Here is a 72,089-nt window from a genome sequence, read left to right as displayed (position 1 = left end):
TGCATGTGATGCAAGGAATGCAGTTTGTGGTTGAGTTTTTGTTTGAATCAAAATGTTTTCAAGCAAATAAAAAGGTGAAAAGATTTTTCTGCACATCAGTGGTCATGTTTTAAAGAATAGTCTTTTTGTGTGTGCGACCAGTCCCATCTCCACAAACATTTAAGCGAGGTATGCAGAACTATTTGGTGATTTTGTATTTAGGAAACTTTTACAGTTTTCTTTTCAATATACTATACTTCCAATTCTCATTCTGTAGAAAAACATTCAATGTTTGCCCTTGAAGAATTCACATTTCACAAAGTGAGAATTTGGTTCCTCACCTGTAGGCCTACGTTGCTCGCTTGCCCATCCTTTACTATCTGAGAAATGAAAAGGCCGCAGTTAAACTCCAGTCCTCCGCGCACACTCAGCCCCAGCCCCTCGGGGTGAGTTCTGTCCAGACGCACTTCCTTCAACCTCCTAAAAACATAGAGGCAACAATCAAGCAGCTCACGTTCAAGCAGGCTGGTATAATAGTTTTAAAGATTAAATATCTTCAAAACGCAATTAGCTTTTTTTGCTTGTTCTTACCTTTCCCATACATTAAAAGAAATAGGAATCATTTTGAGTTCTACAAAGTCTTGCTTACCTAACTTTCAGCTAAATTCAGTTCCGATGTGAAATGCTTAAATGCATTGTTTTCGACTTCCTAATGTGTGTGATGGAGATACATTTTTATCTGTTGGCTCAATTTTAATATAAATCAGATGGAGCCCACATGGATTAAAGGTTGTGTCACATCACAATAAAAAAAGATACAGTTTTAATAAATCATATTTTTTTTGCGGAAATGTACTTGCTTTAGTGCAAGTAAACTCAGTTATTTAGATAAATTACAAACTAGTTTATTTATTGATTTATTTTCTATGCTGGTGATCCTTGACATTGAAAGGCATTCACAGAGCACCCTCCATCCTAAATCTTTTTTGAATAAAAGTGGAACCACGACCTTGACTCGGGTCAGTATATATGAAGTAAAAAAAAAAGCAATTAAAAGGGGATTAAATATAGATTAAAGAACTTTGTTCTTTGTGCATTCCTTCCCTAGCTGGAAAAATCTTTTTTTTTTTTTTTAACAACATGATTCTCCTCAAACTGTCCTTGCAGACTTACCTTGATCGCTTGGGGGTGAGCTGATCATATTCCACCTGGTGTTTGAGGGGGATGAGCGGTCGAATGGCATCAAAAATAGGTAAACGACTTGGTTCATTAATCACCAGCTTCAGGTCCCCCACCAGGACAGGGAGAACCATGGACCTTGGAAACACAGATACAAAGTGAACCGCAATCCTTCTGTCACAACTATACCCTTTATAACTGCACTTCAATTTACTACTTAATTTAAATAGAACTGTTTTCAATGGATTACCATGCCAGTCTATGCATAGGAATTCAGTATATTACCTGTCATATACATCCAGTTCAGTGATCATAAACCTTATGTATTAGAAAACATAGATCTACTCTATTTACTTGTAAAGATGTAAGTGCCACATACTTGTGAATACAATACATCCATCCAGATTGTGATGCTTATAATAACTAAACAATGTCCTAACCACGTTTCATCACAATTGGAGAAGTGGTTTTCTATATATATATATATATATATATATATATATAGATGTAGAAACAAAAGTGATATACAGGCAGACACCTTCTTATATCCCCATATTCTGATACTCTGATCTGGGGGATAACAAATATTTACTTATAAATGTATTACTGCTGCTTCTTCAATAGATTTTAAAACGTAAGAATTTGATGGTTATGACTGAAAAATGCACTGTGATGCAATATGCACAGCCCCCATTTTGCTGATAGAACATCTTGATAACCAGTTACTGTATCATAAGCAATATTTAATACCTTGCTGGCGATGGTTCAGTAACTGGTTCTCCACAGCACTTGAGCTCAAAAGCGCCAGCAATGTCCTGAAGCATGCTAGTAAACCATACTTAATGAAAAGTAGCTGCAGCATTGTTTGACAGCTGTTTATGAATTTAGTAACCGCGACAGAGGCTCTAAATTATTAACAATGGCTATTTCATTCCTGACTCGCAAGCAACAGGCAGTGCTTTTATGAATAGAGGGTTCAATCTGACAGACTCGAGTGAAAGAGAATCGGATATGCAGCTACTGGGAAACAAAACTATTCCTCACCACAAAGATCACATGGAAACTTCAGCAACATCTACATTTCACTCCATTCAGCTGCTATTATTACACAAGTCAATGGGAACAATATCTCCCACAGCAGCTTTTTCCTTCAGAATTGGACACAATTCCTCCTTTACGTATATTTCTCACCAACATGCCATTGATATTATGCTTATATTAGATATTACATAGTCGTTATTACATATTACATATCACGTATTGTAGATAACCCAGTTAACAATTCAATTATATTCATTTTTGAAGAAATACCATGAAAATTGCCATCACATAAACAGCCTGCTTTCTAGGAATGTATGTGCATAACAAGGTGACTTCAAATTGCCATTTATAGACTGTAATGAGAACAAGAAGTCTGACTTTTCATTGTAAAATGGAGTACAGCAAGGGTGCAGTAACAAAAGAAATGATTTATAACAGCGGGCTTTACAAGAGCTGTGGTATATGGAAGTATTATTAAACACTGTAAACAAAACATGGTACACAACAGAAAAAATAAAAAATGGTTTTCACTAATAGCATTTTAATTGCAAAGCTGAATTCTAATATGCTTTTGCATATGCTTTTTTTTCAGTAAAGGACATTATTTTATAAGGAAAGAAGTAGTTCGATATTTTATATTATATAAGGATTTTACTACAACAAGAAATAACCTAAACATTGAAACAATGGAGTGCCAGTTTCCACAATGTTGAAGTTGATACCTTTTTTTATACCAACATTGAAGCTGAAATCTAAACAAGAAACCAAGATAACAGAGGTCTCTTCACCAGGTAAAAGTGAAATAGATATTATAAATAGATAGTGAAATGTATGTATATACAATCACACACTCTTAAAACTAAACTGAAAATACCAAAAATGGGCTTATTCTGGACCAATAGTTATACAGTATAACAAGGTGCCATGACATTTAAACTGTAAAAGGACAAAACATTTAAAGTAAAACTTACTGGTGATACATACGAAGCACATCATAAAGGTAATCCTTTTCTGCTTCATTGTCAATCAACAGTTCCACCTGGAATTATAAAAAGATATAGGTATTCAGCAACACTTTCTTTAAAAGAGTTAAGATTGCATTTTAAAAATGCACCACACTTTATAAGCCAGATAAAACAACAGTGGTTTAAGATATTCTCAAATACAGCACAATATCTCCCAGCCAGCCACAAAGCTGTCACCAAAGCCAAACAAAACATTACAGAAATTAAGCTCACTGCCTTACCTGGTAGCGACTGAACTGCTGAACAAATATTTTGAGAAACCTTTTGGGCCACTCATTAATGTAGCACATCCCGCCCATGCAGAATCAGTGTAATTGCTCGTGTAAAGTGATCACTGGTCCAAGACCTGTTACATGGCTGTCCAGCGGGTATTGTTCTACACAGACGGTTGCTTGGGCAGATCGCTTTCTTTTTGCAGCTTACAGCCCTGACACAGTACTAGTAGCCACTTCCGTACCTGATGACGGGAGCTTCAATTAGACTAGTGTCACTTTACAACACTTTATCAGTCGCACCTTCACAAACTGGTTCCCAAATTGAGTTTTCTTTGCACCAGTTAAAGTCTGACAATTTTTTTTCAAAAATAAAAACAACATTAAAACAAGTCAATGCAATATGTGTGTTAAATATCCCTGGCTGAAATGGCCTATTGTATAAGGGACTTTTTAACTCAAGTTGCTTCCATTATATGAATAAATAGTGATTATTGTGATTACATTTTTAATTGGTGACCCAATAGTCAAGTGAGACTAAAACATGACTAGACACATATACTGTTAGGCTTGCGGCCAGTGCACTTAGAACTCCAGGACTGGGCTTATGTTTGGTTCAGCCAAGGCTAGGCACCCAACCAGTGTAAAAAATGGTTTAGCCAGGATTGCCTAACTAAGATGCAACATATTTTCTGCTGGGTTCCTTTGAGAGTTGGTCATATTGAGGCACAATGGTGATACGGAGCTGCCCAAGGGTAATACTCATACAGTCTGTCGCCAAGCTAGTATTTAAAACAAGAAATGTGTAACTAAGCATCGGTCGATGTAAAAATGTAACATGATTCAAGGTTTTTAAAATAAGCCGGTGACCGGCGCGATCCACCGCCTAATACTATATTTGCGCTGGCTACTTTATTAAAAAATATTAAGATTATTTTCGGGTATTATCATTCAGTACATTTTTTGTCTTATCGTACTGCAAGGCGATATATAGCACATAATAGCCTTTTACAGGGAAGGAAAAAATCAGAATGAAAAAGCATTTAACATGTCCTCGGACCAGATTTTATAAATGCTTTACAGGTGCTTCTATCAATAACTAACAAAGTGGTATGTTAGTAAATGAGCATTAGTGTTGTACCCATAGGCATTACTGGCGCTTGTTAAAGTGTATTGCTTTTGTTCTGATATCGTAAAAATATGTACCCAGGTGCTTGTCAGAGATATTGGGGGTTCATTTATAGAGGCTATACGCCTTTAAAAAGAAAGGCATGATGGGCAGCAGTGTGGAGTAGTGGTTAGGGCTCTGGACTCTTGACCGGAGGGTCGTGGGTTCAATCCCCAGTGGGGGACACTGCTGTTGTACCCTTGAGCAAGGTACTTTACCTAGATTGCTCCAGTAAAAACCCAACTGTATAAATGGGTAATTGTATGTAAAATAATGTAATGTCTGTATAATGTGAAATAATGTATAATGTGATATCTTGTAACAATTGTAAGTCGCCCTGGATAAGGGCGTCTGCTAAGAAATAAATAAATAAAATATCAGTTGAAATCTTGTCAGCTGATATACAAATGTTATAGCTAACAACTGTTCCAGAGCTGAAAACAAGTAAAAAGTACAGTAAGCTATCAAACCACCATTACACTGTGAGCACTGTTTTATGTTTAAGGCCCTGCCTGGCTGTGAGTGCTGACCATCAGCCAGCCTGATTTAAGATATACGATATGATCAGAAATATGATAAATTGATTTGGGTTCATCTATAAAAAAAAAAAAAAAAAAAAAAAAAAATCTGGAGACACACAACCCACTTACAGTATTTGAAACGGCATTGTTAGTTGTGTCACACATAGCAACTCACAGAATGCGGAACTGAGCAAAGGTCAATTTCCAGGATGTATAAGTCATAAAACGCCTTGATTGCAAACCAGATGATCTCACTATATTCCATTTAGTTTGTTTTATTGCCAGAACAAAGGTGATGCGAGTCACACTTCCATATGTAGTTTGAATTGATTTAGTGTTAGCAACAATTGTTTAGACTGTAAATTGTATAGCTGCTGCTACACACCTAAATTAGCTCTACTGACTTTGTAGTATGAATTGGTACAAAATGCCCAATATATAATTCCATTATATTGTACTTAACAGAGCTTTAAAACAAATGTTGATAACAATGTACAACAATATAGGCAGAAATACAACTGAAGGTAAAAATAAAAGTGTGAATTTTAAAAATGCATTTTGGGAAACACTTAAAGTGAGAAATGTTTTCTATTCCACCATACACGGCAGTTTCAACCAAAGGAGTTTTTTTGTTTTTTGCAGTGTAGGCCTTTTTTTCCAGTTTGTATCTTAACACATAAGCTTGTTAACCGTAAATCGAAAATAAGATTCTGACATCTGTTACTTGACAGAGACAATGGTAACAGCACCAATTAATAACTCCCAACCACCCAATCTATAAATACGAAAGCTTTTTCATCTGTCACTCGCAATTTTAATTAAGATTCTATACAAATAAATGAGCTTTTGTCATATGCAGCCAAGTGACAAAGGTTGGCTTTATATACCAAGATTAAGAACTTTAAAAAGACACATGTTAAACTAAGTGAAAATGAGCCTGCTGCTACCTAAGCAGCATTCTATGAGGAAGCTAAAAGGAGACAATGCCACAGCAACACAATTTCACACAGTATTTTTTTGTGTGTGTGTGTCTGTGTGTGTAATTATAAGTACTATTCTTTGTTGTGTTACTATAGCATTAACTCTCAAATAACTACTGTACTAATATTCACATTTAATTATTAAACACCACTCTTTCAAAACAGCAAACCTTTAGAAATGCCAAAACATCATGTACAGCACACATGTCAGTTTTTCAAGGAACCAGTCCACACAATAAAAGAGCAATTAAGCTTTATTGTTTATAGCTGAGCCTTCTTCATTATGCAATGTTGTCTACCATTTGTGTCATTCAAATTCAAATTAACAGTAAATCAACAACCAGTTTCTGGCTGAGTGAACATCTGTGGTCGTGGTTTTAAATGATCTGCCAGTGAACTGTCTTTTGTGTCAGTATAATTCACGAGGTCACAGTTTATAGGGTCGAAGGCCTAATAAGTTAAGCCTAAATTGGATGGAAGTTTGAACAGAAGAGGACAACAGAAGACATTGCATTGTGTTAACCACACATCACATGTCTAAGCAAACTACAGTAATGTACATACAGTACCAGGTCGCAAGTTTTAATAGACAGTTTACTCCATATAACTATGCACTCTATACCTTTTTACTGCTGTGCATGTAAAGACACATACATCTAAAATATGTGTACAATTCTATAAAAAGGCTTTCTCTTCTCTATTAAAGACGGATGAAAACACTCTCTTCTCTGTTAAAGACGGATGAAACCGCTTGCGTCTGCTGCTAATACATTCTTGACATAAAACACAAAGTACCTTTCTAAGAAGAATATTTTTAAACTCCCTCCAATAAACGTATAGACTACAGTATACTGCAAAATACATCTACGACTATGGACTACCAAGTCCACAAATTAACGCAGAAACAAACACCTATGCCAGCAATAAACGATGTTACTGGTCGCTAACTTTTACATGATTTGTATATTTAAATGATCTATTTTGCTTCATTTCTTAATTATTGTTTACAGAGTAAAAAAAAGCCCTTCCCCCACACCAGTTAATTAATATGATAAGGTCCAGAGTACATCACTTGGCTCTGACTTTGGCTTAGAAAAAGAACACCCTATTCCGTCCAAAAAACACACAACCTAACGATTCAGTTAAGTAGTAGACAATATAAGTTTATGCCACAGGAGTTTCCTACCTTGTGTCTAAATTCACGAGCCACTTTTCTTTCCATGGTTCTGCGCAGTTGTCGGGTTTTTACACTTCCCTACTGTCTCATCAGACGCTCCCTTCTCGGTTGCTGTGCAACAGCCTTTCCCGAACGCAGGGAGGAGCCCAGAACTGAAGGTGTTTCGCTTTTTAACTGTACTGCAAGGTGGTTATAACAGTACTGAAGGTGTTTCGCTTTTGACAGTGCTTCTCAGGGAATGCTATTTGCTTTTTAACTGCCCTGCAAGGTGGTTATAACAGTAGCTCTAAAGTTTACAATGCATTAAAAAAATGTACCTGCATTTTCAATGATCAATTTCACTTTTAGAAAATAAATGATGAGCATGCCGTCCTATTTAACTAGCCTATTGTTTTAACTTTAATATTTTAGTAATATTTAAACTAGACTCAGATATTACCGGTAACTATCTCCAAGAAACAAACACAAACAAAATGCAGTTGGGGGACTAAAAAAATGCTTTAATCACAACTCAACATAGTCCTGCGCCACGTGCATTTTGGCACACAATGTTTATGGTACAGTATGTTAAAGTTATTTATAAATACATTGACACAATGCACTGTAACAAATAATATGCGGAATAGTGTATATTTTCATACGGTTCTTGTTGTTTGTTTTTAAACTTGGGAGAGTTTAAAATATTGCACTTCGGTGCACTGCAGGGACTGCTCACGTGGACAAAAGCGCACGAAACATGTAGAGCGCAACATCAGCGAACTACCATGTTAGGTAGGGTGCTATCGGAAATAATATAAAGCATATTGAAAAAAAGACTTTTGTGTTACCTTTTTATTTATATTGCTTTTTGTGTAACCACGCATTTGTTTATAAGGTAATAATCTTAGTTTTAACAGACCAACTACCGTATATGTAGGCTAGTTTTGAAGTTTCTGATTAACAGTGCAGTGGTAATTTGATATAATATCTATGAATTTCATTGTTATATATGTGTCACATTTTGCTGCAAAACATGCATACTTTTTTATGTAAACAAAAACCTGACACACAAGTCTCGGCATAAGAAAAAATAACGGTAAACAAACAGCATGGTGCTACTCATCTATTTGTTTATATCATTTTCTTTAGAAAAGCAGTTTTATCTACTGAAGCAGATAAGCAATGCAGACAGAACTGTATTGCTTTTGCCGGCCAGTAAGCTGTTACGGTGATTGGTGGCATTGGTTGCCGACAATGAGTCCCACAGGTTCAAAGGAAAGCCCCAGAGCTAATTTGCATAGGCAGCAGCTACCTGTCCGCATAATTTATGCTAATGAGCCGCAGTCGTCATTCTTTAAGCAGGTATCAAGGATGCTGGAGATGTTAAAGAGTAGAGAGTGAGAGACCTTCTGAAAACAAGGTACTTCCATCTGAATAATTACAGCAGAATGTGTCTTTCGGGCAGCTAAATAGTTCTCCTGGCTTAGAAGAAATCGGTTCCACAAACAACTGGATTATATGAATCACGGATGGATTCTAAATTAAATTCCAACATTAAACGAAATGTGTATTTTTTATTATTTTGTTGTATTTTAATATATCAAGGTGAGTTTTAAATCATTTGTTATGTGTTAGTATCATTTTCAACGTTTACTATAAACCAATGCATTACATTACAAGTGATTAGCAGGTATTAATGCTATTTTATTGTATTAAAGTTAGTCAACATTATGTAAAGTTTAAATTGTTGATGAATAGAAGGATTTAATGCATTGCTTGTTTTGATACCGGTATATATTTTACTTTCACAGCACTTACTTCATGGAGCGTAGAGAGTGTGCTTTTACCTAATGGGGATGTGCAATATAAGTAAGTAACACTAATCCATTTTAAACGTGCTTTTGTCATATAACATTATTATTATTATTTATGTATTAATTACACCATCAATAAAGAAAATCTACATGGGAGGAATACGTGATTGAAATAACAGCTGACTTTTAATGTAACTTAAACCTTAGAAATGTACCTATTGCATATTATCATTATTATTATTATTATTATTATTATTATTATTATTATTATTATTATTATTATTATTATTGTTATTATTATTATTATTATTATTATTATTATTATTATGGCTTAAACAAAACTTGTTTAAGGTACTTACTAATGTTACATGTATTCGGGGCAGCAGTTAATACATTTTTAAACATTTATTTTAGTAATTAATAAAACAGAAGTGTTTAAACATCGTTTTTTTTTTTTTTAAAGCAGTGATGTGCTATAATAGACTGCGCAATTTCATATTAAAGATTAGCCCATAGCAGCTCTTTACACTACCACAAAAACAAAAACTAAAAATGAAATATATAATAGTGCAAGTGTTTCAGTTGAAAAAATTAAGAAGAAAAATATATTTGTGTTGCATTAGTTCTGGTAATATCTCAGGTGCATTTCTTTGTTTCTGGTGTAGTATGTGCTATGCATGACCAATGAAAGTACAGATCACCTGTACAGAACAAACCCAGCCTTGTTTTCTCTCTCTCTCTCTCTCTCTCCATAGCAGAAGCAGCAGTATAATAATACAGAAATGGGATACTAGTTCCCAAGGAGAGCAGGTAGGAACTCAGAATTACTGATTTGTAACATACTGTTTTTGAGTAAATGTTAAATGAATTAAATACATGACAAGCTAACTTGTGTTTAATGGGTTGCAGTAACACAAGCTCTTTGCTGCGTCACCATGGAATATTACAATTAAAAAAACACACACAATAGATTCAAGATTGGATTTTTTTTTATCTATACAAAAGGTAATAGGAGTCATGCATGTTTTCTACGAGTGATACATATATTTACAATCTAACTAATGTTTACACGGTGCCAGCATCTTTTTAAAAATAATGTTGAATTACCAATGTCTTACATATTTACTGGAAATAATTATTCATATAGTCTACACCATTTATAACGCAGTACTTACAAGAACAATTTAGTACAATTGTTTCTCCTAGGTATACATTTGTATAACTTAAGACAAAGTGTAATACATTTTTATGGAATTTCATCCCTATCCTATCCCGTTGGTACATATTGTAAAAAAAAAAAAAAAAAATCAGCCTCATTTTTATTATAACATTTACATTTCAAAATAATCTTTTAAAATATATTATATAAAACATAAAATGTAAGTATTGCAGAATGGAACAGTTTCCTAATGCCTATTTACTTTAAGATACCTGCTACTGGTACATTTGTGTTCTCAATTTGCAAGACACATGGAATTATTTAAGATTTGCATAAAAAATATGTTTTTACGTTTACAAGATGGTAACAAAAAACAAGAGAGTATTGTTTTTGTATTTTGTATTCATATACAAAAAATAACTATTGTGGTTTTTTTTTTGATGTGTTCAGTTGCTTGTCTATTTACAAAGTGATGTGGAACCCTGGGAAAGGATTTTGACCTGGAATTTGACACCTTCTGTACATATTTGTTTCATTATTAATATAAAGAAATATGGGTACAGCATGTCCGAGCTGTTCTCCAGTATTATGAAAATGCAGCATTCATTCTTTTCATGACAAGCAAATTGTTTCATTTGGGAGTTGTGAGGTTGATGTGGCTCCCTGGGGCAAGATTAGATAAAAGCATCTGAAATGACCTGAGAGTTTAGTGCTTACACAGTCACCATGGCCCACTACCCTTTAAAACTGACCCCAGGCCAAGAGGGGGATGTGATTTTTATTTTGGGGCTGGCAAAGATGAATCACCCCAGAGAATGCCAAACTCATTTTTGTAAACAAAAGATGAGCATGCTGTTCTCATGATAAATGTTGCTTTATCGATTTATATAGTTTTTAAAATATATTATAAACTTCTTATATACAGCTTGCGGTGTGATAATTCACAATTAATTTTGCCACTTGTACAGAAAAGAACCTTAACTAATTCACAACTTGTATATATGTTAATTTATGATATAGAGCTTTAGAAAATAAATTATTCAAAGAAATCAGTGTGGATTTTAGAAACTTGTTTTTTTCATTCTTTCATTCAGCTCCAAATGACATTTTCCGAGAACTGTAGTAGTGAGCACATGTACCCCAGGATCACACTTAACCCTGTAACCCTATGACCCTATGCCCTATGATCTTACCTGGGTGGAGGAGTTATAATCCACATATACACAGTGCCTGGGACTCCTTAACTGCTTCAAACCTGCTAAGAACTGTAAAATAAGCTTTAGCAAGCCAATTTTCAATTTTTTTCTTCTGTTTTTTGTTTAAATAGGCTTCTTTATTAATCTGTTACTTGAGAAGTCAGGTTTATTTTCTAACCAGCAGAGGAATTCAACGGTTTGATTAAAGTCAAGAAGCTTTAACATAATTAATTAAATGTTGCAGATTCAGTTTCAACAGCTTAGATGTTGTGCTGGATCACTTTCTTGGACTTATAGGACTTTTCATAACTACCTGCATACTATTTTAAACCCAGTAGCGCTAGACGTGTTTAATCTCTTGTTCTCTACACCCCTAATACGATTTAATACCCACGCTATACCAAGCAATGTGTCCTACAAAAAGTCAATCAATATATACAGGTTAGAATGTGTTTAAGTTATGTCCCCATATTTTCCTCAAATTACCATTAAGATGGTATCTAGAAAATGGTTGAATAAAATGTAGAGTTCTTTCTCATGCATTTCAATTAATTGTGTTTATTAGTCCATCCATTTTAATGACTTTATTATTTTCATGTATGAAGCCGATTCATTTGGGAGTTGTGAGGTTAATGTAGCAAGCGAAGGCTGATATGGCAAGAGAACCTACATTGTGTCATAACTCAATCAAATTTATGTATACAATGTTTACTACAGAAATCAAGTTTAACTGCTGCCACAATATCCGCCACAACATCACATTCAGTGGAAGCTCTTAATCCATTATTGCGTGCAGTTTATGGTAAGTAAAGGGATATTTTTTATGTTTAAATTACATTTATAGTGATCTTTCCACATCTTCTGTAGTGTGTGTGTGTGTGTGTGTGTGTGTGTGTGTGTGTGTGTGTGTGTGTGTGTGTGTGTGTGATGTTACGTTAACATATTGAATTACATACTGCTTTGTAGTTTTCCACACACACACACACAGACCTGTAAGTGACATTCTGGTAGATGTGTCTCCAGTTCTTACAACTTCTTTAAATTACTTTTGTTTTGTTGTACTGTCATATTAGCTTACTAAAACAATACAAATGCAATTAGAGGTATACAGGTACAGTATCTGGATCTGCCAGTGTATTTGGATGCCAATATCGGCAGACAGTTTACATTCATTACTCAGTGAAAGAAACACTTTGCAATTCACTTGCTGACCTTGCTGTTTTCTATGTCTCTAAACACAATGTATAGTATCAGTGATTAGCTTATTATCAGACAGAAAACAGTAAGTCACTGGCATGGTATTCTAGAAAGAAAAATCCTTCCCCACTTATATTTCTCACAATTAATTGGTAAAACATGTACCTGTACTTGTAAGTAGTTGTTGTGTAATTGTTGTAGTGATTATAACCTCAGCATTTTTTTCATAAACAACTGAATAGGTCTAACAGTATTTAATTCACTTTAATTCATCCCTATTTAAAGTTGTTTTTTTTGGATCAGATGAAGGCTTTGGTCAGCATCACAATAGAAGTCAAAGAGTGCTTTTTCACCCATGCAGTGGGGAAATATAGGGTGGAAACTTTCAGATCTCACAGACAGATAAACAGCAGGCAGAGGGGCTTTGTATTGTTATGGGGGCGTTCATGGTTACATTCAGGGAGTGAAATGCAATGCAATGATGGGTTTCTTCACTACCTGCCATATGTTTCGAAACTGAGATAAGAGACTAATGGAAACTGCAGCCACTGAAGCTTAACTTTACACATGGGTATCACTGACGTGCAAGGAAATGCTGAAGAAGAAACAAAGACTATAAATGGAAGAATGCATACAAATTCTGACTTTTAACAATATTTTTTTTGGAGAATAAGCATACACATATATATATATATATATATATATATATATATATATATATATATATATATATATATATATATATATATATATTGTATCTCGCATTGGCATGTTGCAGCAATTAGGTATATCTAATCCTCCAGGCTTTTGTTTGAACTGTACAATATATACATGTTATGTTTATTAACCCCTGTGAATTCTTAGACTGCATCCTAAACATTGTGATCATCATTTTTATTTATTGTGTGTATTGCAGAAGCCTGTTCCTTTCCTTGTCTGAATGGTGGTGAATGTGTACACCCAGACTCATGCAACTGCAGCCAATATCAAGCCACAGGAGAGCGGTGCCAAACAGGTTTTAGCATTAATACAGTATCTATGAATAATGACAACAGGGCCTAGTTTTCTGCATGAGAAAAGCTGATTTTATGTGCATGTTTGTGGTTTGTTCGACTGATTTTTAAAATGACGAGGGTAGAAAGAATTATTTGAAAGTGATGATTGCCGCACTTTTGTTTTAGTTCCCAACGTAGGTTATGAAAGAGACATGATCTGTCGGACGTGGGGACAATATAATTACGAAACATTTGATGGACTTTATTATTACTTCCCTGGAAAGTGCACGTACACTCTTGTTAGAGAGTGTGGTGAGGAGACAGAGCCTAGCTTTGTGATACAGGTAACTAACATTTTTTTATTTGTGTTCTATTGTATTCCAATAATGTCTGTGTCTTTACTTATGTACCAAAAGAACAACAAGGTACATGACAATTTAATTTATGAAAGTGTATCATTGAGTATGATTCTACATTATATGTAAAGCAGCCTTTTGTTTGTTTTTTGATGTTGCTGCTTTTTTTCCATCTTTTTTCTGCCATCAGAAGAATAAAAAAACTAAAATGCATCAGAAATAAAAAGTACTTTGCATACTTGAAAAGCTCATTGATGTAGAATTTGAATAATAACTTTTGCATATAAAAAATAGTGTATGAAGCAGTATTTCATGGTATAAATGGTTGAAAAATAGTCTTTAATTACCCTAATTAACTATATATTATTGTAATTACTGTGTATATACATTGAATTAAGACCAGTTGTATATTTTTACATGGCAGTAATACAAACTTCCCTTCTACAGCTATGGACAAAAGTTTTGCATCACCTAGAATTTTAGGATTGCGACAACATTTAAAAAAAAATAAAAGCTATATGAACATAATTTAGATATTTTATTCAACATCATGTAATCAAAGAAACTACAACATGCTCTCACAAGACTCTACTTGAAGTAATAGTAGTACAGTATTTCATGATACATTTCAAAGTGTCATTTTTCAATTTGTCAGTTTTTTGTTAAATATGTGGAAAACTATAAAAACAGTATGTAATTCAATATTTTAACGTAACATTATTCAGCAGATTTCATTCCACTTTATGAAGCAAAATTCATTTATTCTATAAGGTGATGCCAATGTGCTATAGTCTGACCAATGGTTTGCAGGTGCTGGCACTCTTGGGTGAGGGGGCTATGACCATCCAGACCCTTGAAGTCATTGGTCTGGATCTCCAGTGATGGGTGTACACAAGCCACAGAAAAATCTATGAACTTTTTTTGTACACCCACCTTTTAAATGTAAAACCAGGACATCATAAACAAAGACAATACGAGGCAGCTTAAAACAAATGCCAAATATAGCCTTTATAATAATAATAATAATAATAATAATAATAATAATAATAATAGTAATAATGATAATAATAATAATAATGAGATTTAAAAAAAAAAAAAATTACTTGTCTGGACTGTTGCATGTCTGAGGATCACTGTTGGTCAGTGCTTGCTGATCAATGATTTCCTTTGTTCTTTATTACTATTCTTAGTAGTTCACAGTTTGAATTGGTAATGTGGCACAACACTACAACACCAAACTGATTTTAAGGCCATTCTACAGCCTTTTGCCATTTTTATTTTTAATCAAATAATTTTGCAAATTAATGTCATCCAGAATTTTCTCAGGTCAGCTGAGCCCCCTGGTGAATTCATATTGTGTGGGAAATCTGTTTTTCTAGGCTTCCTCCTGATGGTATTTGATATAGTGATAGCTTATTCCTCCAGATCTTTTTTTTCGTTCTCATTTAAATGTTTTATAAATAGGGGCTCCTTTTACTGGGCTTTTTCATTGGCAACTTATCCAATGGGAATACTCTTGCTTGAGCCCCCAGGAAAATCTTTGCTTTGCAGATTAGTGAAAGTGATCTCACTACTACAGTCATTTATGTCAATTATAGTTTAATTCCATAATTACCTGCCCAGCAGTCTATCACATCTTAAACAAAACTGACTATTGTTCAGAGCAAATCTAAAAGCCCCTATTTATATGCAACCAAACAGCAAGAAATGTTTTAAAAGCCTTTTCTAGAATAACAAATGAGTGTTTTTACGAACCGTGACAGTTTAAAATGTGAAACAAATGTAAAGAAGATGCGTAACGCTTTTTTGAATTGCACGCTATGTAGAATCCGTAATGCCTTCATAAAGGTTATAGGGCACTGTATGTGCACAATCCTTCATAATCACTTTGAATACCGAGAGCAGTATTCATAACATAACATGTGTTGTAACATTTTCTACTGTAAATCTGTACAAAATATTTAATAGATCTCAGTTATTGCAGTTAAATTGTTAATTGCTACGAGTCACAGATAGGCACTTGAATTTTCAATTACAGTACATTTGGTTCATGAGTTATTGCCCTGTCGTGTGTTATTGCTTACATAAACTACTGATGGCATTAACAAGTACCTTCTTTGATTTGATTGTATCTTGTAGGTTCATAACGATCCAGAATGTCATTCCTCAGCATATTCCTGCAGTCGCTCTGTGAGCTTGTTTTTTCCTGTGGAAGCAGAACTCAGGTTAAATCGGTATAATGTTACCTATAATGGACAAAGGTAACTGTTTGAAAATTGTTCTTTTTTCTTGTAACAGATAAGAAAACAGTCCTAAATTCAAATTCTCTAATTTCTCTTCACTGATATTATCTCTAAATGTAACATAAATAAATCACAAATCAAAACTCTGGATATTGTTTTGTTTTAAATAAGTATCATAACCTTGTCTTTATCAAAATACATTAAAGACACTTTGATGCCTATTCTGAAACAAGAACAAGGCAGACAGTAGTTAAGTCATTTAAAAGGTATAAAACTTGTAAGAAACTACTCAGAGCAATACAATTATAAATTTGCCTTTGCACTTGCTTGAAAATAGGTACCTACTGTAGCAGCTTGGAAGATTATATACTTGAAAATTTCATATCATATCACTGATACAAATGTTATCCTTATTTGTACACCTTAGTATTCAGCTCCCACACATTGTCCATGATGTGGAAGTGGAAAGAATTTCCCAATATACTTTGGTTACCCTACAACATGCATTCACTCTGGCCTGGGATGGAAGCACTTCCTCAGTCTATATCAAAATGAGCCCAGAGTACGTGGGGAGAACCTGTGGACTGTGTGGCAACTTTAACGCTGATGTACACGATGACCTAAAAACCAGCTACGGTAGGTGATTTTAAACCTTGCTTTGAAATATGAAGCTCCATTAGGGATCTCAGAATTGTGTTTTTATTCCAGGTTAAAGTGGTCATATAAGCTATGTGATAAAATCCCTTTTATTCACTCTCTGTTTAAGGATTTAAAAAACACAGGCAAAGGAAGCATCTTCCTACTGTCTTGCATTATTTGAAAGGAAATAGTGGTATCATTGGGGAAGACATTTCTAACAGCTCCCGCAATTATTTATTGATATTTTACACTGATGATTGAAAATATTCTCGAAAATGTTACATCTGTGTTTAGTGTTGAACTTTGTTTTTCCTCAGATTTATTCACTCACGATACAGCGATCTTTGGAAACAGCTGGATGGAAATGGTTCCACATGAGTATTCTTGTCCCAGTGTGCCTGCAAACTACCCATCCCCGTGCTTGACTCAAAACTATGAAACCCGCCAGGTATGTGTATAACTTACTGTTTGTACTAGAAAGCAAATGTGTAAACAAATGCTTATTATAAACAGTTCAATATAATAGTAATCCTGTAAAACCTAAATATATTTTTGAAGAATTGCATAAATAAAAGAGAAAACTATTTGTGTTCTAAGACTTAGCAGAATGATAACCTGGTCAAAATATTTAAACCATTATTATTATTTATTTATTTATTAGCAGACGCCCTTATCCAGGGCGACTTACAATTGTTACAAGATATCACATTATACATTATTTCACATATCACATTATTTTTACATACAATTACCCATTTATACAGTTGGGTTTTTACTGGAGCAATCTAGGTAAAGTACCTTGCTCAAGGGTACAACAGCAGTGTCTTCCACTGGGGATTGAACCCACAACCCTCCGGTCAAGAGTCCAGAGCCCTAACCACTACTCCACACTGCTGCCCATAACCATTGACAGACAAAGGCATTTAACAATTCTAACCTTTTCCTGACAGCATGTCTTCTTGGTCTTTTGCTAAATATAATGTCTGTTTAATTTCAGAAAGTGCAGGAGATGTGTATCCTGCTGCTTGAAACTCCATTTAAAGAGTGCCACGACTTAGTGAGCCCCTTTCCTTTCATGGCCAGTTGTTCAAATGATCTCTGCATGTAAGTATCTTCAAAAACTACCGTAACATTTACCAACCAACCTAATACAGCTAACATACTTTTCTGTAAAATAGTGTTTGTGAAATAAAGGGCCTCATACTACTAGATTATTGGAATACAATAATCTTATGACTGCTTTCTTTCACAGACTCTGATTTAGCACTAAATTTACCTGAGATTAATGCTAATCAGGCTGTGAAAGAAGTCTTTATTGTCTAGCAACAAACTCCTTAGATTTAGTTAAATTAATGTTCTGAGTGGTTTCTTACTTGGGTAGTGTAAAATGCTACGGTGTACTATTTTGAAGTAGTTAGATGCCTTGCTTTGCCTCTTGCATACCTATCAGTGGTAATATCACAACACTGCATTCCTTACAACTTGTCTTATTTCTTAAAAGTAGTACAGTATAGTATTGTATACTACCCTCCAAAAAGTAATGGAATACTCTTTATGTCCCTGGAAAGTGCTTATTTTGACTTCACTTGAGCAAAATATATGGTGACAAAAAATGCACTAGGATAGTTTTTATATTTGCATGCCATGTAAGTACATTCATAATTATAACACTTCAATGCTAACATGATTGAATAAAATCTGAATGTGATCCTGCAATTTATAACATTTTGTTTTTCATGTAAGAGCTGGGCCTGATAATCAGGTGCTGTGCCAAGCGTTAACAGAGTATGCAAGAGCGTGTGCCCATGCTGAACATCCTCTGTATGACTGGAGGGCAGCGATTCCGATGTGTGGTATGTACCCAGTCAACTTCTCCAATTTGATATTGCTTCGCTCAATTATAATGGTGGCCAACACTGACCGTCTCGCAATGCTTTTGTCTTTGCTGCAGCAGTGGAATGTGATGACAAGTTTATATACAGGGAGTGCATCACCTGCTGTCCTGTCTCTTGTAAAATTGATAAAATGTGCATTGATAGTAAACTTCAGTGTCTGGATGGATGCTACTGTCCGGAAGGTATGTGTACCTTTTAAATTACATTTGAAATGTTAGGATGACTACAGTGGGCTATAGTTATAACCCATAGTTATGGAAAGCCTCAATATTAGTGCATCCGATGTATCATGTTTCAAATGGCGTAACCCTGTAAATGCATATTTGAAAAATCCAGTGACCTTCGAAAGCAATACAACTGAGACTTTAGATTACAATGGGTTTCACTAGTACATTTATAAAGAATTTGAATATGGTTTATAATTAACAGGCATTTGAGTGCCATAAGAATGGCAGTGTTCTTGAATTTAAATCTGATTGATTGTCTCAATCCATCTAAGATCTTATATAACATTTGTCATTAATGTCTTGTACTATATCAGTCATTCAGTGGAAGAATACAGTGTACGGTCAATTACTATAGGTAGAAGTGATATCTGTTTTGTTTTTCACTGTGTGATGAACCAGCTACTAGGAACCAGATGAGCATAGATGGGCTAAATGGTGTCCTCTTGTCTGTACATTCTCTTATGTTCCTATGTGATTTCATTGTTGTAGATTTGATTTATGACAATGGAAGCTGTGTAAAGGCCTCAGAGTGCCCTTGTGAATACCACGGAATGCTCTACTCTCCTGGGCAGGAGGTTCAGGACAAATGCAACAGCTGGTCAGTCCTTTTCAGTCTCAATTGTACATGCTTTAGAATTATAAAAAGTGACATTTCATTCATCTGGTTTATAAGGTTTAAGCTTTATAGTATTTATGCGTATATTTAGAAAGACTGTTGTACATTTGAGTGCTTATTCGTTATAGAGGTTTGTTTTTTAAGTAATAACTTACTAGCTTTACATGTTTGTAAATGCAAGATGAGTAACATTATTTTTTCTTAAATCCAAGCTAATTTGATATGTTATATACAGTACAGTACTGCATATTCAAAGATAATAAATTGTTATATGTACTGTACCACAATTTGTGAACTCCTCAATTCAAGCACAATCATAATTGAACAAATAGGATATGTTTAACATTCTGTTTCAGTACATGTATGGGTGGATCCTGGAACTGCACGGAATATAGCTGTCCAGGTAACATGCACTAATATTTATATATATGTATATGTATTTTTTTTTTTTTTTTAACAAAACAAGCATCTTTAGAAATTACCATTACAGGTGTGAAACTGTTTCTGCCCACTTTTTAAATGTGGCAACTGTGAGTTAGTAAATGGAAAATCACATTCTGTGAGGTAGAAATTGACCCCTAGAAGTCATATAAATGATCTTGGTAGAAACAACGCAAACGGAATTTTGAACAGGAAACAAATTAAATATTCTGAAAATATAGCTTTATATCAAAGTATCCATTTAAGCTGAATATACCTTTCCACTATATCTCACCTAGGAGAATGCTCTGTTACGGGAGACATTCACTTTGACACATTCGATGGACGTGTGTACACATTCCAAGCTACCTGCCAGTACATCCTGGCAAAAAGCCGCAGCACTGGGAAGTTTACCATCTCGTTACAAAATGCACCATGCGGAGCGGTGAGCACGTTTTCCTTTTCAGGGATTGTAACAGGGGGATTTGTTATGTGTGTGGGTCGTCACTCAAAAATACTGAGGCAGACACAGAGCAGTGGGTGTTGACACGCCCCACAGACGCTCAGATTTAATAAACACGGTGCTGACACTAGGGTACCTAGTGTCTTCCTTGATGTCAACAAAGCAAGCTTTCGTTCAGTGCCTGTCTGTATGGCTATGGCCATGCAGTAGCCTCGATCTTATTTGAGCTCTGCCCAGCCTCCCCGGGCAAGCCCCCCAGCCAATCCTGACCTCCCGATCAGCTCAGCGCCAGGGGAGCCTACCTGCTCAATTAGTTGCTTAGCAACGCGTCTCCTGTTGTGTGTCCCAGCTGCTTGCATAAAGGCACACATGCGCCCAAGAACCAGCGACAGGGTTTCCCTGTCACAGGGATTTACAAATGTTTGTTTTTTGTTGTTACTATTTTTTGTTTCTGTTGTTTAAAGGAATGAACAGAAAAAACATTGCTACTGTTTTATGTTAAGCCATAATGCATTCGACAACAATAAGATAAAGGAAAATCGGTGAACAAAAAATACATGTCTTTAGCCAAAGTTATAAGGAAACGTTTTCAGAATTTGACAAGATACACCCAATAGGTAGCATTCAGCTATTCAGACCTTTAACATGAGTGTCAGTTGAAGATAAAAGGCCCTCTGAACTGTATTTATGTAGTGATCAAACCCCCTAAAATGTGAAAAGCTACAAAGGCCTGTCTGCAACAAAACTTGCAATCTTCTAGTGCCACTGAGCTGATGATAGTAAAACTCATCATGCAGCAAGTGGATTCGGTATAAAATGTCAGACACATTCTGGACAAGGAGTCAGACAAGCAATTGACTCGGATTACCTTATCTGTGTCTTGAGTGACAGTCTTAGCGTCTTTGTAGTTGTAGATGAAGAGAGTAGTCGTGGATAAAAAAAGAATTCTGTAAAGCGCCTGGTGAAAGAACCAGCAGCTCATGTGAGAACACCTGCTGATTGTCGGCTATGGCAATATTATGAAAGAAACAATTCATCAGAACAGGGATTTACTGTCAGGTTACATTTCTCTCGCTTGAGGCTTGTCTTGGGGAAAGACAAGTTTTGTATGCTTGTTGATTCCTACAACACAGTGTAATTGATTGTTGTAGCTGTACAGGGAAGTTCAGTAGGTTGTTAAACAGGCGTACGAGACATTATTTAGACAGGAGACCGTTTCATTGATAAGCAGGCAACCTTAAAGGTAGACAGGTTACAGACGTATGTGTTTTTACTGAATATACTTGTTGTAATTGAATGTCATTTAAAATGCCAATGCTCTAGTTGCATGTCTTATGGTGTTCCTTGTATGGAGAATCCATTGCATGTTCCATTTATCTTTGCATGGCCCTTTTTCTTATACTGTATGTTGTGTATGACTGGCTGATTCATAACAGTAGCAGAATACAATGTTGTATGAAGTGGTGTTTAGTAGTGTACAGGCAAAGGACACATTTACTGTAAATATGCCAATGGTTTGTTTGCGAACGGCCCATAGTAAAATAGCAATACATTTCAATTTGGTGGGAATTGAAGATGGAAATTTACCATGCACATGTTTGAAACTGGACCATGTGCATAACCACGTGGCTGAAATGACACACATCCATGTTATTATTTCTTCATGGTGTCCCCATCTCACAGGCTCTTGCTTATCAGGGGCTCAGTATTTCAAGTATTAAAGCAGTCCAGGACAATACATTTCAAACCTTTAACAGTAATTCTTAAACATTTTGCAATTGTTGCGTCAGTGGTGTATAAATATCAATCAGTATTAAATTCAGAACTCTGTTGGTAATTTATAATTTTTTAAAACTCTTTTATGTCTGCAGAACCTGGATGGAGCCTGTATCCAGTCAGTAAACATCATTGTTGATGAAGATCCAATGAAACAGATTACAGTGAATAATATAGGAGAGGTGTATGTGTCCAACCTGTACCGAATCACCCCACCTTATTCAGACGGTATGTGTAACTCCCATACAAAACGCATTAAAGAAAAGTATTAGAAAGCATGCTTAACATTTTCAATATACAGAACATTTAATATAATAAATATAATCTAAACGGGATCCCTCTCGCTTTCTTCCTTCTTAAGGTGTATTTCAGATCCATGAGCTCTCATCTATGTTTTTGCAAGTTAAAACTGAAGATGGATTGCGTTTGCAGTACAACTGGAAAGAGTTAAGGCTCTACCTGCAGGTAGATGAAAGTTGGAAGGAAGACACTGTAGGACTCTGCGGAACCTTCAATGGAAACATTCAAGATGATTTTCTGTAAGCATTGCTCTTGAACATGGTCCTGAACTTGTATGCACTTTTCATTACAACGTGCTGAAAGCTGGATGAAGTAATGCAATACATACTTCATTGAGCAAGCCGTGTAACAAGTGCAGTGATTCCCAAAAAGATTTTAGGGTTAACAAGTGACTGGAGGTGGGCATTTATCCCTATTCAAATCTACCTTGGTATCCTTGAAAATACAATTGTCCTCTTTTCAAAAACAGGCAAGTTCAATGTCAAACCAAAAGGTATCCATTTTACTACCAAAGCAGAATGACTGGGTGGGATTTTATTCTTCAGTCCCTCCCTCACCGAAAAAAAAAAAAAGTGTTTCTGCTATGGAGATTGCCAATACGGCTATGACATTTAATGCATGAATTTAGTACATTCGTAGTACACTGAATATGACAAATTCAACCTCAAGCAATTACCAATACATGTTTTACAGGAGACTAAGTGACCACAGCCTCTTCTTTTCTGCAGGTCCCCAGCAGGAATGATTGAAAGCACACCTCAGCTGTTTGGTAATTCTTGGAAGCTGTCCTCCGCCTGTGTTCCAGGCCACAGCATTCCACAGCTTGACCCATGTGACATACACCAGCAGGCAGGTGAGTGTTGGAAAGCATATCCTGTAGAACCAGTCCACTGATAGAGTTACCAAAAACTATCCAAGTAAATAGAACACCACAATTAGCATCCCTCATGTAGAGAAAACAGTTTAAAGAGAACAAGAAGCCATCTGCTGTTCGGCGGTTCAGATGAAATCTACCAGACATTTAAAACTTAGGGTTATAATAGGTGCTTTTAATTAACAGATGAATTAATAATCCTATACGCATTATCCATGTGGTATATATATATATATATATATATATATATATATATATATATATATATATATATATAATTTAAGATGGTTTACAAGCATCTTTATTATATTAAATGTAAAAATATATGGAATGCAATAGCATAGTCTTGTTTGATACAGCTCTCAAAGTGTCTTTTATAGCTATAAAACTATAGTTATAAGTACATACCAAACTATTTGGCAGCCATGGAGAGCTCACTTATAAATCTTTACTAATGTCTGAGAAGCACATAACCGGACAGGCAGTACAACCCTGTTGTATTGCGAGTTGTCATATTTGTTACAAGTTGAACCTTCCCCCGCTTTTGCATTATTTCAACAGCATCCTATGCTTCTGAAATGTGTGAGATCCTTAATAAAGAGCTGTTTGCCCCGTGCCACGGGTACCTGAGTCCCGCACCCTTCTACCAGCAGTGTAAATCAGACACCTGTAAATGTGGGGAGACCTGCCTGTGTGCAGCTCTGGCTCATTACGCTCGACAGTGCAGGAAACATGGAGTCGTTATAGACTTCAGAGCTCACGTATCAGAGTGTGGTAAGTGATTATAATAAATGTAAAACTTTTACTGTATTTCCTTCATGTTGGGATGGGACGCAGTTGGCTTCAGCCTTAATCATCGCTTTGCTTCAGCCAATCCTGAACAAATGGGAATAAAATATTATCTGGTCCTGTACTGTGCCATGAGTATTAACATTTTTGTAAAGCCTTTGCTTATGAAGAATTCTATATTTAAAAATGCATTTAGCATTTTAAATTTGTAGTTCTGTCAAAAGATTCTAATAATCAATGTTACATATGCAATTACAGCACTAATGTCATGTTTTGCAGCTGCTCAGTGCCAGGAAACAATGGAATATGGCACCTGCATCTCCTCCTGCAATAGCAACTGCCGCTCCCTGTCCTTGTCCGAGGACTGCGGTGAGGAGTGTGTTGAAGGTTGTGTGTGCCCTGGTGGGACTTACTACAACAGCAAATCCCAGAAGTGTGTGCAAAAGTATGTAACATACTCTACTTATACATTGCAAACTTATACATTTAAAGGACCAGTTTTGAACCTGAGCCTGACTTAAACTGTTTGCATGGACATTTCAGAGTTCCTTTTGGGGAAAGGACACGGCGTGCAAATGATTTCAAACAGCACTAGTTTTTACAGCAAGTGCAACTGCACTGTTGTTACTGATTCTGTCCCTTGTCGTTGAGAGTAGATGAGGTTAAAAGCTCTATACCCTTACATAAGTTTGCTATGGTATTTTTGCAGTTTTACCATAATGTTATGTTAACATATGTTAAATCGTGTGTTTTTAATAGTATTGTACTTGGCACTCTTGGTATGGATCTAAGCAAAGTTACATTAAGAATGTGGTTTGCAGTGTTCACACATTTCCTTTGAAAGTGTGTGTGTATATATATATATATATATATATATATATATACAGTACTGTGCAAAAGTTTTAGGCAGGTGTGAAAAAATGCTGTAAAGTAAGAATGCTTTCAAAAATAGACATGTTAATAGTTTATATTTATCAATTAAGAAAATGCAAAGTGAGTGAACAGAAGGAAAATCTACATCAAATCAATATTTGGTGTGACCACCCTTTGCCTTCAAAACAGCATCAATTCTTCTAGGTACACTTGCACACAGTTTTTGAAGGAACTCGGCAGGTAGGTTGGCCCAAACACCTTGGAAAACTAACCACAGTTCTTCTCTGGATTTAGGCAGCCTCAGTTGCTTCTCTCTCTTCATGTAATCCCAGACAGACTCGATGATGCTGAGATCAGGGCTCTGTGGGGGCCATACCATCACTTCCAGGACTCCTTGTTCTTCTTTACGCTGAAGATAGTTCTTAATGACTTTCGCTGTATGTTTGGGGTCGTTGTCATGCTGCAGAATAAATTTGGGGCCAATCAGATGCCTCCCTGATGGTATTGCGTGATGGATAAGTATCTGCCAGTACTTCTCAGCATTGAGGAGACCATTAATTCTGACCAAATCCCCAACTCCATTTGCAGAAATGCAGCCCCAAACATGCAAGGAACCTCCACCATGCTTCACTGTTGCCTGCAGACACTCATTCGTGTACCGCTTTCCAGCCCTTCGGCGAACAAACTGCCTTCTTCTACAGCCAAATATTTCAAATTTTGACTCATCAGTCCAGAGCACCTGCTGCCATTTTTCTGCACCCCAGTTCCTGTGTTTTCGTGCATAGTTGAGTCGCTTGGCCTTGTTTCCACGTCGGAGGTATGGCTTTTTGGCCGCAAGTCTTCCATGAAGGCCACTTCTGACCAGACTTCTCCGGACAGTAGATGGGTGTACCAGGGTCCCACTGTTTTCTGCCAATTCTGAGCTGATGGCACTGCTGGACATCTTCCGATTGCGAAGGGAAGTAAGCATGATGTGTCTTTCATCTGCTGCAGTAAGTTTTCTTGGCCAACCACTGCGTCTACGGTCCTCAACGTTGCCCGTTTCTTTGTGCTTCTTCAAAAGAGCTTGGACGGCACATCTGGAAACACATGTCTGCCTTGAAATTTCTGCCTGGGAGAGACCTTGCTGATGCAGTATAACTACCTTGTGTCTTGTTGCTGTGCTCAGTCTTGCCATGGTGTATGACTTTTGACAGTAAACTGTCTTCAGCAACCTCACCTTGTTAGCTGAGTTTGGCTGTTCCTCACCCAGTTTTATTCCTCCTGTTTCAGTTAATGATTGTGTTTCAACCTACATATTGAATTGATGATCATTAGCACCTGTTTGGTATAATTGTTTAATCATACACCTGACTATATGCCTACAAAATCCCTGACTTTGTGCAAGTGTACCTAGAAGAATTGATGCTGTTTTGAAGGCAAAGGGTGGTCACACCAAATATGGATTTGATTTAGATTTTTCTTCTGTTCACTCAGTTTGCATTTAATTGATAAATATAATCTATTAACATGTCTATTTTTGAAAGCATTCTTACTTTACAGCAATTTTAAAACACCTGCCTAAAACTTTTGCACAGTACTGTGTATATATATATATATATTGTGAGACAGCAGGGAGGGGGTTAAAACCTCTCTGCAGGAAAAACATGTGCGGAAGGCACACTTTTGTGTTGTTTAATTGTTTTATTGATTGATCATTACCTGCACCTGGCTACTATTGAAAATTGGAGCCAGGTGCAGGGTTTATAAGGAGAACAGTCAGTCTGCTCTAGGCTGCTGAGTAGAAGGAAGCAGAAGAGAGGTGCTCTGCTTCCGAGCAGTCGTGAGTAAGTACTGTGTTAAGCCAGCGTGGTTTTTGTGTGTGGGGCAGGTAAACGGTTTAGCCGTCCTGCGTATTAGTAAGGGAAAAATCCAGTTGAGTTAGTGCTCCAAGAGGAGCTAGGTGTTTATTTTGCTTTTGTATTTTGTGTGTTTTGTTTACTTTTGTGTTTATTAAAAATAGCGCACTAGCGCTTAAAACTCCATTTCATTGTTCTGGGTCGTATTTTTAAAGGGGCACGAACCCGAGTGAGTTGTGCTTTGTCACATTTGGTGGAGAATACGGGCAGAGTGTGTGGGCACCCCTACGACCCAGAAAATGGATTTTAAAGAATTGATCGTAATGATCAATCGTAACACCGCTGCTCAGAAAGAGCAGACAAAGAAGTGGAGACAGGAGTGGGGGCTACCGGATCCGGAGCCGACAGAGCTAGACCTGCTACTCCAAAAGTGGGAGCAAGCAAGAGGTACCCTGCTGACTCCAGCTCCAGAGCCCAGAGAGGAGGAGCCGCCGCTTCCAGAGCCCAGAGGGGAGGAGCCGCCGCTTCCGGAGCCCAGAGGGGAGGAGCCGCCGCTTCCGGAGCCCAGAGGGGAGGAGCCGCCGCTTCCGGAGCCCAGAGGGGAGGAGCCGCCGCTTCCGGAGCCCAGAAGGGAGGAGCCGCCGCTTCCGGAGCCCAGAGGGGAGGAGCCCAGAGGGGAGGAGGTGAAAAGCATACCTCCACCACAGCCCCGACCACCACCCCTACAGCCCAGTTCGGCGCCGCTGCGTCCAGTCCCTCACCCCATGCTCCTGGACACCCTGCCGGTCTACCTGGACCTCCCTGTGCTGGACCTAGAGCCCAGGAGTCTGCAGCACTGGCCACAGCTCTGCCCCTGGTTACCTGCTCCGCTCTCCCCGAGCACCCAGACGTCGCTGGGCTGCTGCCAGACGTCGCTGTGGCTCCCCCTGTTAGCTGCTTCGCTCCCCCTGGGTGATCGGACATCACTGCGCCAGTTCCCAGGGGAAGACCTGTGTCCACTGCGGCATCCTCCAGTGCCCCGGCCTACGCTTCGGTCGGCCCTGTTAGCCCGGTGGGGTCCCGTGTCGCCGGTTTGCGGACCCTTCCTGGCAGCGCCGGAAGGACCGACCCATCCTCAAGCCCGCCCGTGGAAGAGGGCGGCAATGGACATTGCTGGACTTGAGGCTGGGTGGTCTTTTAAGGGTGGAGGGAGGTGGCCGTGGTATGGCCGGTGTCTTGAAAAGACATGGGGGGGGATGTGTGAGACAGCAGGGAGGGGGTTAAAACCTCTCTGCAGGAAAAACATGTGCGGAAGGCACACTTTTGTGTTGTTTAATTGTTTTATTGATTGATCATTACCTGCACCTGGCTACTATTGAAAATTGGAGCCAGGTGCAGGGTTTATAAGGAGAACAGTCAGTCTGCTCTAGGCTGCTGAGTAGAAGGAAGCAGAAGAGAGGTGCTCTGCTTCCGAGCAGTCGTGAGTAAGTACTGTGTTAAGCCAGCGTGGTTTTTGTGTGTGGGGCAGGTAAACGGTTTAGCCGTCCTGCGTATTAGTAAGGGAAAAATCCAGTTGAGTTAGTGCTCCAAGAGAAGCTAGGTGTTTATTTTGCTTTTGTATTTTGTGTGTTTTGTTTACTTTTGTGTTTATTAAAAATAGCGCACTAGCGCTTAAAACTCCATTTCATTGTTCTGGGTCGTATTTTTAAAGGGGCACGAACCCGAGTGAGTTGTGCTTTGTCACAATATATATATATATATATATATATATATATATATATATATATATGGTAAATGAGGCTTAGAAAGAGTGATAGGAATATAATAGGGTTAACAGTTTTTGTTTTTTAACTTTTTTTTTTTAGTATTACCTCAACACACGAAACCTTTAAAATGCTTTGCAGCATTTTAAATTGGGTACAGTAGTTACAGTATGATCCCAAAAGCTCGGCAATATATTTCATTTAGAGATTGTACATGTAACTGTAGCTTTGTATCTCTGTTCTACAGTTACATTAAGGAATTTGTAGTGAAACCACCCATTCATTCCCCAGGAACCTGTGAATGACACAGATATCTGATAACCAGCACTAAAGAATTTGTAATACAGAGCCTGATGTGTTGCAACAACTTACACATTACAAAGCCTTTTTCCTTTCAGGGAAATGGGTTTAGAATCAGCATGTGATTTCTAGTTACAGTACTGTAGGTGTATTAGTATTATAAATCTTCCAGTAAAAAGTCAGTCTAAGATTGCATAAAATTAAATTTTTTTCTGCAGTATACCAGTGCTGGGAATTGAAACGATCATGACAAATCACAAAGCCACTAGCTTCTACTGTGAATTGTTTATGAAATCCAAGAATCCTTTCGCTCTAGCTGTTTTAATGGAAGGCATAAAAATAAATAAAAATAAAAACTGTACACCATTTCTAATGTTGTATTAATTGTAAATATCTTTACAGAAATGAGTGCTCTTGCAATTTCCTGGGAGCAGAATACGGACCAGGGGATATAATCATGATGTCTTCTGGAGCCCAGTAAGACCTACTATATTTTTTATAAACAACGCACCTTGTGAAAAAAAAAAAAAAAATTGTCAAGTACATATTCTAATTCAACTCAGCCATTGACCTGGCACGTGGTAATTCTTTGATTCCATTCAGCCTGGACAGTCCAGAATGGAGGGTCTGATGTTTGCACATTCCTACACAACTGTCCCATGATTTGTCAATGTTCCTGGGTTTTATTATATTATATATGAACTGTCCCTTTTAAACATTAATCAGAAATTGACAGTGCCCGCTCTGTTTTCATTATGCCTTACAATCATTTATTAAGCTTTTATCATGGCATATTGTAGTTTCTGTAGTAATATATTTACTGTACAATACATCCTAGGTAAGCAACATTTTATGAACTAACACTCTCTTAATCATTGTAGAATTTGTAAAGATGGTCAAATGATGTACCAGGGTCCCAGTCTTGGTAAGTGTTTATTTTACTTACAGTACGTATCTCAATGTCTCTGGCAATGTTTAAAATGCCAGCAGTTAGTAACACAAACATATCAGAACAGAGAACAAAAATGTTTTCTAATGTTGCTACAGCTACAAAATGATGAAGTAAAACTTAAGAATTATATGTATGAAGAATCAAATTGAGAAAAGTAATAATAATAATAATAATAATAATAATAATAAACCAAAATGTGTCTAAACATAAGTGCAGGATTCAAGAGAATACCTAAATATAATAAATATGTTTCTTGTTTAAATAATTATAACACATAAGATATTATGTGTATGTCTGTTTTGCAGATACGAAATGCCCCCCTGGCCAGTTCTATTTCAAGTGCAGTGATTCCTTAGACAGTTCTACAGTGAGTAAAGGAGTAGCCTGCGAAAGGACATGCGAGAGCCATCTTCTGAACCTCACCTGCTCCGGACATGGTCACTGTGTTTCTGGATGCATCTGTCCACCTGGGTAAGTCAGAAAAAAAAGTTTAAAAATATTTAAATAATTTGCTTTGCTATTGTTGGTTTCAAATATGTTTGGGTACACTTATTGAAAGGCTGGTTTTGATAACGCATTCTCCAATACTTTGGAAATGACTTGCAGCAACATATTCAACTTTTCTTCCATGCCATCTGTATAGTTAAAATAATTTCTGGATGTGTTTATGTTCAAAAAGATTTCAGCAGGTTCACTTGTTGGTACAATAATGACCACCTGCGCTTCGTAATCCAAAGAAGATGACTGATATGTCAGTATTCTGGTTGAACGTTTACTTGATTTATTACAACCAATGGGTTCTAAGGATATCTGGATATTAGCTTAGAGTGGCTGTGTGTTATTTAAAGAACTACTTGAGGTATGGTGCTGAGGCATTCCTCACTTTACTTGTGTTTGTTTGTCAGTCTACAACTATTCATCAAAGTAGAACTTCATTGATTCTGAAAATAGTGTATGAAAGTACCTGCTTCTGCAATCATTGACATTTTAGTTTATCGCAAAAAGTGCCTTTTCCTGATTTTTGTAAGAATGTTTAGCATCTTTCTAAAAATCACTTTATCTCATTGCATTGTTATACTAAGTTTATTTCTAGTACAGTACCTCTATACATGCTCCAGTTTCTTGGCAGGTGGGTTCACACCCTCCACAATCACTAGATCATTTTTTGGTTAATCATGTAGGAAACCAGCTATCACTTCAGTTAGATGTGGGGGAAGATCAAAGCTGGTGCAGGTCCAATTTATGGTGGAGACGCAGAGCATAGTGAGACCATTGATGTGCGTGCAGTGAAAGGAAGACTTATCAGTTTAGGTACCAACGATCCATGAACATTGCCTGTCTGGGAAGGTCAGTAGTTACGTTGGCTAGTTTTGTGTATAAATGTCTTTGTAATGTCAGAGGGAGTTAGCTAATCCTTTCCACTCTTCAATTTCAAAACCTTTAAGGGTTACTCGTTTTAGAGTCTATTCTAAAGATCACATTACTTCCTTTTTGGTCACATGGTAAAACCACTGGACTTTAGAAATGATTTTCAGGGGGGATTTCCAGGTGCTGTAAAAGGTTCCAAAAATAAAAATCATCTGGTGAGGTAAAGGTTAATCAAATCAGCACCTTAGTTTAGCTGAGTACACTTTAGGCATACCTTCAGTATGGAATGCATTACAGTGCATTACGTTAATCTTGTAATGGAACATGTACCATAATACAAGTGTGAATAAACAATCAATGTATAGACTCGAGACTAAAACGGTAGACCTATAGCATTCAGACTGGGATAACTGTCTAGCTCAGGAGTGACTAAAAATTGCCATGGACACAAAGTTTTACTAATTTATAGAATTTCACAAAAATCATGCATTCAGGGGTATCTGGCTGTAGTACACAAGTTACGGCCACACAATCAGAAATTGATTGTAATAGACGCGAGCTGTAGTAAGGCATTTTTTAACCTTCTCACCTCCCAGTGGCTAGATCAGCGAGTATATAATGATCCTCAACTCTGTTCCTCTTGACAAACGAAGTCGAGTGTTCCATAGTCTTTATGGTGTGATACACTGACACCTTCCCATTAATCATTCCATATTAAATGTGTTTGCAAAAGATGGTTTTATAGCACACAGTACGTTATCAACCAAACTGGCCATTTAACCCTATTTATTTACTAATACAAGGAATACATTCATGTGTATTTTAATTATTTGTTTTTAAATAGGATTCTATTCAAATGAGACTTATTATGTCCGTGAGGTGTTTTAGTTAGCATGGTGATTTTTTTAATAGAATGTATGGTTACTTATGAACAAATGTAACTGACTATTGATAAAATAAGAAAACATTAATTGTTTGAAAACTATTACTGCAGATAACAGCTTTTGACATTAAATGTATTGAGTTTACTGTAATAATACTAATAGTACCATGGCCTGTAGTACAGTGGCCTGTAGTACTTTCCTTTACAGGAACATCATTTGAATTTCCTCTTGTCAACTAGATGTCTGCCCAAAGCAATAGATTTCAGGGGCCACCATCACCCTTTCCTTCTTTCTGCAACTATTTTGCTCTCACTTTACTTTTCCCAGACAGAATGGCTTTTGTTTGAGAAAGCAGCTCGGGAACCTGACCTATTTTGCTTCATTATTTTTGCATTCCCAAAAGACAGTATTTTAGTAAACAGGGAGAGCTAACTGGGCTCCTCTTACTGCAACCACCCACTTGCATATGTAAAATACAATACACATGACTTGGCCAAATACATTGCAAATACATCTTCACATTTTTTTTGTTTTTGTTAAAGTTTAAAAATGAATACTATCAAATGCTGAATACAGTTTTGTGTCAATCTTCAAAATAGTTTAACACTACAGTAAAATATTCCATTATTTAAACAATCTTCTTAAAAATAGTTGACAAATGGTACCAGAATAGAGTATCTTACCTTTCTATTAAAAAAACAATAGTGTAGGCATGTATAAACTACAGTGATTAAGAAATCTGATTATGAAACTGTTCTAAAAGAGTTTGCAGCTATCAGTACTCCTGTATAACCTTTTAAATGCAATATCAACTTTAATCAAGCTTGGAGCCAACAAAAGAGCAAAATGGCCTTTATAACCTTGACCATCAGCAAAACCTATTTAATTTAAAAATTCTGTCATGAGAGTTTCATAAGTTCCGTAACTTGATATTCTGGCATCTAGTTTAGAACAAATAGCGTTACAAAGACCCCTTTTACTGCAAATAGAGACAATAAGATGTGAATATTTATTAAGCTAGGTGCAGGGCACTTCACTGAGGTGCATAACTCCTCTGGGTGGTTTTTGATCATTGCAGTCCAATCAGTTTGGGATCAGGGTAGGAGCTGTCATTTCTGCAGAATGTTTTATTACACAGTGTAACTAATGCAACTAGTGAAATCGCAGGAGGGAAACAAAATAAATGCAAACCCATTTTTGAAAGTTACATGGGTAATACAGAAGAACCTCTTCTGTTTCTGGGAGGTTATTCAAAATAGGCATGCTAATAAAGCAGCACCAGCTGTTTGACTGATGGAACGTTTGTGGGGTCGCTCCTCCAAAGCAGAAAAAGAGGTTTGGATTAAGGGGGTTCTACTTTGCATTAAAGAAAAATCCTGTCCACCCACTAACTGTTATTTCTTTGATTTCTAAATGGAAAGCGAGGGCCAGTGCACTGCTCAGTATGCTGGTCATGCCGGGAGTGAAATAATGGAGTTTAGTATTACACCTCAGATTAGCAGTCTCTGCCATGGTCTGTAAAAGCAGCTCTTTATATCCAGACTGTTCCTGCCTGCATACCAGTTCACGAGGACACAGGTTAGTTGCTGAGACGTTGGATATCCACCTTCCCTATCTTCATTCATTTCTATCACCACAAGTATTTATGAAGCAGTATTCAATTTGCTGTAAGAAGATTGAGAAAGTGTATAATACTCTATGCTTTTTGATTATAAACTTAACGATTCAGCCAATCAGGTTATCCCACTAGTAGATGCTCTCTGAAGCTTTTGAGACTTTAGAGTCTTGAAACTTGACTTAATCTCAGGCAATAAACTGTCATCACGACCAATTATACAGCAGGCAATGACCGCTGCGTCTGACATTATAGCTTAATTATCAAAATCAATTTATTTAGTGGTTTGGTTTTTGGAAAACAGGTGTTTCTTTGGCATCAAAAATATGAGTTAAAACTCTTTGAAAATAGCATAGTTTTAAAATACAAATGATATAAAAAATATTAAAATACTGAAATATTTTTAATTGCATTGGATTATTTAAATTAATGTGTCAATATTATTAAATATCAATACCTAAGAAGAAAACTCTTTATGGTGGCTGCCGAGTATGTTTTCAATTGGCAGTGTCTTGGCTTCCCTAACAGTACTAGGGAGACAGAGACAAATTAGTTGGAATTACTTGGTTAGTTTTTATGTGGGAATAGTCAAGGAATCTCCTGTCAGAGTTGTCATCTGGAAACCAGACAGTGCTTGTATGTAATCCCCTTTAATTGTGAGATGGGAACTTCAACCCCAGAGAAGCCTGAGGGAAGGACTAATATATTACAACAAAATACTCTCAGAGTCGGCAAGTCTCTGGGCAGATTATTATAAAATAACATCTCCCAGTAATTACATTGTGATTCAATACATTGTACAGTAATAAACGCTGAGGCTACAATATAATAAAGTCTAGAATGAACCTCCTGCATTCTTGTGAAATTGCAAAGCCTGTGGTAAAGTTTTTTAATCAAATACAAATATTAAAAAACTTCTTAAACTAGAACTTTTTCATTATGCTCTTTTTTTGTTCTATAATATTTCTTTAAAATCAGTCAAAGGAGAGGTTTATGGTACATGCAGAGCAGTGCATCCTTGTGCTGTTGTCCTGTTTTGTTAGATAGATGAACTTTCTGTTTCAGACTGGTTTACATGTGTCTTATCATATACAGCTGTTTCTACCTGGTATATAATCACTTCCTGTGCAGTAGATCAGATGGCCTGATTCCATAGGATGTGATTTGATACCAGAAAGCAGCATCAGCTTTTACATCTAAAGTATTGTCTTTGAGATATGAATATTCCTATATTATAAAATATAGTACACACTGCATTGAGAAATGCACAGATTTAAGTTCTGTAATCAAAATAGTGCTTCTGTTGTGTAATTATTAGCATTCTCTTTTATTCATATGTGACTAGATACCGTTTTTTTTAATTTTTTTGTGCATGACAAAGATATACCAGTATTGTCTCTATTTTTGTTTAAAAATGTTTAAAAAAAAAAGTGTTCTGGAGTACCGTGAGAAACGTCAAGGAATGAAAAATATTTTTGGTTTCCCTCTGCTTTTCACACTAATTAGGGAGGTCTTACGTATTTTACCTCTCTCCTCTCATTCTAAAATGTTATCCTCCAGGTCCATTCTCATGACATATCCTGCAAAAGTATGAGAAAGGATGTAAAACAAATTAATAAAGTTGATGACAAATGGAGTTGACAGGAACCGTACTTGTACTTAATGTTAGTCATACTGTAGTACCAAAGCAGTTGCTATTTAATCACCCGTACCTCAAAACAGGAATATGTGTACTTGTTAACACTTGTACACTGTCTGGCTGAAAAATTACAAAGTACCCTAATCTGAATGCATGCAAATGAATATGGTCATGTGACATGCCATCTGATTTACTAGAGCTATATAAGTTGTGTGAGAGTTGTGTGCAACTCAATTATAAAAAATAAGGATCTCAGTGACTTCTCAACGGGCATGACAATGGGTGCCCGATGCCACCACCTTGTCTCTTATGCAGTAGGTGTTAAATGAACATGGTCAAGACAGACTCCCTGGTGTTTTTGGAACCGCAACATTTGCAGAAAACCATCAACATATTGTGCAACACTCATGCGATAGTGGCACAAAATCCTTAAACATTTGAGAAGACACATCAGTTTCCACTAGAGCAATGCGCTGTGCGATTCTTAGCCTCCCCATTATATAGCCTACTGCACATACAATGCACACACACACATACTTGAGGTTAGCATTGCTTCTAGTGAGAAGCTGGGAACAGTTGCTGAAACCTTCTGATTTATTTTTCTCCAAAAATGCAAGTAAACACCAACCTAGTTCAATGACTGTGTTAAGTATGAAACATTTAGAATTAAAGCAGTCAAACTTCTGAAGAAGCCAGTATTACGGCTAACTGTTGGAAGATACCTGAAGCAATTTTTAAAGGTGTGGCATTTATTCCATGTATCAAAATCTCCACTACAAGCCATGGACCTCAATTAAAGGGGCATATTCACATGGATTTGTACCCATGGAACTGCTCTACACTGTTGGAACAACAGTTCATACAAAACTTAATTTAACACCTTTCACAGAGGTTTTAAAATACATGGGCTTTTTGTCCACAATTTATAACCGAATACACTGGCTGCGATTTATTTGGTCACATGAGGTGTCATGTGATCCACTAGACCTATATAAGCTATATGAGCGTTGTATGCAAGTATTCAGTTACAATCATGTGAAAGCAGAATGATCTCTGTGACCCACCTAGACTAAGACCATACCCTTACAGTGTGGACTGTACTAGAAAAAAGCAATTCCTTAAAAATACTGTTATTTACCCTGATAAGTCATTGATACCAGGCTGATAATGTCAAACCCAAGAGTTTTGTGATGATGGATCTATCCTAATACACAGATGTTTGGATATTGATGGCTTATCCAGTGTAACACTACTGTAAATAGGAGAAACAATTTAAGCATCAGTTTAAGTACAGTTCCTGTCAAGATTTCTTGCAAGTTAATGCTGTGTAACTGAAGGGAGCTCTACCGTGTGGTACCTTATTTGAACAAGAACTTAATTCTAAAACCTCTGAGCTTTTGTAAACTGTAACATTGGACAATGGGAAACACAACACAGTATATTCCCACATGGCCTTCAGGGAAATTTCTTGCTGGGAGTTTCTTATAACCCCCCTTTGCAGTTCAGCCAGTGCAAGGAGCGGCAGTTCAAAGGCTTTAGACCGATTTCCTTTGAGAAATTCTGGCATGCAACGTTCTTTCTTTTTATTATCAAATTTGAAAACTGGAGCATTCCAGCAGTAATGAAGTTGTGTAACTCATCCAGGGTTATTATTTGTGCTTTTTTCTCTCGATTCTAAACTGCTGCTTTTCTTATTTATGCACTAAACAGATGGCCCGTCGGATCAGTGACCGGTAAGCTCCTTAAAAGAATTCCTGAAAACGTTTTTTTTCTTTCTTCTAGAGCATCAGCACCTTTTAATTTGAACAAGAAAGAAAGGGTGTGCAATTCATTAAAGCAATTGTAATTTCACAAACTATTTAAATAAATAATTCATGGATGCTGTTTGCTGTTATGGTCGATGTGATTGGAGTGAGGTAGCCAAGTCATTTATCGAGGATTAGAGCAGGTAATTGGAAACTCCAGCTTGGATCAAGTGGCTGAATAGTTTCTCTGCTGATAAGGTTGTACACTGTGCAAAATGCTGTGTGCCATTTTTGGTGGAGAGCTAATGGTTTCTTAAGATTTTAATTTCAATAAACGAATATATTTCTTATCTCAACTGCAGAAAACTGACCTAAACCGTGTAATGTTAGTCAAGCATGTTTGTGGAATGTGGGTAGATTTACAAGAAGATAGCTTTATATTGGAATAGTTATCAGGCATGTATTAAAATTAACAGTTATACTTTTTTTTTAATGTTGTATATTCCATTTGCTTTATTAAACCATTATACCCTGACTTGATATACATTTAAAACATATTTGGCATGATTAACCTTAATCATGGGCACCTCAATGCTACCTTAGTTAAGGTAGAGTTGGTTTTATATATTTTTAAAAGCCTATTGTTATTTCTGTATCCTGGTACACTAGCCTACACAATTACATTACTAGAGGTAGGGTACAATTTAGTCATGTTTTTGGGGGATTTTTTTAATAAAGTGATCAATGTGATTACTACCCTGTGTTGCATGAAGACAAACATTAATTGTTTTGTTTTCTTGTTACGGAATTCCACAGGGTAAATGGAGTTAGCGATGGTAAATAAATTTGGCAGTTCTGCAATTTGCTCACTTCATCCTGGCCATCCTGTGTAAGCTGTTGCCTCATAAAATAAACATACATGTTACATTGTTTAATATTGAACCCCTAATAGTATTCCCAAACTGTAAACCCAGTTAATTAGTTGGCAAAAGTGGTGCAAAATGAGTCACCTACAACATGAACACCTTTCTTCACTTCCATATTGTAAAATTCTTTACAGATTTAATAACTGGTAAAACCAATGTACACTAGAAAAGTCAGCTACAGGTTTGGGGGTGGGGGATGTTATTCTTCATTAAAAAGCCGTCAACCATAAAATTAAATGAACAGTTTTGTAGAAATTAATTTATAATTAGCTGGAACAGGTTTGCATCTATTTTATTAAGCCCTTTACAAGAAGCCATTATTGTAAAAATGCTGTGTTTTAGTGTACAAGATAAAGCGACTGTAGCCAAATGCATTTTTATACTTCAGCACCTTTCCATTTCTTTTGAAGTGATATGTACTGAATGTACAGCTTTGTATTTTGTGGGGATAGGGGTGTGGGTGAGAACTAGTCAGGTTTTGTCATCTATGAAAAGGGGAAAACCACCTTACAAACGTAGGAGCAAACAACTTTAGAGTCATTGGGGTGTATTCAATTGATGGAAACATCAGCAGATCTAAATATCACCACAATCTGTGTATCACATCCATGACTGAAAGCCAAACGCCTTACTAGCATTGTGAGTCTCCTACGTGTATTTTTGTCTGTACAAATATGTCAAATCATGAATTACAGAACATCATTATTATTTTTATGATTTAAACAACAACATTATTTAGAACCACTACAATTTTAGATCAATTCAATAACTGGTTTGTTTATTTCCATTAAAGTTCAATTAAGATTGGGGCAAAAGTCTCTTTAGTGAAGGGTACTCTAAAATACAGCAGATACTTGCTGTTATTTTACCATCTGGAAGACATGCAATTTGATTGCAGTCTTGCTTTGTTTCAACTACAGTTATTTTACAGGTCATTTGCTACTTAGAAATAGTTAGATGATTATTATTTTTTTTTTGGTATAAGTCAATGATGAAGCTATTGCCCACTGTTGCTTTGCAAATATATGGTACACATTTACCCTGTTCTTGAATTTCATGATTGGTTTCAAATACTACTCACATTTATATTATAAACCTTACACATCTTAGCCAATCAGGTTTTGAGTAGAGAGACCATTATTTTAAAGTGCTCTCCAACTAAAAGGACTTTAAAGTCTGGAAAATCTCTTTAAAAAGCGACATCAATTTCAAGCACCCTGCGATATAACCTTAAAACACATTGTCTGCATGCAAGAAAAACATTAGTTTGGCTTATTATATCATTAGTACCCTCTGCAGCAGTCATTTCCTGTAGATAATGTCCTTGTCTTTCATTAAGTACACTTGCATTTGGTTTGGGAGATATAACTGTCGCCAAGGTCAATTACTGTATATAACAGATAATGACTGCTGCGGCAGGCATGAATTCATTCTTAATTAAGACACTTAATTTCTTATCTCAATGAAAATTTAAAAAGTACAGCATATTGGGCTGTATTCATTATTTATTTCTTAGCAGACGCCCTTATCCAGGGCGACTTACAATTGTTACAAGATATCACATTATTTTTACATACAATTACTCATTTATATATATTTTTTTATTTTTTAACTGGAGCACCTTTTTTTTTTACTGGGGTACCCTTGAGCAAGTACCTTAAAAAATAAGAAAGTACCTTGCTTAAGGGTACAGCAGCAGTGTCCCCTACCAGGGATTGAACCCACGCCCCTCTGGTCAAGAGTCCAGCGCCCTAACCACTACTCCACACTGCTGCCCTAACACATATATGCACCTAAGAACATCGGAGAATCTAAATAAAACATTTGTGAACAGAAATACATTGGCAATAGCTCACATCTGCAATGTACATCTACTTTTTAATTATTTTGTAAAATATTACTTAAATAGAAAGATAATAATCAGATGGTTTAGTAGCTAAATGATGAATTGTTACAGATTCTTTGATCTGTTTTTTTGGCCTGATAATAAAGAACCCTGTTAACACCGCTTTATCTCGGGTGTAACATTACGCAGATGAACCTTTGATTTGTTCTGACTCTTGTGAATGTGTTGCTTTATTGTCTGTGAACATGGCAGTGGGAATATTTCACTTCTGAATATTACAAGGTTAGTATCGGGTATGTCTATAACATTTTGGAAACAAAATAAATTGTGACATGAAACCAAGAACATTTGATTCAGAGTTTGTTACTCTCACAAAAAAAAAATTCTCTGTTTTTCTTAAATAACTTATATTCATATTTTTATATTCGTATTATTGTTATTTAATTTTTGGATGCTTTCTTAATACTTGAATCAAATTCTTATTGAATTGCTTTTTTTGTTGTTGTTTTTACACTAAAACGAGTAAAAAAAAAAAAAATGTAAGGCTACTTAGACAAGCCCCTCAATCAAATATCTCAACTTTTTTAGGTTCATTGAGAAACCCAAAAAGACTCATTTTGATAATCCATGTGGTTTTACTAACACAGTACTCCTTGGCCAATGCATGAACAACAGGACTTAATTTAATTAATATTATTTATTCTGTTTTCATTTGTTAGGTTTTTGAAACATGGTGATGAATGCTTTGAACCTATTGCGTGTCCATGTTTGTGGAAAGGAAAAGAATATTATCCTGGGGACAAAGTAACTTCTCCATGTCACAACTGGTAAGTATACACCCAGTTATTATAATCAATGGTATGCTTATATGTTTTGACAGCATGATATTTTGTACCTAAAAAGAATTCAGAGAAATCTCAATTTGAAACATAAATCCTGCATCTAAAACAGTGGTCCTTGTAATATGCAGCCCCTGGTGGTACCAAGGTGTGGACCTCCTGTTACCCTTAGGTAAACTGTACTCCTAATTTTAATTTTAGTTTGCAAATCCACTAAATTTGCCAGAGAAGTGATCACTTTAACCAGCCAGCCAGCAAATCTGAAGCTTTTTTTTTTTTTTTTTACCTACGAGACTGCTGAAAGAGTGGTATGAGATGATGAGTCTATTTTTCACAGTACTGTAATGATAACACATTTATTTAATATAGTAATGTTACAGTGTTACATTCATTGGACTACAATGATTATGCCAGACAAGTTGAGGTAAATAAATAAATAACTTTAAAAGGTTGTAGTATAATAGCGATAATGGCATTGCTTCATTACCATGTAATAACGAACCTCCAAAGTTTAAGAAAGGACCACTGTTCTAGAATATTTTCCTGCTAGTGAAACAAATCTAACATGTTTTATGTATTATTTACTGTTCATTCTTTGTGTGTTTTAATATATGTTTTCTTTGATTTACTACAAATAATATAGCATTTAACAGTTTAAATTTTTTTGAAAAGCATTTCCTGCTTGGGCTTGATTTGAACCCAGATTGCACAGACTAACTGGGGAAGGTCACTTGATCACCCAGTCCCTTTGTCTGCTGTAAAAGCTTCAGGCCTGCTGAGTTTTTAGAAACAGCCCTGGTATTATTGTCTGTTTTTCTTGTGACTTGACTTTTCCTTCTGGGGATACAGTAAATGATTTCACAGTGAACACAGTCATAGAGAAAGTCAATCTTTCCCTTTCATCTTGGAGATTCTTGCAGCAGTGTAAGAAGAAAAGATAAGGATGACAGCTTAATGAAGTATGAAATGGTGATTCAACATTTGGCAATCACCTCTACACTTTTTGTTGATAATTGTATCCTCGCTGTAAAGGAAGTTCTTTACAGATCCATTAAAAATGACAGGAGTTTTAGCATTATTTGGTTAAAACTGGGCTTTCTGTCAGATTTGCAAAGGTTTGAAGAATAATAATACGCCTTTTAGTGTTTGCCAGCATGGATCATTTCAATGCATCTTCCACCCATGCCCATCAATGTGCACAGCTTACGGAGACCGCCACTACAGGACTTTTGATGGACTCCTATTTGATTACATTGGAGCCTGCAAGGTCTATTTAGTAAAGGTAAGAACTATGAGGAAACTTGCTCCTATTTCAGTTACACAGAACAGTACACAGTACAGAATGTAATCACATAGAGCATTTTAGGTTCTATGTATTTTTTTTTACTATATAAAATATGATGGTATAGTAGACAAATGTAATTACCGTTATAAAAGTTTACAATGGTATGTTTGCACGATATTCTTTCATTTTTACCATGCTTTTTCCTGTGGTTATACTATGCATTTACCATAGTTGGTGTGCCATGTTTTAAATATGCTTTACCATACCTCACTGTGCTTTACAATGCTTGCACATGCTTTACCATGCATTCTCTACGCTTTATCACACTTTGCTGTTTTTACTCTGGGAAACCTTTGTATGGGCAATTATTAAACATTGGGGCCAAATCTCATAAATTGTTTAAAACTTTTGAAACAAAAATCTGTTTTGAGGTATAAATAAAGTTTAAATGAAATAAAGAAATCCCCAGCTGGATCAATACAGAGTTAAAGAGCAGCAATATTTAGATCTAACACTGATTAGATTATTAAAATAAACACACACACACAACCTTATCTTGTTTCTTGCTATATATCTAGTTTTTTATTTTCTTTTTTTTTCCTACAGAGTAATATCGACTTAACTATGAGCGTTGCTGCAGAAAATGTGGATTGCTATGAAAGTGGAGTCATCTGTAGGAAATCATTATTAATCAACATCGGGAGGTCATTCATTGTGTTTGACAATGACAGTGGAAAACCAGTAAGTTGTAGTACTTCATCTATAACACATAGCCATAAATAAAACTTCAATGAACTAGATGTCCATTTTCAATGTCTTACTTCTGAGCTATTTTTGTTAAATATCTTCCAATTAAAATGCAGGTATTGACTATAAAGAAATAACAGGCTCATTGGGATTTGTGTTTACCATTCTACCAGTCTTAATTATGTATCACTTCCTGAACAGAACCCCTCAAGTCTGATAGATAAGAGGCAGCCTGTGTTTATATGGCAAGCAGGTTATTACACCATTGTCCATATCCCTACCGAAGATGTTACTGTGCTTTGGGACAGAAAAACAACCATACACATCCAGGTTGGACCTCGCTGGCAGGTGAGCATTCATTCATTCATTCATTCATTTCATAGTACAGTACAGAGCTGATTATACTGTCTGGATTGTCAATTAACTGGATCACTACCTGGTCCAAAGAAAACATGCAAAAGTTATTTTGATTTTGAAGACTACAAAGGTTAATAAAGAGCAGTCTTGTACTTTTAAAGCAGGGAAGCATCCTGACCAAATTGAGGAAAACATCATTTTACATGGTGAAGGTTTTTCTCTGGTTTTAGAGAAAGCTTGTATGCATGTTATCGAAGCTGATGGTAATACAGGCCACAGAACAGGAGAGACAATGGGTCAGGGATATAGTTTAATTAACTACATTATCCTTTTGTTGTTATGAAGGAAAACATTGCAAAGGTTAATATTGCTGACATTACTTTTTTTAAGGGTAAACTGACTGGACTCTGTGGGAATTTTGACCTGAAGACAGTAAATGAAATGAGAAGTCCTGAAAACATTGAATCTGCAACAGCGCAGGAGTTTGGGAACAGCTGGACAGCTGCAGAGGTAACAATGCATCTGAACAGAGTTGTGCTTATATTATATCACTTCAGATTAGCTAAGGATCATGCAACTCAACTCAGTGTTGGGATGTACAAGCCTGCAGCATTACTGTACCAGGAGCTGGTGTCACGAGAAATGTGGTCTTCTGCCCCCCCCCCTCCTTTTCCGCATAAATGATCATATTTTCAATTTCGATCAATTCACAATTCAATAAATAATTGATCTCTTTCTGAGTAGTATACTATACATCACCAGTAAAACACATTTGTAATTCTATTTAGTTTCTTTAAGATTCAAATGTTTTAAAGTGTATGGCATATTAATTATACTATACTTTTGCAGGTCTTAAAAACTCATTTTTTAAAGTGCCCCTTTTTTGTTGACTTTCCAGTGTTTTTGTTTTCCAATTAGTGTGTGAACAGCCCCGATATCCGCAACCCTTGCAGCATGAACCCTCTGAGGGAGCCATTTGCCAAGAGGGAATGTGGGATATTGCTGAGTGAAGTTTTTCAAGCCTGCCACCCAGTGGTGAGTATAAGTAATAATGCTTAAAAAATGTTTTAAAACCTGCAATTGCATGTTTTGTATTAAATTGTGTTGGGCTTAAATGGTCTGTTTGTTATATTTAAAGGGGTAGTTTAGAGCATCTAAAATGTCAGAATATTTAATGTCTTCCCTGTTTAAAATCCTGTTATCTGTTCTCTATATTCTCTGTTGCTGTTTCTGCTCAGATCATTATTTACCAGGCTTGTTATTTGTTCCACATACCGACTTACTTACCAACCGTTTCAGTCACTTCTACAAACTGAATCTTTGAAGCAAGAGGTTTAGAAATTAGCACAAGGGCTTGGTACTATTACAATAATTGTCCATTTAAAGTTAAGAGCAAGTTTCACAATAGTTCTTACCATTACTAAATAGACCTTGAAGGCTCCAATGTAATCACATAGGATATAGTGATCTCTTTAATTATGAGAGAGAGAGAGAGAGAGAGAGAGAGAGAGAGAGAGAGAGAGAGAGAGAGAGAGAGAGAGAGAGAGAGACTTTTTTAAAGACAAGAACATTCACTCATATGTGGGTATCTTTGCCAGAAACCTAAGAACCTAAACAGCTGTTTCAACCATATCCAATCGTATCAACTCAAGCAGAACATGGACTTTGTCACTCATAAATCCTCAGTCTTTAGAGGAGGAGGGGTCTTAAAACTGCAGTTCCTTTTTGTACACACACACACTATAGCTCTGTCAGTTGTTTTAACCAGTCCCATCACAACGTTAAATATGACTCTTTTGTGGTGTATTAGATTGTCACCTGGACAAATCGGTTTGAATACGTATTATAAAGCAGAACAAGCTTTTTCTTTTTCTATTTCTAGTTGGTACTGTGCTCTATTAGAACACCCTAACCTGCGATAGATATTCAGAACAAGCTTAGGCAGGAATTTGGGATTACTGTAGGTGTACATAGCGACCTGTCTGGGAAGAACGTCTCATGAGGCAGAGACACTGCTAATGCATGCAGTTCACTAGGTTGCACTGTATGACCACTGAGAGCTGGTTTTAGGACACATATCAGATGTCCACCCCCACCATAAGCACAAAAGTATGGAGTTTATACTTCACAGTACAGGGCTTACATACCAACATGGAAATGGATCCTTCATAGGTTTAAATTAAAAGACTCTTTGATAAGCCCCAAGTCTAGTGAATGTGACTCAGAGTAAAATGCTGAAGCTTCTGAGCGGTGTACTTCCGGAATGCAGCTCTGTGGTGTGAACCTATAAAGGCTTTTTCTAACACAATAAAGAGAAACTCTGGGTCACTTAACTGAGTACAGACATGTTTATTAATTTGACATTTTATGCAACATGTAATACAAAGAATTATACAATATGTAAAATTGTTAGTGACATTCATGGGAACAGGGGTAATATGATCACCCTAGTCAAAACCCTGGCTACTGAGTTTTGAACATACTGCAGTTTGTTTAGGGTGTTCTTGGCAACCCCAACAAGCAGGGCATTACAGTAGTCAAGTCTGGACGAGACACAGGTATGGACCAGTTTCTCCGCAGCAGGCATTCCAGCTTGCAAATCTTTATCAATCATTTTTATCAAACATTCGTAACCTTGTTACTCTCTGACCATTCACCCTCTTTAATGTAAAGTTTGATACAATGGATGCTGCTGCTAATACGAATGTCCTGCTTGCTTGCTTGCATTTGGGTAAAGCAACCTGTCTTAAAATGTTTTAATATGTCATTCATCCATTTGACAAACGCTGGTAACTTGAGGGCAGCTGCAGCGTGGACTTCCCTAGTCTGTGACTCTGCTTGGCAACACGCCTCAGCCCTGACCTGGGGGGAGGGACCACCCACTTCTGGATGAAGTGGGGAATCATTCTTTGCTGGTTCAGCTGTTTTCAAGTGTTGGTTTGGTGGTGTGGGTCCAGGGTTGAGCTGAGGCCATCAGGCTTGTTTAATCTGGTTAGTCCAGAACCCAGGACTAGGAGAAGTATTAATATGCATAAGACCATCTCCTCTTGCTGAACCATTCAAAGAATGCCAACTTTATATGATAGACAACCTTAACCTGAAATAGATTTCAGGTGCCTACTTTTGTTAGCACAGTACCTACAAGGATGTTTGTCTAACACAGCAATTCACACCAATGCACACTTGCAAATCATTTTAGATCTATTATTAACCCCCCCAACATTATGAAACATATACTGTACAACATTTCAGATCAATCCAACAAGACGATCACAAGTTTTAAGCCACACAAGCTTTCACAGAAACACCCAAACAAGAAAATATGTTGCTTGCACTGACCAGATAACTTACTTCATTTATCATGTAAGGCTCTTTCTAGGATTAACACTGTAGGAGTTAAAATGCTTTCCTGATATATTGCAGGCTGTCTAATATACTGGTGCTCTCCACCTGAATAAACATTGATGGAAAAATATTTGAATAATTATCTTTTCATGAAATGTATATATACCAGTAGTTCATCATCTACGAAGTCTCACAATAGCAAACCTACACAGAAATGACATGTCTGACCTTTTTTAACAGGTTGATGTCACCTGGTTTTATATGAACTGCCTCACTGACACCTGTGGCTGTAATCGTGGGGGGGACTGTGAATGTTTTTGCACCAGCGTCTCGGCCTACGCACATCGCTGCTGTCAACAAGGAATAACTGTCGACTGGCGATCACCCACTGTCTGCCGTAAGCATTACTGAAGCTAGTTTACTGACTGCTTAGAATATCAACTGGAAAAACTACCCAAGGTAGCTGGTCTGCCATATCTTGAAACTGCATGATAATTTGTGTATCTGCTGTTACTTCTGTTGTCATTCCTGTTATTTTTCATATTTTTGTGAATTATTATTATTATTATTATTATTATTATTATTATTATTATTATTATTATTGTAAAATGTTTAGCTGGAATTCCCTATATAAAAATGTATATCGTAAAAATAAAAAATAAAAAATTCAGTATGTTAGCAACATTCAACACATACAAAATATTCTCTTTTTGTCTTTTGCAGCGTACGACTGTGAATTTTACAACAAAGGTAACTTTTTAAATATTATTATTCAGTCATCAATCTATTATACATATTTATTATCAAATGTGCATTTTCTAGATATTTTTCAACATCTAACTATATTTATTATGGAAGACAATTGCTTTACAAAAGGTGGAACCTGCAGCAGGAGACAATAGCTAGAGAATTGCTGTCAGACCTCTAGAGGGCAGTAGATCTTTATTTCTAAAATGATGCTGCTCTCAATTTATGTTGTAAAAGAAAATCCCAAGTCAAAGATGTTAATACATTTCTATTTGAGAAGGGATTTCTGATATCCAAAATAACAACCAAGTTACTTGAAAAGAATGATGCTGTGGCATACAGTAACACATTACTTTTCCCCCTAGTTCTGGGAAAAGGCCCTTACAAACTAGTCACTTACTTGGAGAGTGAAACAGTCTTGGCAGCCCATTTCTCTGGCGCTGCTGCTTTCCCAGTACAGGGAGCTGTCTCCATTCCAGGAGTGGCCGTGCTCTTTATGCTGACCCCAGGATTGTCCAGGTCCAAACCACATGGTGAGCACACATTCATTCACACTCCTCATCATGGCATGTCATTGCATTGTGCACACTGAGAACATATGTGCAATTTTCAAGTAGTAAATAAGAGTATAACTCCCTCCTGTATTTTATGGGCTGGGTGATTCTGGTTTTCAGGGATCCAGTTTACATGACACATGACTCTGCTGACACATTTAAAATAAAAAGTGAATGAAAGGACAAGAAATCAACAGCATTTAATTACATAGATCAAATAGGTTATGTGTAACGATTTCATCTTAAGAAGGCAACTGTTCAGGTTTTAACACAGGGAAAACTCAAAAACAAAAAGAGAGAAAAATATGTTGCTGCCAGTATGTCCCAATAATGTGTAATCTGGCCATTGTCTAACAACATGCAAGGCCTATCTAACAGAAATATATTCATGATGATTGATATTCTACCTCTGAATATGTATTCCTCTATAAGTCATGTATAACAGGTGTCCCTACCTATAGACATGATATACAGTATGTAATCTATTTTCTACTTTCAAGATAGCTGTTTCTGATCTGTAGTATAAAATTAGGGTGCTGCATTACATAAACTTTGTATTACTTTCTAACTGAATCTCACGTTCAACTATAACACCATTTAAAAAAAAAAAACACTTGCCAATAGAGACGTTTTTGCTTTTTAAATATATATTTTTTTCTTCTCAGATACAACCCTAGTTTCATTAGAGGCTGCGGAAAGGCCAAATTATTTCCTGCATTTGGGACCCAATGGATACCTCCGTGTGACCAAGTGGGAAGAGAGTGACCAATTTCAAGAGGCGTCTACGTTTATTATTCATAAGGACACTTGGCTTGCAGGCTACGATTCCTTTGAGTCCTACATGAAACCTGGGTTCTTTGTTCACTACATGTTGTCTTCCATTCACCTAATGAAATATAACCACTCTGTAGGCTTCAGGCAGGCAACCCTTTTTAAACTTGAAGGTCAGTAAAATAATTAGCACTATTTTTCTTGTCATGGATGAGATGGGTTAGGGTTAGGGTTAGGGCTGGATGTCATTGTGAAAACTGACATTGTAAAAGAAAAAGAAAAAATCTGATGTGCAAAAAAATAACCAGACAGTCAAACAAACATCATGCCCGCAGCAGTAGTACTACTGGTAACTTTAAGAATATCCAAAAGTTTGCAGATGGTGTTATATTCAAAATTATAAGGAACAGGGGCTTTAAAATATGTAATATTAGATACAAATCAAGAACATTTAAAACATGCAACAACCTTATAAAGAAAGTAAAGAGGAAAAGGAGTCTATCGTCCATTTGTTAGTATTTTGAAAACAGCTTTGAGGACAATGAGGATCTAAATATTGTACTTGAAAAGTACTGTAACAGCATCTTACAGTCGGTCCTTTGACATTTAAGATATAGAACAAGGACTGCATTGAGACAAAGTCACCCACTGGTATATGTTTCATAGTCTTCTGTTAACAAAACAATCAATGCATTGTGAGTCTGCTTATGTTTTGAATTGCATTGTAAAGGCAGTCCGATGCAGCTGTTGACTGGCACACTCCAACTCCACAGAAATGACAGGTTTTGTCAATGCCAAATGCCTGTTGTCCACCGGCAAATGTCTTTAATCATGGGGATGTTGAGATCTTGAGAGGCGGCATGCATGGACTGCAGCTAAGTCTTGGATGTTAAAAAAAACATTGAAGTCAAGCCCCTTCTAAAAAGGCACTAGGAAGAACTCAGTCTTCTCTTTAATCTTGACGGAAGGGGTAAGGGGTAGTGGCCTAAAACCAAGTTGCAATCCTCAGTGGTGATGCACTAACACAAACTGGTATGCCGTTTCAAATGTAAAAACCTCGCTCTCCAACTCTTTATGCCAAAAATCTGATCTATGTCAGTGGAAAACTAAAACAATTTACCTCAGCAAGAAGGATCAGATCAAATGATCGTGAGGCATTTCATTAATCACCACATCCGAGGGCTCAGATTTCTGAGATGTATAAGCAAAGCAACATGGGAGTCAAACCTTTCCCCAACACACTTCTGCAGGCCTGGTCTGCTGAGGCAGGGTAATTACACAGTCTAAAAATACAGCAGCATTTGTTTTAGTTAATGGAAAAGTTACACCAGCTCCAGAGTGCAGAGGCAAAAGAGATTGGATTTCCTGCTGACTGCTGTAAATGCCTGGCATATTAGATCAGAGAAGGTCCATTGGGGGAGCAGCAATCCCAGAGGATAGAAAGGATGAGTCTTCCGGACAGAATAATAGGGAATCTCCTGACAGCCCCAACTCACTCTTACAGCTATTAGACTGATTGTCCTGTTTTAATTAATTTAACGGCTTGATGTTCGTGAAACTGTTTTTCCTATAAGGGTTTGCTGTCCTGTTTTAAATACACAATCTAAGCTTAGAGAAAGTTTAGAAAACAAAATGTTCTTTAATTTACTGTAAATGTGGTAAAAACAATCATTATGGTTGGCTGATGTTGTTTAAAACTATATAAAACTTTGTATAGATATAATGGGACAATTTATTTTGAAAGTAAAATAAAACTTACAAAACTAATAACAACTTGCAAAGTTAATGGACAGAAAGCTATGACACCGTTGTTTGGTACTAGTTATGTAATATTAACAGTTCAAGTGTTCTTTCAGAATTGTCCTTCTTGTGTAAATTCAGTGACAATCCTGTTTTAAATGTGTTTTAAATTGTAGAGACCAAGCAAGACATGAAGGTTGAAACGAGTATTAAAATACTCGTAGGAACAGTAGAGGGCAGTGTATGCATTTTACATTACAGCTTTGTATATTTATTCTAAACTTTCTTTGTTTTGCAACTCTCTCTTATGCACCTGACATTATCTAGAAAGTAGTGTCTGCACTGAAATAAAGTTGCTTTGTGGGCTTGCAGAAGTAGAATTATTTCTAGAACCTTTCGTATGTTCTTCCTATGCATCTGCTTCTGGAACAGCCGCTGCCAACAGGGATTCTACAGCAATTCTCCTGTATATTAATGCAGTTAACACATATGCTTTTTCTAGAAGCTGAATTCCCATCCCATTCAACCTGTCAGTGGAGATATGATGCCTGTGTGAGTGCATGCTTTAGAACATGTAGCGACCCAGCAGGAGAGGCCTGTAACACAATACCAAAGTATGTGGGAACGTATGTACACATGTGGGGAAATCATTTTTATGAATTCTCAGTTTCAATGAACGTGAAAGGATATATTTTTCATTCTCATCAAAATCCTATATTTATTCTTTAGAATATTTTAGTAAAGTACTGGCAACTAGAAAAAAAGAAAAAAGCCTGTAAGTTCAGTTTTGTATTAAGTATTGATAGTCAGTTTGTTTTGATCTGTTATTAATAGCTCTGCTACCGTACATATACAGTATGTGCACAATGGCTTGCAGCATACATATGGTTTGTATATGTTTTCTTTTATTGAGGTTTATGTAGCTGTTTCTATGAAAGCTTGTAACTTGGATTAACACCTTTTTAGTTTACTTCTCTACATTTATTATTATAATAACCTTTAGTAATAAGCACCAGTTAGTTATTCAAAGTCGTATGTTCTTTGTAACCTGTGATTTCAGAAGGCAATATTTTTGTTGATTGTTAACCTCTGCGTGACATCAGAGGGCAATAGTTCTTCAACTACTGATCCGCTAGAGTGACTTTTTTTGGTCAAGTGACTAGGTATGAGTTGAAATCTAAGGGTTTAATAAGAATCAATAAAAAGTGTTTCCTCTTTCAGAGTGGAAGGATGTATGCCACAATGCCCACACAACATGGTGCTGGATGAAGTAACACAAAGATGCGTCTATCTCGAGGACTGTAAGCGATCAGATTCATATTTTATGTTAGAATATTCTTTCAAAATTCAAACAAATATTATTATTTTTATTATTATTTGAATTAGCTGAAGAAAATGTAACATAAGTAACATATTACAGTAAATGAAAAATAAACCTGGTACCTTATCAAATTACCTTAAAAACAAAGGAGATAAACTGTAAAATATACAGATACTTGTCTAAATTGATAGCTGTTTTTTTCTTTTTAAAGGGCTGACATTATTTACAAAATTGAATAAAAAAAATTGACTTCAAAGAACACTTTCTTCTCTCCCCAGCAGGGTGAAAGATTATCATGATATTAATACAGTAAAAACTACACTTTGCACATGCTCTTTGGCTTATTCGTTGAGCCCAGTATATATTACATCATCAATGTAAAATATCAAGTTTCTTAGAAGTTTAAATATTCATTCCAACATCTGTTTAATTAAGCTTTAAGCAATAACCTTAAATGCCAAAGCACGGGTGCTGGGATTTTACTTCTGCCACAAGTAATGCATTTAGCTTTTTATTTTTTTTTCTTAAATAACTGTACTTATCTAACAGTTGTTTTATTATTTATCCCCAGGCATTAAGCCAGCAGTTGCTGTTGAGCCAATTACTCCCCAAAGCACAGTATCAACACCTGGAGCTGTCACTTCACCTTCTGTTAACGCTACTGTTTCACTGGGTTCAACCCTATCCACCGCTGCACCCATTGCTGCAGCACGAACCACAACAGAAACACAACGCACATCCCCAACACCCACTTCATCAACAGAAGCCTCTTTCGTGATGACCATCTCACCCAAACCTTTAGGTCCTACCATTCAGACCACACCAGGTGATACAACAGAATCACTTTTTACGACTATCACAACACTGGCACCTGATGTCACTAAACCCGAAGGAGCGGTTACTTTTTCACCAACAGTATCCAACTTGACGTTGGTTACTGAGTCATTAGCGACAACTGCAAAAACACCTGTGACTTCAACTAGCATCCCGATTAGCACAAGTGAGCTTCAGACTACACCAAGTTCTCCATACACCACAAGAACAACCACAGAAAGCACAACTGCCTCTTCTGCAGCTGGTGCATTTTTGCAGACCACGACTACTAAACCACCAGAAATCTCCAAAGTGACAACTATTTCTGTAGTGCCAGAAACAGAGTTGCTTCCTACAGTGGACTGGACATCAAGCGCCATAGAAACGCCATCTAAAGCCACCACAGTACTGACAAGCACATCCCCCCGACCTCTCGAGGAGACAGAAAAGACAACAGTGTCTACAGCTGAAGTGACAGGTTTACCTGCTTATACAACTACCAGTAAAGGGCCAACAAAACAACCAGGGACTTCAAGAGTTACAGAAACATCTTCTGCAACAGTGGCCCCTACAACAATGTATATAGATACCAGTACAAAGGTGGCAGATAAAACTGTTTCTCCACTGACTACTAAATCCCTGACTTCTGAAAGTACAGTATACTCTTCTCCATTTAAAACTGTAAAAACATCTGCGTATACCACACCAGAAACCAAATCTCCTCTTACTACTGAAGCAATAACTTCAAAAAGTACTGTTTATCCCCCTCCAGTTGAGACTGGAAAAACAACACTTACAAGTGCAGAAACTACACCTCAACTTCCTACTGAACTGACAACTTCAAAAAGCCCTGGTTATTCTCCTCCAGTTGAGACTGGAAAAACAACACTTACAACTGTGGAAACTAAGCCTCAACTTTCTACTCAACTAACAACTTCAAAAAGCCCTGGTTATTCTCCTCCAGTTGAGACTGGAAAAACTACATATGCTACCATGAAAACCAAACCCCCACTTTTTACAGAATCAACAACTTCAAAAAGTACTGCATATGTCTCTCCCCTTGAAACTGTAAAAACAACAGTACAAGAAATTAAGACACCACTAACTACTAAACCAGAAACTTCAGAAAGTACGATATATGTATCTCCATTTGAAACAGAAAAAACGACAGCATCTACGACACAGCTAACTGTACCTGAATCTTCGGCTGCTTCTACAGTGTCTGTAGGACCAACAGTGTCATTAGGAACAACTGCATACCCTTCAGCATACACGCAGACTACTGTAGGACCTATGACTGAGAAAACCACTTCATCATTCCCTACTAAACTTACAACCACAACAAAAACGACTGCATATCCAACAGAAAGGGTCGAAACAACCCCTGCTTCAGCTGTACCTTTAGCTTCCACAGAGACGGGCAGAACCACACAAGAGGTACCTCCAACGACAATTGCTTCAACTGAGACATCATCATCTACTCATCAAGTAGGTGTGGAAACCACCAAAACCACCACTTCCGCGTCAACTAAAGAGACTACAGCAGAAACAGTTGCATCGACGTCTGCTGAATTGACAAAAACAACCCTAACGACGTTGCACACAGTGGATAAAGTGGACACAAATATCACAACATTAGGGACCACCACAGTGTATCCATTCCTAACTGAACTCTCTAAAACTACCTTAGAACCTACTAAATCTGAGACAACAGTATCAGTAACACCGTATTCAGTGGCTTCTGAGAAGGTCTGGACAACAATAACCTCCATTACATCTAGTGCTGTATCAAAATCAATAACAAGCTCCACCACCCCAACATATCCAAGCTCAACAGAACATACTGCAGAGACTACAACAACGGGTTATATATTCTCCACAAAGCCTGTTACGCACCCGAGTATCACACCTCCACTAACCTCTGAAGAGTTCGTTTCCACCGTGGCTACTGTATCATCATTACCACAGTTAACCACCTCCAAGACAACAACTCTCTACCAAACTCTCCCAGATGGAACTTCATTAACAACAGGATATCCAACAGAAAAGACAAGTACAGGTGAGCACTCAGCCAAGCCAGCCACCCCATATCCAGATACAGCTGCAGAAACAGTGCAAAGCAGCTCTACAACTAGCCAGACTTCCTCAACAACTTTAATAAAATCATCTACCACCAGGTTGCAGACTGTTACTTCACAAACCATGTTTACCTCTGAACCAACAACTACAGCAACCACCAGATCTGTATTTTCTACCATAAAAAGTACAGCTGGGACAACCCCAGGTAGAGAAAGTAAACATACTCCCTTTTCATCTGGTACAACTATGGTAGAAGCACCAGTATTACTATCCACAACTGCTCAGCTGCTTGGTTCAACTCTATCTACAAGTAAAGTGACAACTTCATCAGAAACTGTTCAGACACCTGAAACTTCTACATTGTCATCTTTAACCACGTCTCAACTGAAAACCGAAGTAACAAATGCTACAGCATTTACAGGAAAGGAAGGAGTATCTACTGTCCCTCCAAAACAAGAGGTATCTACCACATTGTTAAGTGCATCTTCTGAATCGCATGCAGCAACACCAGCTGTAACTTTGAGAACAACGGGTACTTCACAGGTGACTCCTGAAACAGTGAGCACTGTTACAACCACATCTCCAGCACCAAAACCCACTCTGGGTACAACACTTCATACGACCACACTGTCCACTTCATCTACAGAAACACCAAAAGAAAAATGGACAACTATAGGCAAAACCCCCACTGAAGAGGTAACTGTATCAACAACGATAGTACCTCTTTCTACTGCTACCACTTTACTAATCTACTCTCCAGTCACAGCAAGTGCTGTCACAACTGCAGCTACCACTGCATCCATACGGACAGAAAAGCAGACAACCCAAGCAGTCACTCCATCCAAACCAGTCACGACAGCGAGTGTGACTACCGTGCTTAATGCCACAGTACTAACTACAACTGGTAAAGAAACAACTACATTCATTACAACTGCAGCCCAAACCTCCACTATGTCTACATATAAAACAACTCCTCTACCAGAAACCAGTACTGGTCAAACAACAAAACAGCCGGCTTCTACGCTAGAATCAACTGCTGCAACTACTCGGGTTACTCCAAACGCTACCACAGCTGCAGAGAGTCTAAGGACCACTTCTTCTGAATACTGGTTAACAACATCTAAAAAAGCTGTTAGCAATATAACTGTATCTGTTCTTAGTACTGTTTCACCAACTTCATCTCCACCAGCAACAACAGCTGAAACAGAGAGTTCTTCTGTATCAGGGCCATCTGTATCCACCTCCACCTCCTATACAAATGCAACAGAGTACTGGTCCACTCAGACAACAACACCCCTACTCAGCAGCAATGAAACATTGACACCATTATCACCTCAGTCAACAAGTGCTCATACAACAACTACTTTAGTTACATCAACCAAGATGTGCACTGTAAGTAATTTATGTTGACTCAAGATAATATACAGTACTTCAATGTAAAAATGCATAAAGTTAAATACAGGCTACAATGGTGTGTTTGTGAATTCAGTACAAACCGCTGTACATACTGTAGGAAGTCAGTTATAAAGTTGGTCCTTTTATACTGTGTTTTGTGGTAGTTTTGGGGTAGAATGTAAGTACAGTACAGTTGGTTAGGAAGCAGGAATGTCAAAGGGGCGGTTAGCTTTGTTATTAAAAAAAAGTTTGATTTGTTTAATTACTTTTTTTTTTTTACAGCCTCAGTATTCTGAGATTATTGATGATTGCACAAAATATGTCTGCATGAACGGACAACTGATGCTGTTCAATAAATCCCAGAATTGTCCCTACAATGCAACGCCTCCTAATTGTGGTCTCCTGGGATTCGCTATACTGGTGAACGGTGACAAGTGCTGTCCACAGTGGGATTGCCCCTGTAAGTTCTGAAACCTGCCTGTGGAGAAACAGTTCACTGCTTCATGTAACTGATACTTTAGATCTTTTTTTTTTTTAAATTAGCAAAAATAGTTGCATTTTACAGGTGCAGATATAAATGTCTTTTATTTTTTACTGAGATTTGGTAGGATTAAAAAACATAGAAAACATACAGTAATGAAAAAATAGTACTAAAAGATGCCAGTCAAAAAACAAAAAAAAAGGTGAAAGCTTTGATTTCAGTATAAGGGTTGTATGTACAAACTTTGATTTGAGTACATTTCTATAATACAATACATGACCAGCCTAATTTTATTTACAGGTTTTTTTTAAGTGGATTGCTTCCTAATAGAAATAAGTAAAGCACATTTAAATCGGGCAGTGGTACTGTAGTACAGTTTTAGATCAGGCTAAGCAATACCATGCAACATTTTCCCATTCTGAAAAGTGTTTTTGTGGATTTAATTTTGTTCTTTTATCAATGTATTTCCCCAGGTCGCTGCTCTGTTTTTCCAGATTTAAACATTATTACCTTTGATGGTAATAGTGTGGCCATCTATAAAGCGGCTTCCTATATTGTAACTCAGCTGCCAAACGAAACCGTAAGCATTCAAGTTCAGGAGTGCCAAAGCTCAGACACGGTACGTTTTTCTGTTTTTAAACTTTCTTAATTCTTAACTTCACATGAAGCATTGCTTGTTGGTTTAACACGTTTGTAAAAGTCCATCATAGGTGGATGGGTGTGCTAGAAGTTATTTTAAAACCATTTGATTTGCAGTTATACTTTTGCAATAGAAAGTTTTTAGTATGTAGTAGGTTTTGTTAACTTACATTTTTTTTTAAATCAACTAAAATTATTTATATGAATAAAGATGTTTATTATTTGTTGGTACATAATTGATCATGTGATGGGTTAAATCCTTCATAAAACAGCATTGAATCGTATTTGTTTAAAGATGTCCGATTTTCACAAAAAGAACACACTTAATTCTGATATTTTCTTTTTTTTTATGTTGCATCACAGCTTCTATGGAATTTCACTAACCTGTGCCTGGTAGCTCTCAATATAACACACAAAGCACATCAAGTGCTGATTGATCGTCTACAGAGAAGAGTAAGTCTTTTTAATTACTGTACTCTACTTCATTTCATACAATATACACAAAATATAGTAGACCCTGATATTGATGTGATACAGTGACCTGAAATACAAGCCACCTTTGCACACATGTTTGTAACAGGTGGCTTGTATTAAGATAGCTGTACAGTTGTAATTATTCTTACTTTAAAAATATACATACTATAGGGTGTAAGATTCAAGCTGATTTTCACTCCGCTCAAGGTCAGAACAACCAGAAATCACATTTCTATTATTATTATTATTATTATTATTATTATTATTATTATTATTATTATTATTATTATTATTATTATTATTTCTTAGCAGACGTCCTTATCCAGGGCGACTTACAGTCGTAAACAAAAATACATTTCAAGAATCACAGTACATCCCTTATATGAGTTTACCACACTATATTTACATTTATATTTTTTTAAGTTTTCCCATACTTTTCCCACTGTTTATCCTGGTTTACCTTGTGCTTTACCATACTTCACTAGTCTTTACAATGCTTACCTATGCTTTACCATGCTTTCAATGTAATCTATTGCATGTTGCTAGGCTTTTATTATAGTAAGTAGAGCATTGTAAAGATATTTTGCAGTTTCAGAAAGTTGATATTATTCAGGATTTTGTATATTATTATTATATTGTGAAAAACTTTTTATTGAGGTTTGAAGGAATAAACAAACAATAACATGCAATTATAATATTTTATTCCCCCCCCCCCCCCCCCCCTCCAAAAAAGTTGTATGTGAACTCAAGGTATGCGCGGCCACGCTTTAAGAAAAATGGATTTGAAATCTTGGACACTGGTAACATGTATTTAATTAAGACCCCAGCTGGACTCAAGATCCAGTGGTTTCACAGCACAGGAATGATGGTCATTGAGACAGACAGTCCCAGCCACAAGCTCACCACAATGGGATTGTGCGGTATGTATTGGATAAACCATTATTAGCTGCAGCCAACAAATATAATCTATTATATCTAATGTTTTTTTAAACGAGTTGACAAGTCGTGGATGCATGCTTGTACAGTGTATTATATTTGCTTTTGATATTCCAACTTTCTGCAGGTTGCTGTGATGGAGACCCAACCAATGACCTCACATTGTTCAATGGGACAACTGTGAGTGAAAGTGAGGACCCAACAGTATTTATTGACAGCTGGCAAGTGCCAAACACAACAAGCTTCATGGGACAGAACCGCCGCCGGGAAGTGAACTGCTCCACCAGCGACTGCTCGGAATGCTTAAGCATGCTCAGCAACCAGACCTTCAGCAGCTGCCATGCTTTTGTATGTTTACCCTTTGAAACACTGCTTTGACCTTGTAGTTATCCACATCTACCTTGCCTTTTATGTACTAGGGGATTCAAGCCGAAACAGCCTTCTGTCTGTGGCACACGTTCTTAAAGATTTAATTTAGCCTGTTTACTGTACCTATTTAATGTGCAGAAGTTGTATGTATAGGAAGGAGATTGTGCCTTATACACAAATTAGTTTCCTGCCTTCTGAAATCACTGGTGTTATTCATAGTAAATGTACCAGTGTTGGCCAATTTTCTCACTGTGGAATATCAGACCAAATCTGTGATTTGAAAAGAGTTACTTGTTACTGATGGGGTCTCATTTTGGTTTATTAGGTCCCACCCAAAATGTTTTGTGAAGTGTGGGTTCGGGATGCAGAGTATGTGAAGAGCCCCTGCACAGCACTGGCTGCGTATGTGGCTGCCTGTCACAAGTTCAGTATCTGTATAGAATGGAGGAGTCCTGACTATTGCTGTAAGTAATCACTTTTTAAAAAAATCAGTCGCAACGACTAGTAATTTGTTCAATGATCAAATGTTCCAAATTTCAATTTACCCCTTTTTTTTTCTTCTCTCTTAGCGTTCATGTGCCCTCCAGAGTTAAGATACCAGGCCTGTTTGCCAGCATGCAATGCCAAGACGTGCCCAAACCACGAGTTTGATTCGGATCCAGAGGAATGCTCAGGACTAACTGAGGGCTGTGTTTGTCCAGAGGGAACAGTCCTCCATCGCCCGTACTCTGCTCTCTGTATTCCCAGTGAGAAGTGTGGTATGTGTTTACAATAAAGGCCAGTTTTCTGGTTTTATAAGCATTAATCACCAGTACTCATAGAAAACTCTATCATTTTACAACGGTTGCATTTCCAGACAAGAAAAAGCAAGGGGAATTCAGCATATTAGTTTTCACATACTCTGCAGAATTAAGCTGATTCTCCATGTAAACCAGTAATAAGAAACTCCAAAAAAACGACCAAGATTCTTCATCTGAACAGTCTGTACAGCAAATCGTGCATCAAAAGTAAACATGGGTGATCAAACATATAAACACATTTCAAAAATGGGGTAAACCGTATAAAATCTGTCGCATGTAACCTTAGATCTCCATGATTACAGCTTGTACCGACAGCTTTGGGACTCCTCACGCGTCAGGAGAGGTCTGGAAGGCCTCAAAGGATGGCTGCTGCATGTACAAATGTGACAATGACTCCATCATCCCAGTGGAGCATAACTGCACCAAGGTCCCGGAGCCTGTCTGTAGCAAGGCTGGAGAAGTGACTGTTAGTCTGGCTGATGACAAAAGCTGCTGCCCCCAGAAAGCTTGTGGTATGTACTATAGAGCCATCATCTATCTGATCTGAGAGAGTATGAACTCCCTGGCATTTACATCATGTGTTCATGCCACTAGCTACAGTAGCACTGTTCTAATGCATTACTTTAATAAAAGTCAATTGTATGTAGCAACATGGGTCAATAAGTAGGAAACTGCTTTTTTTACCTAATCATTTATTTTTGTCTAGTTTGCAATCAGACGCTATGCGACCAGTATGCTCCAGAGTGTAAATATGGCGAAAAACTGGTTTCCTACTACAGAGACTACTCCTGTTGTCCAGATTATATATGTGGTAAGCATAGTTTTATCTGATAAAATATACAAATACAGTACTGTAATACTTAATAATTCCTCTGTAAAGATGTATGAATCCTAAAACTTTGATGATCCTTAGATTTAGTCTGGGAAGGAGTGCCTCAGGAAGAACTATAGTTACCTCCACCAGGGGACTATAGTTATTATTATTATTATTATTTATTTCTTAGCAGACACCCTTATCCAGGGCGACTTACAATCGTAAGCAAATACATTTCAAGTGTTACAATACAAGTAATACAATAGTTACCTCCAGGGGACAATCTGTGGCTTTGGGCATTATAGTCCCCTGTTGGTAACTATAGTTCTTCCCTCAGGGTCCATAGTTTCCCTCTATGAGCCTCCTCTCCAGTCCATATTTACTATATACAGTATACATTTTAAGATGAGAGGCAACTTCAACACTACATGAAAAAAGTATGTGGCTATTTTCATAGATTCTGTTTGTTTCTGGAATTTTACATTTTTACTGACCTTGGACGTTTCTGTGTTCATACGTGTTTGTTTAGAGTGTGACCCAGACAGGTGTGAGTCTGACATTCCAACATGCAGAGATGACCAGACCTTGATTGCTACCCAGACTGAGGGGAGCTGCTGCATGGCTTACATATGCAGTAAGTTCTAATGTCACTGGACACAGGCCTTAAACAGCACCAGTAACTATGAGAAAACAGTATTCCAGCCTATTTCTGACCATCCAATTGAAAATCAAGTTTGTATAAATCATACATATTATTATATAGTTGTAATACAGTGGTTATCTGTATTTTATAGACACATACATGGGTATAGTGTGAATGTTTCCTATACAGTTGCACATATGTAAAACAGTGGTTATATTATATGTATTTTATAGACACATACAGTACCACATATGTTGGTATGGTGTGAATATGTTTCTGATTTACAGTAATTGTTCTGTTGAATTTGTACACAGTGTGTGGGTCCTGCTCGGACACTATCCCTACCTGCCAGGAGGGAGAGGTCTTCACAGTTGATGCAAACAGCACAGACAGATGCTGCCCTCCTTACCACTGTGGTGAGTTTGAATCCAGTGCAACAAGCACAGCTAACTGCATGTGAGGAAATAGAGTCTCTTATACCATAAAATCAACACCTGTGTGTATTGCACATTCTTTATCAGCTGCATTGACTTAAGCTGTGCCCGTCACATCTATCATTTTAGAAAGTATACTTCAGCAAAGTGAATTGAAAACCCAAATCCCATGCCTGTTTTTCAGTTTGTGAAACATATCGCTGTACGGAGTACACATGTCCTTTGGGGATGTCTGTGGTGACAGTATGGAGTCCTGATCTATGCTGCCCATTGAACACATGCGGTGAAGTCATTATAAGAACTTTGATTCAGTTTGTTTATTATTGCTTTTTGTACAAACTTACAATTTCTTTTTCATTTTCCAGAATGTGCCTGTGACACAATCCCTAAACCACAATGTAAACTGGTATGCAGACTTTACAAAATGCATGTTTAAAACTTGTTTCTTTCTGTGATTTTTGTTGTGAGTAATTTAATGTACTCTTTGTTTCAAAAGGGAGAAATGCTTCAAATTGACAATGAGTTCCTCGCAGACCCTGAAAACCAATGTGGCTGCTCCAAATACAAGTGTGGTAAGTTGGATACTGCAGCATTATATTCAAGTAAGAAATCAAGCAATTGCATTGTAAGTACAGTAAATAAATGGAAATGCAACTGTTTAGTGAGACAAAGAGCCTGGTGCTTCTTTCCAAAATATGTATCATCTGCTCTTTGTTTGAATCAGGTGAAAATATTAGTAAGACTAAAAGAAACTTAGTCTAAAATGTTGACAAATATTTCGACTAGAAGACTTTTTCAATGTCTTCAATGGTAAAATGAGTTTTAGGCCATCAGGTGAGTATTTTATAGTTATGGATGGATTATGTTGGTAATGAAAAAAAAAAGAATAGGTCTTGATATTGTATTTGTGTTTTTTATTAAATTATTTGATTGATTTAATGAATTTGTATCTTTAAGATTGTATTTTGTTACATAGCTTCATGAGATGAAAACTCTAGGTTAGCAGCGGTTACCTGGCTAATTCTGCAACTCTTGTTCAGTGAAAGAGCAGGTGTGTGTGGATGGGGAGCGGGGAGTCATGCGACCAGGGCAGACACTTGTTGAGCACACTGCTGAGGGTATCTGCTATACTACACAATGCACCTCCCATACCGATCCAGTAACCAGCTTCTACAAGATCCAAGTCAGCAGGACTAACTGCACAGCTCAGTGCGAACCAGTAAGTGCACTTTATACACAACTGAGTTCAGTAATAAAAAAAAAACATGTTACATAATAACTTTCTTTTGACCTGCACAGATAATCCTGCCATACAGTATATTTAAAGGCAATTACAAGGTTCCCAGTATTTCAACAATATTTTAACCTGACCTGCAAAGGAACTCTTCATGTTGCCTTAGTTAAGATGAATTACTGTGTTTTCTCCAGTGTTGGATTCCAGCTTTTCAGAGAAAAATAACACAAACTTTTTTTTTTTTTATAGAACCAAGTTTACAGACCTCCTGACGACCTAACGACATGCTGTGGAGTTTGCAGGAATACATCGTGCATTTACCAAATGGATAACGGAAGCATTGCTCTGTATAAGGTTTGAAAGAGTAACATTAGTCAAAGTTTGCATGAAGTAATCTGAACTCTCTCCAGAGGGTCGTGCCACACTTTAATCAGGTGTAGAAGGACATTTCAGAAACTCTCCATTGAACCACCGCACAGTGTAGATTTCTTTTCAGATATACAGATTCATTCATAAATGTATCAACACTTGAAAATGTAACATTTTATATCTTGTAGGAAATTTACTTAGCTAAAAATGTCATTCTACACCTAACTAAATGGAGTAGAATGACCCAGGCCAGGAATGTTGCAATAATGCTGCACCTATTCAAATTCATTTAATTATACAATGAGACGATATATGCACAATGTGTAATTTTTTTTTTTTTTTTATTAACCACCAACAATGCAACAGAGCTTTTCACATCCTGGGGACAAAAACTTTTTATGAATACAAAATTCCATGACTTTGGAAGATTGGAAGATTCGGTTTCATTTTTAAACATAAATTGTGTTTGTCAATTTAACTAAATTGCGTTTTTTAATCTTAAAACGTGGTAGTAGTAGTAAAAGCTGGTGCTTTGACTACATTGAGAACAAGAGACTTTCACTGGTATTACAAGTATGTGTGAGTTTCTCTTGCATTACTAAAAATACTACTACTTTTTTAAATTTCCAGTGCAGGACATTTCCATTTTAGCATAACACTACTATAAACATCTTCATTTAAATACCAGTTAATGCACAGTTTTCAATCCCCTTTTCTCAGCCCGGTACAACATGGATGTTCAACTGTAAGACGTACGAGTGCACAGATACAACATCAGGACCCACCCTCATCAGCTATTCTATTAGCTGCCCACCATTTAACGAAACAGAGTGCATGAAGGTCAGTATGAATCCTCTACCACCAATGAATCCCTTTCTGTACTCCACAAGTAATGAAGAACGTAAAAACACAATGCAAACACAAAATCAATGCAAAATCAATATGCAAACACTTATGAAATGCCTGTTGGAAGAGTGTATTGCCAAACAAATGCATTCCCCTTAATAATGTTATGTTAATACATTTACAGGTGGTATTCCCATTTAACATACAGTGTTACACAGATGTAATTTACTGTTTAGTCTGGTGCTATACTTGAAGCAGTAATCCTTACCATCTCATCCTAGATTGGTGGAACAGTTATAAGCTACATGGACGGCTGCTGTAAAACCTGTGAGTACATTACGAAAAAAAGACGCTGCTTTTGTTCCCATCAGCTGTGTAGTTGAAATGTAGTGATGCACACATGTAGAACTATAATTGCTAGCTGCACATTTCAGTGTGTTACAACATGTTTTGTATTTCTAACCCTTTGCAGTCCATTTATTAAGTGCGCGTCAGGCGCGTCAGGTCCAATTTATTTTCACACGCGCAATTAATTTTAGACGCGCTGTTTAAAAGTATTTTTTTTCCCATGGTCAAACGGGTTTAAAAAGCCCTGTATATCAACAAAGCACTCACTAGGCATCTCCAGCCCCGCCCCACCCTTTCGTTCGCTATCGCTTTCACATATGCTAAGAAATAAATAATAATAATAATAATAGTCGTACATACCGATCAATCATCTCCTGATCACTCGTTTTATCACCAAACTCCTCAATAATGCAATCCAAGTCATTATTTTATTACTATAACATCTCAAAAAAGCAAATGTCCGTGATAGTCTCTGTGCGCTGATGCAGTATCAGCCAGCTTGTTTCCTTATGACCGCCCATATGGGATGCCAGGGGCAGGTATGACTATTCATAAGATACGCCTTTTTTTTAATTTATTTATTTTTTTACGGCTTGTCTCGGCTCCTGTCGCTCCCACTCGGCCATTGAATGGTTTTCTCGGCTTTTTCCAGAGAAAAAACGACTAGAAACCCGTTTTTTGCGTTTTTTTGATGATGTCGGACAGGGTCCGACAATGGACCGGATAGGAATAATTGCAATGTGGGACCAGGTCCGACAATGGACCGCAAAGGGCTAAATGCACCTTTGTGCAACACCATATCGCTGTCTTAGAGCAAGAACAATGTAATTTAACAGGATCATAACCAATCAGATCTATATTTTATGCAATTTCATACTTATCTTCTGGACTCTGCAAATTAAATTGTCCTGCACTGTAATTCCCGACACACCAATTGGAAAATGCAGAGAACCTGTTTCAAGAAACGCTCTTGCTTAGTCACTCTCTATTAAAATTGAAATTACCAGGATCATAGTTTTAAATACATTTTGCAAGAAAAGAAATTAGGCTATTCAATATTGCCCCATGCCGTTTTTATAATTGTGCTCTTCTTTTTCTAATGTTTTTAATGTTAAATGCTGCATTTTGTGTGAAACTGCAATCTGATCAACATGTAACAATCTCACCAGGTACTGGAATATCCCTGTTTCCATTCCCTGTTAGCCCATTGCCTCCTACAGTTAGCTCTAACTGTGACAAAGGTATCAGTGACTAAAAGGCTAGCCATCACCATTGTTGATTTCCAACAATGTACTTCCCTAAAAGAAGATTCAGAACTCCAAAACATTGACCATTTTTTTTCTCTCCCAAACTGATGACATATAAGATACAGCTGACTGTCTTTCCATGGTGCACTGTCTGGGCAGTGCATTGTTGTTTGCCAACAATGTACTGTTGGTAGTGGCCAGTTAGAAAGCCTCTAGTTTTACTGCATGTTTTAGTCAATATATCTGTGCATCTGAAAGTGTGCTAGAAACTAATAATTTAGTTTTGTGAAAACATTAGTAGGATATCTGCTGTAACACTTTGGGTGATGTGGCATTTTTATTATACACTGTAAAACAGATTAGTCTGTTACAAAAGCAATTATTATGGAATAATTACTATTTTATATTAAGTTTAAATATACTGAAAACAAACCTTATTTTTCTTCACTGTTTTCAAAAACAGACACAAACTTAGCAAATTCTATCACAAAAACATGAATACAAATAATGGAATATATGCCAAATTACCCAAACGTTTACAGTATTATCTAACATTTACCATTTTGTTAGTAAACACTTGAATTGCTTTTATCTGATGTGTAATACAAAATATATTTATTTTATTTATAGTGGTTTGATTTTTTATTGTTAAAATAGGTCTTTTGGTTTGGGCTCCATAATTATTTTCCATACATCATTGTCCAAATCCTTTGGAACACAACAATTTTCCATTGACTTTCCGTCTCACTGTTAGATTAGTATTTTGAAAAAACTGTGATGTACACTAATTACAGTTAAACAGACATTTATAAATGTGTGTTCTGGCTTATTTACTATAGGAAGACTATTCAGAGTATAGGCTGTAGCTATTGTTATTTTGTTAGAGAATTAAGTTTATTTAGTTAGAAGTTATTTTGTAAACCAGTAGGGAACAAAATGTAGAGATGTTAATAATGCAGCAGTCAGACTCTGTGGAGATGATAATATGCACAGAATTATACAAAGATTTTCAAAGAAAAAAAATATGGTGGACACCACGTAAAGTTTAATACAGGCATTCCATTTATTACTGATTTAATGTTGATCTACTGCTGTTTCGACTGGTTATATGTATAATGTTTTAATAACTACTGCTATATGCCTGCTCTGCATATTTTGGGCAACATTAAATTCAAACATAAGGGGTGGCATTCAAGGGAATTCATCCAAATTGGCTTTAATATAGGTTTTATTTTTGCCACCAAAAATACGACTTTGAAGATAAATTAAATCAGTTAATTGAGCTCCTTTTCATTTATGGATATAGATCTAAATTCACTGGGATTCACTGGTTGTAAAAACAGATCTTCATGTTGCTAGTGGTACAGAAACTAAGCATTGATGTTTGCTTATTAGTTCAATTGTGTGCAATGTGGTGAGGTTGAGCAGATGTGTATCATACAAAACAGGAATGTATCTACACTAACTTGGTCTAGTCAGAGGGAGCGGGGAATTGTATATTACACTGGTCTGCCTGGCCAAATTAACATTAGTGTTGTAATAAAAAATAGCAGAGTAGGCAGGCTGCAAATGCAACAGAGAATGATGCCGCATGCACGTAAAGAGATATTAAACATAGGAAATTAAGTATTACTAAAGTAACATACCCTTTTTCCCTTCGTTGCATACTATACACTGATATTAACATAGTGTTTAGCACTTAACAACAACAGTTAATATTCCATTAAAGGTATGCAACACTATTTTTAAACAAGGAATTCATATATTCCAATACTTCTGTTACTTCAGGTAAAGAAGATGGGAAGTCTTGCCAGAAGGTGACAGTCCGAATGACTATCCGGAAAAACGACTGTAGAAGTAACAGACCTGTAAGTTCATATTCCAGTCCGGGGTGTTTTTTTCCTTATGTGGTTTTGAATGCCACAGTAAATGTGAACTTCTATTACCCCCCCACAAATATCACACAAAATCTAGCGACGCTTCTAAAAAAAGGTTGTATAGAAACATAGATATTAAATAATAATATTTACTTTTAAGAAGATGTCTAATTAACATTATGTGTATGAACTACTTTACTACACTATCTTAAATCTAAGTACTCTGACCGCACTGGTGGGCAGAGAAATGGTCTTTTCTGTAACGAGTAGCAGAGATTGAAAGTCCAATATCAGCTGCCAGAGCTTGATTGTACCTCAGTATACATATTGATACTGCAACTCCGGTATAATTGTTTCATTATCTACAAAGTGTTGAACAAATGTATGTGTATGAAAAACAATCTCTTAGTGGTATAGGTAGCACAATGATGATGCAAATGTGCATTACTATTTATAAAAGCAAATCTGGAATGTTAAAAGCAGTATGTTGAGGGTGGATGCAGGGAACAGTCAAAAGGATTGATTTGGTCTGTTCACATCAGACTAAAAATACTAAGAAACCAAATAACATAATACCCGGCATATCATTACTAATGCAATACTGCTACATTAATGCTAAAGATTCCCCCCAAAAATATAGACAGTAAAAGTCATACCAGTGTTTTGTTTCTTGCTCTCTTGCTAATTCTGAAAATCTCTGTGCTTTATTACAGGTTAATATAGTCTCTTGTGATGGAAAATGCCCCTCCGCCAGCATATATAACTACAACATTAACACCTATGCCAGATTTTGCAAGTGTTGCAGAGAAATTGGGCTGCAAAGACGCTCTGTCCAACTTTACTGTAGTGGAAACTCTACGTGGGTCTACTACTCTATTCAGGAGCCGACAGACTGTTCATGTCAATGGTCTTAGTAACAGGCTAACCAATTATCCAACAACAGGCTCTGCAATACTCCACAAACCTCAAGTGGCTTGCAGTCATGGAGGGGAGGGAGGGAGGGAGGGAGAGAATCCACACACTACAAAGAGCAATAACTGTGCATTTAAAATAGGTTTTGCACAACATACAGGAAAAAAACACCATCTAGGGCTGGATCAGTATTTTGATTATTGACTAACTAGAGAAGTGTATTTTAAAAGAAAAAAAAAATATGAAAAGCTATTTTAAAATATTATTTATATATTAAAATATCCCTCCTAATTAGACGTGTAGCCTTGGGCACCATCCAGGCAACATCCATTCTAAAGAATTGTTATTTAACTTTCTTTACAGTTGAGGAAACCAACAGTTCTGTTTACAAGTACAAATTACAACAGTCTTTTTAGCAGTGTAATTTCCTATAAGCTGCTAAATCTTAGACAGTAGAAATGAGTTCTTGGAGACTGCAATGTTAGTCAGTAATCTGTGCCTATGCACAATCCATAGCACTTATCCTTAAACTAGGCTGCGTTGTTGCAAAACCCCAAGCTGATACAAATTGCTTTTGTAACAGACAGAGGAAGCAGCTTTTAGCAGTTTGGAGTTTTGCAAAGAAGTCCAGAAAACTAGCAACACATTACAGGCAGTCACCTACACTGATCACAAGAGAGTGTGTGCACAGACTCTAGTAAAGTTAGAATGGGGGAGTGGTATCACACCCTGCTTTTTTTTATACCACTATTAAAGTAGATCTGAAAAGTAAGCTCGTAAGTGTTGGGACTTTAGCCTTCCCAGAACGGACACTGCAAAACACAATTGGAATCAACAAAGATAGAACATGATGCAGTTACATAGTATACACATTGTAAATGCTAACATGAAGGCACTTTTTTAGTTTTATACATATGGAACTTGATCAAATGAAAATACTGGCTTCAGCCAACCCTAGATTGCCAAATTGCCCTTAAAGCTCTTAGATGCTACAGTAAAGTCCTATTAGGCTAGACAAAGGTATGTACAATTGTAAGTATGCAGTAAGATGCAATCCTGTAATATTTATTTTCACATTCATCAAACAGCTTCTGGGCATACTTTATTGACTTAATTAAAACAAGTCAATATGTTGTGTGTTATATTTTGTATTTAAATGAGTTCCCTTCTATTGCCTATGATTCTGTCAAACAGTATTTTTTTTAATTATTCAACTTTTCAGTGTTTTCCTATAGCAATAAAACATTTACCCATGTAAGTCAACTTTACCCGTTGTGCAAAATCAATACCAGTTCAATACTATATATTAAATGCTTTACACAACTAGATTTTAGATAGATTTTGAGCACTTTATTAATTTATTCATTTGCATTCAGAATATATCAGGCTTCTTGTAGTCATATTTTAGGTTTCAAAAGTCTATACATTTTAGTTCATATATCTTTCATTTTTTTTTAAATAAACCAGAAAAGCTTGAAAACATTTAACTTGATTTTGAAATATAAACTGTAAAATAGAAGAAAAAAGAATCAGTGCAGTCCTTATACAAATCTGCCAGTATGTTCACAATCTTAAGTTTTCACAATAACAGACAAATATGTGTTCTAATCAAAACATCAAAGAATATACCTGTTGCATGGGATAGCAGTTGGAAAATATGTGTAAGAAATCCTAAATGTGCTTCTCTTTTTTTTTTACTAGTAAATATACAACATGTTATCTTTAGGACACTAAACCTTAATAGACATGTTCACTGGTTCATCTCGTATGCATGAAAGGGAACATAAACATCATCTTACAATCTGGTTATGAAGAATCTAATGTGTATCACTCAAGTATATATACTTTTTCAATAAATATTGACTTAGAAAATGAGTGTTTTCTTATGCAAGGGCAGTGAAACACATTGCTGATTTGCAGTGAGGTGACAGCTCTGTCGTACAGGTGTCCCTCTGGCATGGGGAAGTGTGATGAACCTTGCTGTTTTTCAATGTACAAATACAAGGGGAGCTGAGTGTAAGGACTCTGCCAGCCTGACAAGAAAATCCAGGAATTGAAAACTGTTCCTACAGCTGCAGAAGCAATGAAAATGCACTACAGTACTGTGTTTAGTGTCTGCAAACCCAGTTCTAGGTAATGTGTAACATGCAGTGTGGGTTTTTATGATAGACTTCTAGAGTTGAACACGATTGCTGACTGAAGACAGAGTAAGTAGTAGAATATGTGGTAAGGAATATGTATACAAAGTTTAATCACAATTCATTGAGCAATAGATGGATGCCCAAACTTGGTCTTTAAAGTCTCTTAAATAATTTCTCTTTGCAATTATATACACTACAAAAACAATGCAATGACGGAAAGATCAAATTTTTTTTTTTTCCAGTACAATTTTGCACTCATTTAAAAAACAATGGTAACGCCAGCAGTGCACAATTGAGATTAAGTTTAAATATTTTTTTCCTCCTTGGAAGACAACAAAGACGCACACAGAACACAAATTGGGACTGTCTCCAGCTATAATAGATTTAACCTTTGAAGGAAAAGTTTAAGCTTTTGTATGTTTGATTTTTCTCTGAAGAAAAAACAGACACAATCACTTATTAGAACCACTGGTTAGGGGATTCCTGATTGCTGTTTTATTAAGTGAATCTGGCCATTTTCTAGTGGATGGTGACTGCTCTGGGACAAGAATACTGATAGATAGAACCCAGCCTGACCACGACTTGACAATGGAAGCATGCTTAATCTACTCCATCACAAACAATTCCTTTTTGAAAGCTACTGATCTCCTGCCCCTTACTGTCAGTTCAAAGCATTTCATACCCAGGAGCTGCCTGCACCACACCTGTGCTTGGGTAACAAATAATTAATTTCTAGAGGTACCAGCCCTTGTCCTTGGTGACTAGTTTTCAGATGTTAAGAGGTTCTCATTAGTAGAGGCTTTCATCTAACTTCTAGAGGCATGAGGCATGGAGCAGTGGATAGTATCTCACCATGCACAGCAAAAGAGGAATCAAAAACATTTGGGATCTGTACAGTACAGTAGCTGTGTCTCTCCATTCTCATTCACCATTTAAATTGAACTTGCTTACACGTATATTATTATTATTATTTATTTCTTAGCAGACGCCCTTATCCAGGGCGACTTACAATTGTTACAAGATATCACATTATTTTTTACATACAATTACCCATTTATACAATCTGGGTTTTTACTGGAGCAATCTAGGTAAAGTACCTTGCTCAAGGGTACAGCAGCAGTGTCCCCCCACCTGGGATTGAACCCACGACCCTCCGGGCAAGAGTCCAGAGCCCTAACCACTACGCCACACTGCTGCCCGTATAAAACAGATTAAATAGCAAGTCCTTTGCTAATGTCCATAGGGCCATTCATTGGATAGTGGTGAACATTGTGATGAGGCTATGACAAGAAGGAGTGCTAATATTCATGTAATAGATTCAGAAATGCCTTTGAGACAAAATTGTGGAAGACACTACAGTAAAAATGGGGGGTTTGAGAAATATAAAATTGGGTAAATTAGCATTTTATTTGGCTTGAATTAGGAGGAAAAAAAAGAATAACGTGGTCTAATATTAATTTGTACTATATGTGTGTGTGTTATATTTAATAATATAGTTGCACATATTCAAATAATCAGTATCAAGTATTACTAGCATGTTGGTGTAAATGACTAATCATTCATAACTATTGGTCATTTAAAAAT

General features: G+C 36.7%; 2 protein-coding genes across 4 annotated transcripts in view; one reads left to right on the top strand and one right to left on the bottom strand.

The window, feature by feature from the left end:
• Nucleotides 1-7,615, bottom strand: part of LOC117432378 (harmonin-like) — a 36,962-nt gene extending 29,347 nt beyond the window's left edge. For all 3 annotated transcript variants that reach the window (XM_034054229.3, XM_034054231.3, XM_034054230.3), the window contains exons 1-4: nucleotides 7,292-7,615; nucleotides 3,171-3,238; nucleotides 1,153-1,296; nucleotides 321-459 (exon numbers count right to left, since the gene is read on the bottom strand). In XM_034054229.3, the coding sequence (XP_033910120.1) occupies nucleotides 321-459; nucleotides 1,153-1,296; nucleotides 3,171-3,238; nucleotides 7,292-7,327 (387 nt within the window). In that variant the 5' untranslated portion in view covers nucleotides 7,328-7,615. The remainder of the gene's footprint in view (nucleotides 1-320; nucleotides 460-1,152; nucleotides 1,297-3,170; nucleotides 3,239-7,291) is intronic.
• A 5,952-nt stretch (nucleotides 7,616-13,567) lies between these two features.
• LOC117432002 (otogelin-like) lies at nucleotides 13,568-68,436 on the top strand. The gene is made up of 52 exons (XM_059001784.1): nucleotides 13,568-13,631; nucleotides 13,809-13,966; nucleotides 16,118-16,239; nucleotides 16,649-16,857; nucleotides 17,178-17,308; nucleotides 17,858-17,964; nucleotides 18,604-18,713; nucleotides 18,812-18,937; nucleotides 19,472-19,580; nucleotides 19,955-20,001; nucleotides 20,318-20,463; nucleotides 22,353-22,485; nucleotides 22,619-22,796; nucleotides 23,286-23,410; nucleotides 23,993-24,205; nucleotides 24,500-24,665; nucleotides 29,376-29,450; nucleotides 29,855-29,898; nucleotides 30,231-30,396; nucleotides 40,668-40,775; nucleotides 41,931-42,069; nucleotides 42,679-42,813; nucleotides 43,021-43,167; nucleotides 43,567-43,686; nucleotides 44,095-44,211; nucleotides 46,762-46,918; nucleotides 47,245-47,271; nucleotides 47,634-47,801; nucleotides 48,488-48,766; nucleotides 50,836-50,947; nucleotides 51,555-51,634; nucleotides 52,226-55,938; nucleotides 56,224-56,401; nucleotides 56,896-57,041; nucleotides 57,425-57,514; nucleotides 58,269-58,455; nucleotides 58,599-58,819; nucleotides 59,166-59,304; nucleotides 59,410-59,598; nucleotides 59,943-60,152; nucleotides 60,347-60,451; nucleotides 60,984-61,088; nucleotides 61,412-61,513; nucleotides 61,716-61,814; nucleotides 61,897-61,937; nucleotides 62,028-62,103; nucleotides 62,572-62,750; nucleotides 63,015-63,119; nucleotides 63,855-63,974; nucleotides 64,262-64,307; nucleotides 67,364-67,443; nucleotides 68,166-68,436. The coding sequence occupies exons 1-52, from the start codon at nucleotides 13,568-13,570 to the stop codon at nucleotides 68,364-68,366; spliced, it is 10,350 nt and encodes a 3,449-aa protein (XP_058857767.1). The 3' UTR covers nucleotides 68,367-68,436.
• The last annotated feature ends 3,653 nt before the right edge of the window (nucleotides 68,437-72,089 follow it).

The sequence above is a fragment of the Acipenser ruthenus genome, chromosome 27 (genome assembly GCF_902713425.1).
Source record: "Acipenser ruthenus chromosome 27, fAciRut3.2 maternal haplotype, whole genome shotgun sequence".
NCBI lineage: Eukaryota > Metazoa > Chordata > Actinopteri > Acipenseriformes > Acipenseridae > Acipenser > Acipenser ruthenus.
Note: the sequence above shows the minus strand (reverse complement) of the source record. Positions and strands in the feature narration are given on the sequence as shown.

Excerpts from the sequence above, each read along its gene's own strand:
- LOC117432002 (XM_059001784.1), top strand. The coding sequence starts at position 13,568 with ATGGTGGTGAATGTGTACACCCAGACTCATGCAACTGCAGCCAATATC. Across the intron at positions 18,714-18,811 it reads GGCAGCGATTCCGATGTGTG|CAGTGGAATGTGATGACAAG; the intron begins GTATGTACCCAG and ends TCTTTGCTGCAG. Across the intron at positions 42,070-42,678 it reads GCAAGGTCTATTTAGTAAAG|AGTAATATCGACTTAACTAT; the intron begins GTAAGAACTATG and ends TTTTTCCTACAG.